Source organism: Lissotriton helveticus, assembly GCF_964261635.1.
Source record: "Lissotriton helveticus chromosome 1_1 unlocalized genomic scaffold, aLisHel1.1 SUPER_1_unloc_18, whole genome shotgun sequence".
NCBI classification, from domain to species: domain Eukaryota; kingdom Metazoa; phylum Chordata; class Amphibia; order Caudata; family Salamandridae; genus Lissotriton; species Lissotriton helveticus.
This window is the reverse complement of record NW_027611657.1, coordinates 3,511,011-3,583,099: the sequence shown is the minus strand read 5'-3', so window position 1 is coordinate 3,583,099 and position 72,089 is coordinate 3,511,011.

Sequence of the window (72,089 nt, the reverse complement as noted above, 5' to 3'; positions counted from 1 at the left end):
CAGCCCTCGTGCCAGGGCGGCCTGGATCAAAGGAAGGGGGTGTATCCACCCACTTCCTGGGTCCCACCCATAGGAGGGGACCTAGCAGGTAATCACGCCCACCAGATTCGAATAAGAGTGGGAGCAGTGCCAATGCACATCAGATTTCCTGGAAGAAACATTTGAAACGATATTCTGGACCCTTCGCCCTCCATTTCAACGTGGAAGCCCGAAGAATCTCCCTTGTGGTCAAGGAGTGACCACCCTGCAGCAGCAGGCACCATCCAGCCCTCGACGTCTACTTAGTTGCAGTTCCTGCCGGAACTCGAGCAACTGAGATCAACGAGATCAAGCCTGCCCAGCTTCAAACAGCCCGATCCACAGTCCCTGCAAAGCTGAGACCCGTGGAAGCGACCGGAAGCGTGGGGCACGCCATCTTGAAGTGACCACGAGACGCTGACCGTGCAGCCCACGAGTGACCCTCGAAGCTGTGCACCGGGGTTTGAGAAGCCCCCACCCTGAGCTACTCCTGAGCCGAAGTTCAGCCCTCCACACTCGACGAGTGCTGCGTGGGGCCCTTTGGCACGATTTGGCTCAACGCGTTGGCCCGGTCACTTGCCAGCTGGCTTGTGGTCCCTGTGCCGACGAACTACCTAAGAAGACTCGTGAATCTGGTTGCTCCAGATCCACACCAGCTCCCCTGAAAAGGAGCCCCGACTCTGACCTTCCTGGTCCGAGGGAGAAGCAATCTTCCGATCCTGCGTGGATTGCTCTTACCAAGGCTTGTTTGCTCCAAACTTGAAGCCGACTGCACCGACGGTGAGAGCCTGCGTGGGACAGATGGTGACCTGCTCCTGGACGGCGCAGATGCCCCGGAGCCCACGTGACAGCGGAGAGAAGCTCCTCGACGACCACCTGATTGCGCCCGACATTGCCTGGTTCCGTCCTGGTTCCACCCTGGTCACTGCTGAGTGACCCAGACTCTGTCCCCTCTGCTTTCAGGTACTCTACAACTTGAGTCCACCCTTGGACTCCACCGGACACTTCGTCTTCACCCTGCCTGCAGCCCTTTCAGCTTCAAGCACCAAGAGCCTGCGTGTCAAAACCCGACGCCACTTCGACCCTGTGCACCCACTTCCTGTGGGTGAGGTAACTTTGCTCCGCCGGTGTTCCCACACTGGTGCACACCTCTAGGGTCTGTGTGTTAAGTTTTGTTCCTCTAGGTTCAGCGGAAGTGTCCTTAAACTTTAACTCTTTGACTTTTACGCACCATTGGTTAACATTGGTGCATGCGTGCGCTTTCCGCACATCTCCCGAATCCCGAGGGCCATTCCCGACTTCAGCATTGCTTGTCCTGACTGCTCCCAGCGATTCCCTAGGCCCTAGGCCTAACCACTGTTTGAGTGGCCTCTCTTATACCACTTGTTTAGTATATGGTTTGAGTGGCCACCCGCCCTCATCCATAATTGTGCAACTTGTATGTTTAAACAGTGCTTTTTGATTTAACGCTTGTGCCCCTTTATTCATAAAGAATACTGGGGATTGTTTTTAGTAATAAACACATATATTTTTATAATATATACTTGTGTGGTGTCCTTTCATTTGATATTACAGGATTGTATGTGGTAAAACAGCTCGCTTAACACGACCTCTTAAGTTAAGCCTTTAGGCTGCTTAGTCCATGCTACCCCTAGGATAGCTTGTCTAATAAGGTTGACTTACAACCAGACACCATAAGGGATTGTTTGGTCAGGTAGTAGGTGGTTCCAGAATTGGAAACATCCCCTACCAGGCCAACTTCTCACATTGGTGAGCAGCGGTGCGGATTTGAGCTTGCTGTTGTTTTATCATTGCAATCTTTATATCAAATTGAAAGATCACATCAAGTACCTCTAGGTACATATAAAATCAAAAGCTTAGCATATTAAGGTCTACTGAACTTAGTAGTTGTAGGTTGAAGGGAGTAGCACACCCCTGACTACAACTCACTAGCAAGGTCCAGTAGGAAAACACTTAGTGTAGGTAAGTGCACCACTTACACCTCACTAGTAACCATGTCTGACACAGGAAAAGCCTCAGGGTCTACTCCTGTGACAGTTGACCTTACCCAGGCAACTTTTGGATATGACAAATTAACCCGCAGAGACTTGATTGCCTTGTGCAAAGCAAGAGGGTTAAAAAGGGGCAGAAGCCCCACCTGCCTAATCCTGGTAGAAATCCTAGAACAGGATGACTTAGAGAAGGCTAAAGCAGCTTCCCTAGACACAGGAAATGGAGGGAACCCCCCTGTAGTTGATCCCCCTGAAGAGGAGGATGATGATGACTTGGATGAGGACTCAGATGTTGAGGACTTAGAAGTACAGGATCAGGGTAGCCAGGTTCCAGTTGGTAGGCTTAGCCAGGCCAACTTGGACCTACTGGGGAATGGAGAGGGCCAGCACCTCCCCAGAACCCAACATGTTATTCTCCCAGGCAACAGAAGAGTGAGATCTCCCTCAGGGGACTCTCATGTTTCTAGTGCCTCCAGAGAATCACAGAGAGGCATGAGTGCTTCTCAAAAGCTAGAGCATAGGGCCAGAATGAGGGCTGTCAAACTCCAGATAGAGAGGGAGGAGGTAGCTTTGGCTCAAGCTAGACTTGCCTTGGCAAGAGAGCAGAAATTAAGTGGCTTAGATGTCACTGGTGGCAGCAATTTTCCAAGAGAAAAAGACAGGGCCTATGATAATAGAAACCTGACCAAAATTGTGCCCCCCTTTAAAGAAGGGGATGACATCCACAAATGGATGACTGCTCTTGAGAGAGCCTGCATGGTACAGCAGGTTCCTGAGAATCAGTGGGCTGCAATTTTGTGGTACTCCTTTTCTGAGAAAGGGAGGGACAGGCTCCTCACAGTTAGACCTGAGGATGCCAAAAACTACTCTGTTTTGAAGAGTGCTCTCATTGAAGGGTATGGCCTAACCACTGAGCAATACAGGTTGTTGTTCAGAGACACCCAGAAAGCACAGACTCAAGACTGGACTGATTTTGTGGAGTGTGCCACTAAGGCTTTGGAGGGTTGGTTGCAGGGAAGTAAAGTTTCAGACTATACAGGATTGTACAATCTTATGATGAGAGAACAGATCCTTAATAACTGTACAAACCAGCTGTTGCATCAATACCTTATTGACTCTGATCTGACCTCTCCCCAAGAATTGGGAAAGAAGGCAGACAAATGGGTCAGAACAAGGATTAAGCAGAAACCCCAGAACCAAGGTGGTGACCAGAAGAAAACAGACCAGAAGGGTGGTAATCAGAATCAGAAAGATAAAGAAAAAGACCAGAAGTCTTCAGGCCCCCAAACTAATAGTAAGGAGGGTGGTTCCCAAAATGGTAACAAGAAGAAGAAGAACAAAGGTCCAAAGACACCTTGGTGTAATACCTGCAAATCAGTTTCACACTGGGGCAGTGAGTGCACCAAGGCAAATCCAGTTCCCACCACTACAGCTCCTAAAGCAACTGCAACCCCAAGTACAGTAAGCAGTGGTGGAACACAGTCCAAGGGTGTAGCTGGGTTGACCCTGGGTATTGAAGTAGGATCTGGCCTAGTCAGAGTCCCTACACAGGCAGTTCTCCTGTATGATGTGGACATTGAGTTGCCCACTGCAGTAAGCCCCACTAACCTGGGCAAATACAGGCAGACTCCCTTAATTAATGAGAAACTGGCTCAAGCATACAGGGACACATGTGCCAGTGTCACCATGGTGACACCTGACTTTGTGGACCCTGGACAGATTGTACTAGGAGAGAGCTACCTAGTAACCAACACCAGCAACTCCACTACCTCCCATAGTGTGGCAGTTGTGAACTTCTCCTGGGGAGGGGTTGATGGCCTAAAGAAAGTTGTGGTGAGTGCAGACCTACCAGTAGACTGTCTGTTAGGCAATGACCTTGAAAGCTCAGCATGGTCAGAAGTGGAGTACAGGACTCATGCAGAAATGCTAGGGATTTCAGAGCATGTCCTTGCCATGACAAGGGCTCAGGCTAAGAAGTGCCTTCCTGAACCAGTGGTGGATCTTGAGACAATAGACCAGCCACAACCCAAGAGAAGGAGCAAGAGAGGAAAGGCCCAGCCTTCCACCTTGCCCCAGGTTGAGGATCAAGTTTCAGAGGAAACTGATTCTGCAGTCCAAGAGGAGACTGTCTCAGAGGAACTTGAACCTGACCAGGTTGAGTTTCTGGGGACAGGGGGACCCTCAAGGGCAGACCTGAGGCAGGCTCAATTAGATTGCCCTTCCCTTGAACCCCTCAGACAGCAGGCTGCTGCTGAGGCTGCTGGGGATGCTAAAGGTACCCATACTGTGTATTGGGATGAGGGACTCCTTTACTCAGAGGCTAGAGACCCCAAGCCTGGCATGACCAGGAGGTTGGTCATACCTCTGCAGTTTAGGGGATTCCTCCTTACCTTGGCCCATGATATTCCCCTTGCAGGACACTTAGGCCAGAACAAGACGTGGGACAGGCTTGTTCCACACTTTCACTGGCCTCACATGTCAGAGGATGTCAAGGAGTTTTGTCGCTCCTGTGTCACTTGCCAAGCCAGTGGTAAGTCAGGTGGCACAACAAAGGCCCCCCTTATACCACTACCTGTGGTGGGGGTCCCCTTTGAGAGAGTTGGAATTGATATTGTGGGTCCAATGGACCCCCAAACAGCATCTGGGAACAGATTCATACTGGTGGTAGTGGATCATGCCACCAGGTATCCAGAGGCTATTCCCCTAAGGACCACCACAGCACCTGTGGTGGCAAAAGCCCTCATTGCAGTTTTCTCAAGAGTGGGCTTTCCTAAGGAGGTACTATCAGATAGAGGGACACATTTTATGTCCAGCTATCTAAAAGCAATGTGGAAGGAATGTGGAGTAAACTATAAGTTTACCACCCCATATCATCCACAATGCAATGGGCTTGTGGAGAGATTTAACAAGACCCTTAAAGGCATGATAAAAGGATTACCAGAGAAGCTCAGGCGGAAATGGGACATTCTTTTACCCTGCCTGCTCTTTGCTTACAGAGAGGTCCCACAGAAGGGGGTTGGCTACAGCCCTTTTGAACTTTTGTTTGGCCACCCTGTGAGAGGTCCATTGTGTTTGGTGAAAGAAGGATGGGAGTTACCTCTCAAAAAGCCCAAACTAGACATAGTGGACTATGTACTTGGTCTCCGCTCCAGGATGGCTGAGTACATGGAAAGAGCATCCAAAAACCTGGAGGCCAGCCAAGAATTACAGAAAGCTTGGCATGACCAAAAGGCTGTACTGGTAGAGTTCCAACCAGGACAGAAGGTATGGGTACTGGAGCCAGTGGCTCCAGCAGCACTCCAGGACAAATGGAGTGGACCCTATCCTATTATTGAGAAGAAGGGGGAAGTCACCTACTTGGTAGACTTTGGAACACCCAGGAGCCCTCACAGGGTAATCCATGTGAATCGCTTGAAAGCATTTGTGGACAGGGAGGACATGAGCTTGTTCATGGCCACAGATGGGGAACAGGAGGAAGAGAGTGACCCTCTCCCAGACCTGCTTTCTCAGAACCCTGATGATGGTTCAGTTGATGGAGTAGCCTTGGCAGGCAGCCTCACTGACCAACAACAGAGGGACTGCAGACAAGTCTTGCAGGCTCACAGGCAAATGTTTTCACTCACACCCAGCCAAACTGACTGGTGTACCCATGTTGTGGACACTGGTGACAGTCTGCCTGTCAAGAATAAGATCTACAGGCAACCTGATCATGTCAGGGATTGCATCAAGGCTGAGGTGCAAAAGATGTTGGAGCTTGGAGTGATTGAGCCATCAGAGAGCCCATGGGCCAGCCCAGTAGTCCTGGTGCCAAAACCTCATACCCAAGATGGTAAGAGAGAAATGAGGTTTTGCGTGGATTACAGGGGTCTCAATGCTGTCACTAGGACAGATGCTCACCCCATTCCAAGAGCAGATGAGCTCATTGACAGATTGGCTTCTGCCAAGTTTCTGAGCACATTTGATCTGACAGCTGGCTACTGGCAAATCAGACTAGCTGAGGAGTCAAAAGCCAAAACAGCATTCTCTACCCCTAGTGGACATTATCAGTTTGTGGTAATGCCCTTTGGTTTGAAGAATGCACCTGCCACTTTCCAAAGGTTGGTGAACCAAGTCCTTACTGGGTTGGATGACTTTTGTGCAGCTTATCTAGATGATATTGCTGTCTTTAGTTCCACCTGGGAGGATCACCTGATCCACCTGAAGAAAGTTTTGGAGGCCCTGCAAAAGGCAGGCCTAACTATCAAGGCCACAAAGTGCCAGATAGGGCAGAGTAAGGTTGTATACCTGGGCCACCTAGTAGGTGGAGGCCAGGTTCAGCCACTGGAAAGCAAAATCCAGGCCATACAGGACTGGGCTCCTCCAGTTACCCAGACACAAGTCAGAGCCTTCTTGGGCCTGACTGGGTATTACAGAAAGTTTGTGAAAAACTATGGGTCTATAGTGACACCATTAAATGACTTGACATCCAAGAAGATGCCAAAAAAGGTTCAGTGGACAGTTAGCTGTCAGAAGGCATTTGAAGACCTGAAGAAGGCCATGTGCTCTGCACCTATCCTAAAGAGTCCTGACTACTCCAAACAGTTCATTGTTCAGACAGATGCTTCTGAGTTGGGGGTGGGAGCTGTGCTCTCACAACTTAATCAAGATGGTCAAGACCAGCCAATTGCTTTCATTAGCAGGAGGCTAACCCCAAGAGAAAAACGTTGGTCAGCCATTGAGAGGGAGGCCTTTGCTGTGGTTTGGGCATTAAAGAAGTTGAGGTCCTACTTGTTTGGAACTCACTTCCTGGTGCAAACAGACCATAAGCCCCTCTTGTGGCTTAATCAGATGAAGGGTGAAAATCCCAAACTGCTCAGGTGGTCCATTTCCCTACAGGGGATGGACTTTACAGTGGAGCACCGCCCAGGGACTGACCATGGTAATGCAGATGGTCTCTCCAGGTACTTCCACTTAGAACATGAAGACTTATCTGGTCAAGGTTAGTTTAATGTCCCTGCGTTTGGGGGGGGGTTGTGTAGGAGAGTAGGGTCTGCTATCCTATGGTCACCCCAAATTTTTGCTTTTTGCTTCACTGGTTTTCGACTACTGAGGCTGTGGGCCTGCTGATCAGACCCCCAGCCTGCTGTTCTCTCACTAAATTAATGACACATGTGCTATAGGCACATACCAATTGGAAATGGACTCCTTGTCAGCCCCTGTAGAATGCACTATAGGTGCACAGGGCACAGGAGCCACTAAGGCCTACCAGGGGCTGCAGCATATCTTTTGCCACCCCTGGCTGGTTCTTAAATTGACACAACTGGCTGATCACTCAGCTGGGGTAAGGTGGTGTACACACCCCTTGCTTAGATATAGTATACCTATGTCTAAACCTATATCTGGACACATGTAAACCTGTGAGCCACCCCTATAGTCAGGCCTCACCAATCCTGGAGGCTGGGTGCATGGTTTTATGTGAGATGGCGCTCTAGCATGAGCTGAGCCTGTCTGCAGCCGTCGGGAACAAATCCCTAAGCTGTTTCAGGATAATGCCATACCATATACTATTAAGTGCCTTATAATCCTCGCGGTTATTTAGCAACTTTGGTTTGGCTTTATCAAAACATGTCGTGTAAGGTGTCATACGCTTTGGAATACCATCCCCTCGCCAGTTCTGGCGACGGGGATGGCATTCCACCCCTCTAGAGGGGTAAGACATGTTACTTCACTTTAATGCGGTTGATTTCTCCAAAGGCCTTAAGATCCACAAAATGGATGCCTCTGCCACAGACAAATGTCTGGACCCCTGGAGCTGACCGAAACTCAGTCAAGGGGGTCCTGGACAAAGGGTTTCCTGTCACAGGAGGGTGTCACCGCCCTCCAGACAGGAGATAGTGTATTGTAGCAGGGAGGTTTGAAAGAAACCAGACACTGCCTGGGGCGCACAAGGCTGCCCCTTGCATAATCCGGCCAAACCGGTTCTGGGGCACTCCAGCCCTCGTGCCAGGGCGGCCTAGATCAAAGGAAGGGGGTGTATCCACCCACTTCCTGGGTCCCACCCATAGGAGGGGACCTAGCAGGTAATCACGCCCACCAGATTCGAATAAGAGTGGGAGCAGTGCCAATGCACATCAGATTTCCTGGAAGAAACATTTGAAACGATATTCTGGACCCTTCGCCCTCCATTTCAACGTGGAAGCCCGAAGAATCTCCCTTGTGGTCAAGGAGTGACCACCCTGCAGCAGCAGGCACCATCCAGCCCTCGACGTCTACTTAGTTGCAGTTCCCGCCGGAACTCGAGCGACTGAGATCGACGAGATCAAGCCTGCCCAGCTTCTAACAGCCCGATCCACAGTCCCTGCAAAGCTGAGACCCGTGGAGGCGACCGGAAGCGTGGGGCACGCCATCTTGAAGTGACCACGAGACGCTGACCGTGCAGCCCACGAGTGACCCTCGAAGCTGTGCACCGGGGTTTGAGAAGCCCCCACCCTGAGCTACTCCTGAGCCGAAGTTCAGCCCTCCACACTCGACGAGTGCTGCGTGGGGCCCTTTGGCACGATTTGGCTCAACGCGTTGGCCCGGTCACTTGCCAGCTGGCTTGTGGTCCCTGTGCCGACGAACTACCTAAGAAGACTCGTGAATCTGGTTGCTCCAGATCCACACCAGCTCCCCTGAAAAGGAGCCCCGACTCTGACCTTCCTGGTCCGAGGGAGAAGCAATCTTCCGATCCTGCGTGGATTGCTCTTACCAAGGCTTGTTTGCTCCAAACTTGAAGCCGACTGCACCGACGGTGAGAGCCTGCGTGGGACAGATGGTGACCTGCTCCTGGACGGCGCAGATGCCCCGGAGCCCACGTGACAGCGGAGAGAAGCTCCTCGACGACCACCTGATTGCGCCCGACATTGCCTGGTTCCGTCCTGGTTCCACCCTGGTCACTGCTGAGTGACCCAGACTCTGTCCCCTCTGCTTTCAGGTACTCTACAACTTGAGTCCACCCTTGGACTCCACCGGACACTTCGTCTTCACCCTGCCTGCAGCCCTTTCAGCTTCAAGCACCAAGAGCCTGCGTGTCAAAACCCGACGCCACTTCGACCCTGTGCACCCACTTCCTGTGGGTGAGGTAACTTTGCTCCGCCGGTGTTCCCACACTGGTGCACACCTCTAGGGTCTGTGTGTTAAGTTTTGTTCCTCTAGGTTCAGCGGAAGTGTCCTTAAACTTTAACTCTTTGACTTTTACGCACCATTGGTTAACATTGGTGCATGCGTGCGCTTTCCGCACATCTCCCGAATCCCGAGGGCCATTCCCGACTTCAGCATTGCTTGTCCTGACTGCTCCCAGCGATTCCCTAGGCCCTAGGCCTAACCACTGTTCGAGTGGCCTCTCTTATACCACTTGTTTAGTATATGGTTTGAGTGGCCACCCGCCCTCATCCATAATTGTGCAACTTGTATGTTTAAACAGTGCTTTTTGATTTAACGCTTGTGCCCCTTTATTCATAAAGAATACTGGGGATTGTTTTTAGTAATAAACACATATATTTTTATAATATATACTTGTGTGGTGTCCTTTCATTTGATATTACAGGATTGTATGTGGTAAAACAGCTCGCTTAACACGACCTCTTAAGTTAAGCCTTTAGGCTGCTTAGTCCATGCTACCCCTAGGATAGCTTGTCTAATAAGGTTGACTTACAACCAGACACCATAAGGGATTGTTTGGTCAGGTAGTAGGTGGTTCCAGAATTGGAAACATCCCCTACCAGGCCAACTTCTCACATACTCCTTTTCAGAGAAAGGGAGAGATAAGCTCCTCACTGTCAGACATGAGGATGCAAACAATTACAAAGTCCTGAAGAGTGTCCTAATAGATGGGTTTGGCTTAACCACTGAACAGTACAGGTTGAAGTTCAGAGACACCCAGAAGACACAGACACAGGACTGGACTGATTTTGTTGATTGTGCAACTAAGGCTCTGGAGGGTTGGCTACATGGCAGCAAAGTACATGACTTTACAGGATTGTATAATTTGATTATGAGGGAGCAGATCCTAAGTAATTGTCAGAACCAGCTCTTACACCAGCACCTGGTGGACTCTGATCTGACCTCTCCCCAAGAATTGGGAAAGAAGGCAGACAAGTGGGTCAGAACCAGGATTAGGCCTAAGAATCAGGACAGTAACCAGAAGAAGGAGTCTACCAAGCCTCAAGATAAGGGTGGGGATAAAAATAAAGAAAAGACTTCCCCAGGGCCCCAAAACTCCAAGAATGGGGGTGGGTCCCAAGACACTTCTTCAACTGAGAAAAATCCTTATTGTTATGCCTGTAAACAGGTTGGGCATTACAAAACAGACAACTGTTGTCCCAAGAATAACAATAAAGAGAATATACCTCCAAAGCCAGCTCCAACACCTCCTGTTACTGTCAGCAGTAATCCCCCAGGAAGTGGGAGCACACCCCGGAATCTGGGTGGGTTTACTTTTGGAGCTCAGGTGGACCCTGGCCTATCCAGGTCCCCATCACCAAATGATCTTGTTTATTAGACTGGCATGGGGTTTGCCAACTTCTCTGATTGCCCAAATACCTTGAGCAAGTATAGACAAGAGCCCATCATCAATGGTTTGAAAGTTGAAGCTTTTAGAGACACAGGGGCTAGCATCACCATGGTGGCTGACTGTATAGTCCCCTCTAAGCAACTTTTACCAGGTGCCACATACCAGGTAACAAACATTGATGGCGTCAAAAACAATCATCCCATGGCAGTAGTAAGTCTCAGCTGGGGAGGTGTCATTGGCCCAAAGAGAGTGGCAGTGTCATCAAACTTGCCTGTAAACTGCCTACTTGGTAATGATTTGGAAATCTCAGCCTGGGCTGAGGTTGAACAGGAAACCCATTCTAGAATGGTAAATTCCACTGGAAAGGTTAGTGGGGCTGTAATGGCTACAGCCCCAATCCAAGATGTCCTTCCTGAAAAGGTTGGTAGGGCTGAGAAACTCTCTGCCCCATCTTTAGCAAAAGCTCTTCCTGAACAGAATAGCAAAGCTGTTATGATAACAGCAGAAACCCAAACTGAGTCTCCTCCTGAAAAGGTTGGTGGGGCTGTGATGGCCACAGCCCAAACTCAAACTGATATGTGTGTTGTGAAACCTGAAATGATGGATAACTCCACACAAACTGAGAGCATGGAGGAGGAAGAGAAATCTCCCCCTCACCAGACTTTAGGACAGGATCAGCCTCCTCAGGGAACTGATCTTACCCCTGATGAAGGAACTGCCCCAGAGGTGGTTGGGCCTAGCCTGACAGAACCTCTGATGTCAGTGGACCCTTCTCAGGTGGGACCCAGTCTGGAGCAGGTAACCTGCCCCTCTCTCCCTTGCCTTAGCCAGCCCAGGGCTGCAGAGGACAAGAAGGACAGTGAGACCCGGAGGGCCCCCTGTCACATAAAGCACCCCCATCAACAGATTAGGGGCACCAAAACTAGTAGCCCTAGTGAGGTGAAAACTTTAAAAACTCCTGAGGGAGCCCCCTTAAATACAGTTAGGGACCTCCCACAGATGGATTCTGTTGGGCACAGCCAAACCTGGGACCCAAAGGGCCCAAACCTGAACTGTCCCTCCAGCAAGCCAAACAGAGGGACCCAGCCTCCAGCTTTAGGTAGCCAGAGATTGACCCTGAGAGCACAGTGCAACTCAGTTAAAGAAAGAAAGGCACACATGGTGGAAGATAATTGGAGGAAGCTAAGCCCTAAATTAGTAGAGCCTCACTTCAGTACTCCATATCCAAACCAACCTTTAACTTTGCATAAACACACCCAAGGTAGTGATTCCCTATGGTGGAGACCATCTAATACCCCAAGGGTGAGGGACTGCTTAGTGGACCATGAGACAGGGGGTACCCATGCTAGTGCAGGTACTTCCTTATATGGCCACTCAGGCAATATAGGCTTACCTGGCCAAGGATAGCCTTATCTCCTTTCGTTTGGGGGGGGGTTGTGTAGGAAGGTGGCTACCTGACTATGGTTACCCCAGATTTTTTGCCTGTGTTTAGCTGGTTTTTTGACTTAGTTGACCTGGTTCCCTGCTAATCAGGGCCCCAGGCCATCTGCTCTCTCTGTAAAATGGATTCCATGTACCCTAGGTACATACCACAATTGGAAATGGACCCCTTGTCAGCCCCTGTATAATGCACTATAGGTGCCCAGGGCATAGGGGCCACCAAGGCCTACCGGGGGCTGCAGCATATCTTTTGCCACCCCTGGCTGGTTCTTAAATTGACACAACTGGCTGATCACTCAGCTGGGGTAAGGTGGTGCAATCACCCCTTACTTAGATATAGTATACCTATATCTAAACCTATATCTGGACACATATAAACCTGTGAGCCACTCCTATGGAAGGCCTCATCAATCCTGGAGGCAGAGTGCGTGGTTTAATGTGAGATGGAGCTCTAGCATGAGCTGAGCCTGTCTGCAGCTGTCGGGAACAACTCCCTAAGCTGTTTCAGGATAATGCCATACCATATACTCTTAAGTGCCTTATAATCCTCGCGGTTATATAGCAACTTTGGTTTGGCTTTATCAAAACATGTCGTGTAAGGTGTCATACGATTTGGAATACTATCCCCTCGCCAGTTCTGGCGACGGGGATAGCATTCCACCCCTCTAGAGGGGTAAGACATGTTACTTTACTTAAATGCAGTTAATTTCTAAAAGGGCCTTAGATCCACAAAATGGATGCCTCTGCCACAGACAAGAGTCTGACCCCCTGAAGCTGACCGAAACTCAGCCAAATGGGGCCTGGACAAAGGGTTTCCTGTCGCAGGGGGGTGTTACCACCCTCCAGACAGGAGATAGTGGATTGTAGCAGGGAGGTTTGAAAGAAACCAGACACTGCCTGGGGCGCACAAGGCTGCCCCTTGCATAATCCGGCCAAACCGGTTCTGGGGCACTCCAGCCCTCGTGCCAGGGCGGCCTGGATCAAAGGAAGGGGGTGTATCCACCCACTTCCTGGGTCCCACCCATAGGAGGGGACCTAGCAGGTAATCCAGCCCCCAAAATTAGTATAAGACTGGGAGCAGTGCCAATGCACTTCAGATTATCCTGAAGAAACATAAGAAATGAACTTCTGGACCCTTCGACATCCTACTCGACGTAGAAGCCCGAAGAATCTCCCTTGTGGTCAAGGAGTGACCACCCTGTGCAAACAGGCACCATCCAGCTATCGACGTCTACTTTGTTGCAGTTCCCGCCGGAACACGAGCGACAGAGATCGACGAGATCAAGCTTGCCTGCTTTCCAACAGCCCGATCCACAGTCCCTGCAGAGCTGAGACCCGTGGAGGCGACCGGAAGCGTGGGGCACGCCATTTTGAATTGACCATGAGACGCTGACCGTGCAGCCCACGAGTGACCCTTGAAGCTGTACACCGGGGTTTGAGAAGCCCCAACCCTGATCCACACTTGCACCGAAGTTCAGCCCTCCACACTCGACGAGTGCTGCGTGGGGCCCTTCTGCTTCTTTTGGCTCAACGCGTTGGCCCGGTCACTTGCCAGCCGGCTAGTGGCCCCTGTGCCGAGGAAAACTTGAAATCGACTTGTGAATCTGGTTGCTCCAGATCTGCACCAGCTCCCCTGAAAAGGAGCCCCCACTCTGACCCTCCTGGTTTGAGTGAGAAGCAATCTCCCGGTTCCGCGTGGATTGCTTTTGCCAAGTGTTGTTTGCTCCAATCTTGAAGCCGACAGCGCCGACGGCGAGAGCCTGCGTGGGACAGATCGTGACCTGCTCCTGGACGTCGTAGATGCCCCAGAGCCCACGTGACAGCGGAGAGAAGCACTTCGACAGCGACCTGATTGCGCCCGACATTGCCTGGTTCCGTCCTGGTTCCACCCTGGTCACTGCTGAGTGACCCAGACTCTGTCCCCTCTGCTTTCAGGTACTTTTCGACCCGAGTCCACCCTTGGACTCCACCGGACACTTCTCTTTCACCCCGCCTGCAGCCCTTTCAGCTTCAAGCACCAAGAGCCTGCGTGACGAAACCCGACTCAACTTCGACCCTGTGCACCCGCTTCCTGTGGGTGAGGTAACTTTGCTCCGCCGGCGTTCCCACACTGGTACACATCTCTAGGGTCTGTGTCTTAAGTTTTGTTCCTCTAGGTTCAGCGGAAGTGTCCTTAAACTTTAACTTTGTAACTTTTACGCACCATTGGTTAACATTGGTGCATGCGTGCGCTTTCCGCACTGCTCCCGAATCCCGTGGGCCTCTCCCGACTTCAGCACTGCTTGTCCTGACTGCTCCCAGCGATTCCCTAGGCCCTAGGCCTAACCACTGTTCGATTGGTATCTCTTATACCACTTGTTTAGTATATGGTTTGAGTGGCCACCCGCCCTCATCCATAATTGTGCAACTTTGTATGTTTTAACTGTGCTTTTGATTTAACGCTTGTGCCCCTTTATTCATAAAGAATACTGGGGATTGTTTTTAGTAATAAACACATATATTTTTATAATATATACTTGTGTGGTGTCCTTTCATTTGATATTACAGGATTGTATGTGGTAAAACAGCTCGCTTAACACGACCTCTTAAGTTAAGCCTTTAGGCTGCTTAGTCCATGCTACCCCTAGGATAGCTTGTCTAACAAGGTTGACTTACAACCTGACACCATAAGGGATTGTTTGGTCTGATAATAGGTGGTTCCAGAATTGGAAACATCACCTATCAGGCCAACTTCTCACAAAGTCACTTCAATTAAACCTGTGTAACACTCCTGAACAAACAGTCTCAAGCAACAAGTTAGCAACGCCAAATCCATCCCAACGCCGTAAATTAATACCATACAATGATTCTCAATCAATCAATAACTCCATAAATAATGACATGTCTTCCATAGCAGCACTGGAGTGGGAGGAACTAGTTGCTACTTATACCCTCAAACCATCGGAAGGGAAGCTATCCATCGACGCATCTCCATCATTAAAGAGGAGTAGTAACCCAGGGAAGCCTGCCTCCAAGTCTATATGGCTAACAATCTTGAACACCCTGCAACACTCGGCCACAGCCTTGGAATTTCAGTCTCATAAAATGGACCCGCAGCTTTCAGTTCTGCAGACAATGGCCGATTCCATCTCAGGAATCGACTGGAAAATTTCGGAACTGAACGGTCTGATAAGGAGGGGTCAAGACGCCGTTTCTGCTGCTCAACTAGCTCCATCACAATTACTACGCTGTGATCCAATCTTAGATAAACTATCATTCTTACCATCTATGTTAGGCGATTTGATATCCGACCTAAAATCGACAGTTCAACAAACAAGGATCCCGCAAACCTCAGATCTACTTCTAGAGTACATGCGACGGTATTGAAAAACGTCATACATTCAACCTCAAATTTTGACAACTTTACAATACGCCACACACATAATAATTCACATGGGTAAGATGCACATCACTAGGAACAAAGTGCTGTTTAAATTATGTCTCTATAATGTACAGACTATGAATTATAGCCAAAAGTATAAAGTGTTCTACAACACACATGAAAGTGAAAAATAAAAACTTACCTGAAGGTTACACTTGATTTGTACCTTGTCCCTATAAGCCACAACCATGAGAGTTACCACTATGAATTGTAAATGTCTTAGCTACATACTGCAATTGAAATTAAGTCAGTACATCATATGCTTCAAGAAATAGAGTGCACTACATCCTCTGTAGTATATCCTATCCATTTCAAAGGGTGACCAGATGGCCGCAAATTAAAAATTGCCTCGTATGGATTCAAATTGCTTTGTATGACTGTTTTCAGGTCCCTGTAGCCACCAGGACCCCATAATATATCTCAGATGATATAACAAGAGTGGCTAGGGCTCATTTCCAGCCTCCAGGTACATGTCTGACTCCTATTTGTGACATTTCGAGGTGTTTGGGATCAAACTCATTTTTCCCAATATAGGCCATAGAGCTCAGAGTCACATCACATTGAGCTCAGAGTCACATCAAATTTCTAGTTCTGGACATAAGGACCCCTTAGTATACCTCAGATGACATACCAGGAGTGTCTAAGACCCATTTCTGGCCTCCAGGGATGACTTTTTGAAGTTTTGGGGTTTAAGGGGGCATAGTCACTTCTTCCATTCAGGCTACGTTGCTCAAAATCGGGTACGATGTCAGGTTCTTCCCTTGGCTGGAAGCTGAAAAAAAACTTCAGATAATAGCAAAGGTAGATAGATCAAATGAAAGCATCAGATCTGAGCTTTCTAACAAGTATATTTAGGTCATGGGTACTCACAAAGTGACTGTGATATCCATTCTGAGCTATTTGGAAAATTAGCAAATCTTGTCAAAAAAACTTTTTTTGATGATTTTTGCTAATTTTCGGTATCAACCCTCATGACTGTTTTCGGGTCCCTGTAGCCACCAGGACCCCATAATATATCTCAGATGATATAACAAGAGTGGCTAGGGCTCATTTCCAGCCTCCAGGTACATGTCTGACTCCTATTTGTGACATTTCGAGGTGTTTGGGGTCAAACTCATTTTTTCCATTATAGGCCATATAGCTCAGAGTCACATCACATTGAGCTCAGAGTCACATCAAATTTCTAGTTCTGGACCTAAGGACCCCTTAGTATACCTCAGATGACATACCAGGAGTGTCTAAGACCCATTTCTGGCCTCCAGGGATGACTTTTTGAAGTTTTGGGGTTTAAGGGGGCAAAGTCACTTCTTCCATCCAGCCTAAGGTGCTCAAAATCGGGTACAATGTCAGGTTTTTCCCATGGCTGGAAGCTGAAAAAAAACTTCAGATAATAGCAAAGGTAGATAGATCAAATGAAAGCATCAGATCTGAGCTTTCTAACAAGTATATTTAGGTCCTGGGTACTCACAAAGTGACTGTGATATCCATTCTGAGCTATTTGGAAAATTAGCAAATCTTGTCAAAAAAACTTTTTTTGACGATTTTTGCTAATTTTCGGTATCAACCCTCATGACTGTTTTCAGGTCCCTGTAGCCACCAGGACCCCATAATATATCTCAGATTATATAACAAGAGTGGCTAGGGCTCATTTCCAGCCTCCAGGTACATGTCTGACTCCTATTTGTGACATTTTGAGGTGTTTGGTGTCAAATTCATTTTTTTCCATTATAGCTCCTAGATATCAGAGTCACATCAGATTTCTAGTTCTGTACCCAAGAAGACCATAGTATACCTCAGATGACATACCAAGAGTGTCTAAGACCCATTTCTGGCCTCCAGGGGTGACTTTTTGAAGTTTTTGGGTTTAAGGGGGCAAAGTGACTTTTTCCACCCAGCCCAATGTTCTCAAAATCGGGTACGATATCAGGTGTTTCCCTTGGTTGGTAGCGGAAAAAAAACTTTATATAATATCAAAGTTATATATATCACATGAAAGCATCAGAGCTGACCTTTCTAACAAGTGTATTCATATCTTGCGCACTCAAACAGTGTCTCTGATATCCATTCTGAGCTATTTGGAAAATTAGCAAATCTTGTCAAAAAAATGTATGGGACGATTTTTGCTAATTTTCAGTATCAACCCACCTGACTGTTTTTGGGTCCCTGTGGCCACCAGGACCCTATATTATATCTCAGGTGATATAGCAAGAGTGTCTAGGGCTCATTTCCAGCCTCCAGGTACATGTCTGAGTCCTATTTCAGACATTTTGAGGTGTTTGGTGTCAAATTCATTTTTTCCATTATAGGCCCTAGATATCAGAGTCACATCACATTTCTAGTTCTGGACCCAAGAACACCATAGTATACCTCAGATGACATACCAAGAGTGTCTAAGACCCATTTCTGGCCTCCAGGGGTGACTTTTTGAAGTTTTTGGGTTTAAGGGGGCAAAGTCACTTTTTCCACCCGAGGTCGTGGAACTCGGAGCTGGGTAAAAGTTTAGCTTGAGTGCCCTCCCCATGGAGGTCAAAAATGTTATTGCATCAAAATCATTTAAAAACTATATAGGTGTAATTGTAGTGCCCTGAATGCTATATGGCTGCCTTTGCACCGTTCTAGGTATTTACAAAATGAATTTCTAACACTTTTGAAGTCTCCATGAAGTGAAAAATGACTAAGTCCAAAAACTTCACTGGTGCATCAAAGTGGTCAAAAAAGGTCAACATTGGGTTAAAATTAACAAAACATAGTGCTGCAGTGGTCCAATAGCAGGCTAAAGACATAATGAATGACACAGAATGAACAGTTTTACTAAACACTTTGAAAATTCGATTTTCAATTTCAGGGGGACAAGGTCATGGAACTCCGAGCTGGGTAAAAGTTCAGCTTAAGGGCCCTCCCCATGGAGGTCAAAAATGTTATTACATCAAAATCTTTTAAAAACTATATAGGTGTAATTGCAGTGTCCTGAATGCTATGTAACTGCATTTGCACTGTTCTGTGTGCCTCCAAAATGAATTTCTAACACTTTTGAAGTCCCCATGAAGTGAAAAATGACGAAGTACAAAGACATCATTGGTGCATGAAAGTGTTTAAAAACGGTCACCAATGCATAAAAATGAAAAAAACAAAGTGCTACACTGGCCCAATAGCAAGCTAAACACACAATGAATGACCCAGAATGAATATATTTACAAATTACTTGGAAAATGCTATTTTAAATTTCAGGGGGACGAGGTCACAGAAGTCATGGAACTCCGAGCGGGGTAAAAGTTCAAACTTTCCACCCCTCATGGAGGTCAAAATTTTTAATTCATCAAAATCATTTAAAAACTATATAGGTGTGATTGGAGTGTCCTGATTGCTATATAGGTGCATTTGCACTGTCCTGTATGCCTCCAAAGTGACTTTCTAACACTTTTGAAATCTCCATGAAGCAAAAAGTGACTAAGTCCAAAGACCATTTGGAGCATCAAAGTGTTCAAAAACTGTCAAAAATGCATAAAAACGAAAAAAACCAAGTGCTACAGTGGCTCAATAGCATGCTAAACACACAATGAATGACACAGAATGAATAGTTGTACACATTACTTTGAAAATGCAATTTTAAATTTCAGGGGGACAAGGTCACGAAAGTCATGGAACTCCGAGCGGGGTAAAAGTTCAACCTTTTCCCCCTTATGGAGGTCAACATTTTAATACATCAAAATCATTTAAAAACTATATAGGTGTGATGGCAGTGTCTTGGATACATCCCACATGAATTTTAAACACATTAGGAGCATCTCTGATCAAAATAACCATAAAAATCCCAAAGCTGCATCAGTGCTTCAAAGGGCTCCAAAACGGTCAAAAATGGACGAAAATGAAAAATATTCTCCATATCTGAGTTTTTATAACATTCCTTAGATAATGTATATCTTGAATTAGTTTTAAATCCTTTTATTAAAAAGTTTCTTTTCTATGCTGCACTGGTGCAACGCCTCAAGTCTGAGAAGCTGCACCAGTGCAGCCGAAGCAGCACTGGTGCAGCCGAAGCAGCACTGGTGCAACAAGAGTCAAGCTGGTAGCCTGAACTTTGACCAATCCGAGAAAAAAAAGGTGTTTTTTTCCCTGGGCCCCTCCCCCAAACGAAAACACATTGACCTGAAGCCTAAGTATATTCTGAGTCATAAAAAGTTTATTAGATGAAAAAATATTGTACGGGCACTTTTTTGCACAAAAAGTCACTTTTTGGCACTTTTTTGAGAGAAATAAAATAGTTCGCAGATTTTTTTTAAATCGACCGAATTAAAAAAAAATGCTCTTGTTGGATGGCTTTGGACATAAGGCCGCATAAACAAAAGGAATTTTTCAAATATCTGTTTTTCTCACTTTTTTATTGCTGTTTGAAATTTCTGACTTGACTTTTTGCATCATTGGTGATGCATGTGTTTAACATTGAGCTTGGGAAAATTGAAAAAAAATAGACTTTGGGGATTGTTTACTAGGGCAAGTGATACATCAAATTAAGACTCATATTAAACTGAACCTCAAGCTGAAAAAAAAAACAAAATAGCATTTACGATCACTTTTTTATAAGCGACTTTAACAATTGTTTTTTTAGCTATATTAAAAAACAAGGTAACGCCGTAAATTTTAGAAAAGAGATTTTTTCAAAGTAAAACATAGGTGTGACCTGCCTTCACATTAGGCTTCATAAACAAAAGAAAAAACATCTCTATGTGTTATATTCACTTTTTAATAACACATTTTCGTTTTAGGCACAAGCAAAAAGCAGCATTGGTGATGCATGTGTTTTTCAATGGGGTTTTTTAAAGTCTACCAAAATACGGTTTACCAATACATTTTCATTATTTTCTCTTTGGTATCTCATTATGCACATGTTAATAAACAGGTTCATGCATTATTAGCTAAATAGCATAAAAACACACTGAATTATTAACAATAATCTTTGAGATTTGGGTGACCAGATGGCCGGAAATCGAAAATCGCCTCGTATGGATTCAACTTCCATTTCGTGCACTTTCTATGTGGGCCACATGCATAAGAATTGGTACAATAATGCATACGAATCTTAGCTAGAGTCTGCAATTGAAATTAAGTCTTTAACTTATATGCTTCAAGAATTATAGGGCACATTCTGCTATGTATAATATCCTATCCATTTCAATGGGACGACCAGATGGCCGCAAATTGAAAATCGCGTCGTATGGATTCATATTGCGTTGTATGTACCTTACGTGTAAGCCACATGCATTTAAAATGACACAATGTAGTAGGGTATGCTATAGAATGTGTTGCAGTTGGAAATCAAGCTCTATCTAGTATGGATCATGACTGATGACACAATATACGTGACTCATTTTGCAAAAAATGGAGGCAAATTTTATAAAACATGCGTTTAATCACTGAATGATTCTCACCACTTCTAAGCATGGCACAGGCATGACAATGACCACAGGGCAGGCAGTGGCATGATGGTAACTGTATGCTGCACTCAGAATTATGGATCCAGATTGTATGGTTTTAGAATTATGGGCCACAACGTAAGGCATATTTTTTCACACATGTGACGTTATTGAAAAACATCATACATTCAACTTCACATTTTGTAGCCAAAAGCATAAAGTGTTCTTCAACACACATGAAAGTGAAAAATAAAAACTTTTCCTGAAGATTACACTTGATTTGTACCTTGTCCCTATAAGCCACAAATATGAGAGTTACCACTATAAAGTGTAGATGTCTTAGCTACATACTGTGATTGAAATTAGGTCGGTACCTCATATGGTTCAAGATTTATAGTGCACCACATACTATGTAATATATCCTATCCATTTCAATGGGTGACCAGATGGCCGCAAATTAAAAATCGCCTCGTATGGATTCAAATTGCTTTGTATGCACCTTGTGTGTGAGCCACATGCATATAAAATGGCACACTGTAGTAGGCTATGTTATAGAATGTGTTGCAGTTGGAAATCAAGCTCTATCTAATATGGATCTTGACTGATGACAATAACATACGTGACACATTTTGCAAAAGCTGAAGGAATTTTTTTAAAAATATGTGTTTAATCGCTGAAAGATTCACACCACTTTGAAGCTTTCCACATGCATGAAAATGAACACAGGACAGTGGCATCATGTTAGCTTAATGCTGCACTTCCAATTATGGATCCAGATTGTATGGTTTTAGAAGTATGGGACAAAATGTAAGGCATACTTTTTCATACATGCGACGGTATTGAAAAACGTCATACATTCAACCTCAAATTTTGACAACTTTACAATACGCCACACACATAATAATTCACATGGGTAAGATGCACATCACTAGGAACAAAGTGCTGTTTAAATTATGTCTCTATAATGTACAGACTATGAATTATAGCCAAAAGTATAAAGTGTTCTACAACACACATGAAAGTGAAAAATAAAAACTTACCTGAAGGTTACACTTGATTTGTACCTTGTCCCTATAAGCCACAACCATGAGAGTTACCACTATGAATTGTAAATGTCTTAGCTACATACTGCAATTGAAATTAAGTCAGTACATCATATGCTTCAAGAAATAGAGTGCACTACATCCTCTGTAGTATATCCTATCCATTTCAAAGGGTGACCAGATGGCCGCAAATTAAAAATTGCCTCGTATGGATTCAAATTGCTTTGTATGACTGTTTTCAGGTCCCTGTAGCCACCAGGACCCCATAATATATCTCAGATGATATAACAAGAGTGGCTAGGGCTCATTTCCAGCCTCCAGGTACATGTCTGACTCTTATTTGTGACATTTCGAGGTGTTTGGGATCAAACTCATTTTTCCCAATATAGGCCATAGAGCTCAGAGTCACATCACATTGAGCTCAGAGTCACATCAAATTTCTAGTTCTGGACCTAAGGACCCCTTAGTATACCTCAGATGACATACCAGGAGTGTCTAAGACCCATTTCTGGCCTCCAGGGATGACTTTTTGAAGTTTTGGGGTTTAAGGGGGCATAGTCACTTCTTCCATCCAGGCTACGTTGCTCAAAATCGGGTACGATGTCAGGTTCTTCCCTTGGCTGGAAGCTGAAAAAAAAACTTCAGATAATAGCAAAGGTAGATAGATCAAATGAAAGCATCAGATCTGAGCTTTCTAACCAGTATATTTAGGTCATGGGTACTCACAAAGTGACTGTGATATCCATTCTGAGCTATTTGGAAAATTAGCAAATGTTGTCAAAAAAACTTTTTTTGACGATTTTTGCAAATTTTCGGTATCAACCCTCATGACTGTTTTCGGGTCCCTGTAGCCACCAGGACCCCATAATATATCTCAGATGATATAACAAGAGTGGCTATGGCTCATTTCCAGCCTCCAGGTACATGTCTGACTCCTATTTGTGACATTTCGAGGTGTTTGGGGTCAAACTCATTTTTTCCATTATAGGCCATATAGCTCAGAGCCACATCACATTGAGCTCAGAGTCACATCAAATTTCTAGTTCTGGACCTAAGGACCCCTTAGTATACCTCGGATGACATACCAGGAGTGTCTAAGACCCATTTCTGGCCTCCAGGGATGACTTTTTGAAGTTTTGGGGTTTAAGGGGGCAAAGTCACTTCTTCCATCCAGCCTAAGGTGCTCAAAATCGGGTACAATGTCAGGTTTTTCCCATGGCTGGAAGCTGAAAATAAAACTTCAGATAATAGCAAAGGTAGATAGATCAAATGAAAGCATCAGATCTGAGCTTTCTAACAAGTATATTTAGGTCCTGGGTACTCACAAAGTGACTGTGATATCCATTCTGAGCTATTTGGAAAATTAGCAAATCTTGTCAAAAAAACTTTTTTTGACGATTTTTGCTAATTTTCGGTATCAACCCTCATGACTGTTTTCGGGTCCCTGTAGCCACCAGGACCCCATAATATATCTCAGATGATATAACAAGAGTGGCTAGGGCTCATTTCCACCCTCCAGGTACATGTCTGACTCCTATTTGTGACATTTCGAGGTGTTTGGGGTCAAACTCATTTTTTCCATTATAGGCCATATAGCTCAGAGTCACATCACATTGAGCTCAGAGTCACATCAAATTTCTAGTTCTGGACCTAAGAACCCCTTAGTATACCTCAGATGACATACCAGGAGTGTCTAAGACCCATTTCTGGCCTCCAGGGATGACTTTTTGAAGTTTTGGGGTTTAAGGGGGCAAAGTCACTTCTTCCATCCAGCCTAAGGTGCTCAAAATCGGGTACAATGTCAGGTTTTTCCCATGGCTGGAAGCTGAAAAAAAAACTTCAGATAATAGCAAAGGTAGATAGATCAAATGAAAGCATCAGATCTGAGCTTTCTAACAAGTATATTTAGGTCCTGGGTACTCACAAAGTGACTGTGATATCCATTCTGAGCTATTTGGAAAATTAGCAAATCTTGTCAAAAAAACTTTTTTTGACGATTTTTGCTAATTTTCGATATCAACCCTCATGACTGTTTTCAGGTCCCTGTAGCCACCAGGACCCCATAATATATCTCAGATTATATAACAAGAGTGGCTAGGGCTCATTTCCAGCCTCCAGGTACATGTCTGACTCCTATTTGTGACATTTTGAGGTGTTTGGTGTCAAATTCATTTTTTTCCATTATAGCTCCTAGATATCAGAGTCACATCAGATTTCTAGTTCTGGACCCAAGAAGACCATAGTATACCTCAGATGACATACCAAGAGTGTCTAAGACCCATTTCTGGCCTCCAGGGGTGACTTTTTGAAGTTTTTGGGTTTAAGGGGGCAAAGTGACTTTTTCCACCCAGCCCAATGTTCTCAAAATCGGGTACGATATCAGGTGTTTCCCTTGGTTGGTAGCGGAAAAAAAACTTTATATAATATCAAAGTTATATATATCACATGAAAGCATCAGAGCTGACCTTTCTAACAAGTGTATTCATATCTTGCGCACTCAAACAGTGTCTCTGATATCCATTCTGAGCTATTTGGAAAATAAGCAAATCTTGTAAAAAATAATTTTTGGGACGATTTTTGCTAATTTTCAGTATCAACCCACCTGACTGTTTTTGGGTCCCTGTGGCCACCAGGACCCTATATTATATCTCAGGTGATATAGCAAGAGTGTCTAGGGCTCATTTCCAGCCTCCAGGTACATGTCTGAGTCCTATTTCAGACATTTTGAGGTGTTTGCTGTCAAATTCATTTTTTCCATTATAGGCCCTAGATATAAGAGTCACATCACATTTCTAGTTCTGGACCCAAGAACACCATAGTATACCTCAGATGACATACCAAGAGTGTCTAAGACCCATTTCTGGCCTCCAGGGGTGACTTTTTGAAGTTTTTGGGTTTAAGGGGGCAAAGTCACTTTTTCCACCCGAGGTCGTGGAACTCGGAGCTGGGTAAAAGTTTAGCTTGAGTGCCCTCCCCATGGAGGTCAAAAATGTTATTGCATCAAAATCATTTAAAAACTATATAGGTGTAATTGTAGTGCCCTGAATGCTATATGGCTGCATTTGCACCGTTCTAGGTATTTACAAAATGAATTTCTAACACTTTTGAAGTCTCCATGAAGTGAAAAATGTCCAAAAACTTCACTGGTGCATCAAAGTGGTCAAAAAAGGTCAACATTGGGTTAAAATTAACAAAACATAGTGCTGCAGTGGTCCAATAGCAGGCTAAAGACATAATGAATGACACAGAATGAACAGTTTTACTAAACACTTTGAAAATTCGATTTTCAATTTCAGGGGGACAAGGTCATGGAACTCCGAGCTGGGTAAAAGTTCAGCTTAAGGGCCCTCCCCATGGAGGTCAAAAATGTTATTACATCAAAATCTTTTAAAAACTATATAGGTGTAATTGCAGTGTCCTGAATGCTATGTAACTGCATTTGCACTGTTCTGTGTGCCTCCAAAATGAATTTCTAACACTTTTGAAGTCCCCATGAAGTGAAAAATGACGAAGTACAAAGACATCATTGGTGCATGAAAGTGTTTAAAAACGGTCACAAATGCATAAAAATGAAAAAAACAAAGTGCTACACTGGCCCAATAGCAAGCTAAACACACAATGAATGACCCAGAATGAATATATTTACAAATTACTTGGAAAATGCTATTTTAAATTTCAGGGGGACGAGGTCACAGAAGTCATGGAACTCCGAGCGGGGTAAAAGTTCAAACTTTCCACCCCTCATGGAGGTCAAAATTTTTAATTCATCAAAATCATTTAGAAACTATATAGGTGTGATTGGAGTGTCCTGATTGCTATATAGGTGCATTTGCACTGTCCTGTGTGCCTCCAAAGTGACTTTCTAACACTTTTGAAATCTCCATGAAGCAAAAAGTGACTAAGTCCAAAGACCATTTGGAGCATCAAAGTGTTCAAGAACGGTCAAAAATGCATAAAAACGAGAAAAAAAACAAGTGCTACAGTGGCCCAATAGCATGCTAAACACACAATGAATGACACAGAATGAATAGTTGTACACATTACTTTGAAAATGCAATTTTAAATTTCAGGGGGACAAGGTCACGAAAGTCATGGAACTCCGAGCGGGGTAAAAGTTCAACCTTTCCCCCCTTATGGAGGTCAACATTTTAATACATCAAAATCATTTAAAAACTATATAGGTGTGATGGCAGTGTCTTGGATACATCCCACATGAATTTTAAACACATTAGGAGCATCTCTGATCAAAATAACCATAAAAATCCCAAAGCTGCATCAGTGCTTCAAAGTGCTCCAAAACGGTCAAAAATGGACGAAAATGAAAAATATTCTCCATATCTGAGTTTTTATAACATTCCTTAGATAATGTATATCTTGAATTAGTTTTAAATCCTTTTATTAAAAAGTTTCTTTTCTATGCTGCACTGGTGCAACGCCTCAAGTCTGAGAAGCTGCACCAGTGCAGCCGAAGCAGCACTGGTGCAGCCGAAGCAGCACTGGTGCAACAAGAGTCAAGCTGGTAGCCTGACCTTTGACCAATCCGAGAAAAAAAAAGGTTTTTTTTTCCCTGGGCCCCTCCCCCAAACGAAAACACATTGACCTGAAGCCTAAGTATATTCTGAGTCATAAAAAGTTTATTAGATGAAAAAATATTGTACGGGCACTTTTTTGCACAAAAAGTCACTTTTTGGCACTTTTTTGAGACAAATAAAATAGTTCGCAGATTTTTTTTAAATCGACCGAATTAAAAAAAAATGCTCTTGTTGGATGGCTTTGGACATAAGGCCGCATAAACAAAAGGAATTTTTCAAATATCTGTTTTTCTCACTTTTTTATTGCTGTTTGAAATTTCTGACTTGACTTTTTGCATCATTGGTGATGCATGTGTTTAACATTGAGCTTGGGAAAATTGAAAAAAAATAGACTTTGGGGATTGTTTACTAGGGCAAGTGATACATCAAATTAAGACTCATATTAAACTGAACCTCAAGCTGAAAAAAAAAAAAATAGCATTTACGATCACTTTTTTATAAGCGACTTTAACCACTTGGCTGCTAAGGGGTGTGCATGTAGGTCCATTGACTTTCCATTGAAATCAATGGGCCCTACATGACGAGTTACCCTTGTCATTAGCACTGAAGGGGTTAACAATTGTTTTTTTAGCTATATTAAAAAACAAGGTAACGCCGTAAATTTTAGAAAAGAGATTTTTTCAAAGTAAAACATAGGTGTGACCTGCCTTCACATTAGGCTTCATAAACAAAAGAAAAAACATCTCTATGTGTTATATTCACTTTTTAATAACACATTTTCGTTTTAGGCACAAGCAAAAAGCAGCATTGGTGATGCATGTGTTTTTCAATGGGGTTTTTTAAAGTCTACCAAAATACGGTTTACCAATACATTTTCATTATTTTCTCTTTGGTATCTCATTATGCACATGTTAATAAACAGGTTCATGCATTATTAGCTAAATAGCATAAAAACACACTGAATTATTAACAATAATCTTTGAGATTTGGGTGACCAGATGGCCGGAAGTCGAAACTCGCCTCGTATGGATTCAACTTCCATTTCGTGCACTTTCTATGTGGGCCACATGCATAAGAATTGGTACAATAATGCATACAAATCTTAGCTAGAATCTGCAATTGAAATTAAGTCTTTAACTTATATGCTTCAAGAATTATAGGGCACATTCTGCTATGTATAATATCCTATCCATTTCAATGGGACGACCAGATGGCCGCAAATTGAAAATCGCGTCGTATGAATTCATATTGCGTTGTATGTACCTTACGTGTAAGCCACATGCATTTAAAATGACACAATGTAGTAGGGTATGCTATAAGAGTCAAGCTGGTAGCCTGACCTTTGACCAATCCGAGAAAAAAAAGGTCTTTTTTTCCCTGGGCCCCTCCCCCAAACGAAAACACATTGACCTGAAGCCTAAGTGTATTCTGAGTCATAAAAAGTTTATTAGATGAAAAAATATTGTACGGGCACTTTTTTGCACAAAAAGTCACTTTTTGGCACTTTTTTGAGAGAAATAAAATAGTTCGCAGATTTTTTTTAAATCGACCGAATAAAAAAAAAAATGCTCTTGTTGGATGGCTTTGGACATAAGGCCGCATAAACAAAAGGAATTTTTCAAATATCTGTTTTTCTCACTTTTTTATTGCTGTTTGAAATTTCTGACTTGACTTTTTGCATCATTGGTGATGCATGTGTTTAACATTGAGCTTGGGAAAATTGAAAAAAAATAGACTTTGGGGATTGTTTACTAGGGCAAGTGATACATCAAATTAAGACTCATATTAAACTGAACCTCAAGCTGAAAAAAAAAACAAAATAGCATTTACGATCACTTTTTTATAAGCGACTTTAACAATTGTTTTTTTAGCTATATTAAAAAACAAGGTAATGCCGTAAATTTTAGAAAAGAGATTTTTTTTAAAGTAAAACATAGGTGTGACCTGCCTTCACATTAGGCTTCATAAACAAAAGAAAAAACATCTCTATGTGTTATATTCACTTTTTAATAACACATTTTCGTTTTAGGCACAAGCAAAAAGCAGCATTGGTGATGCATGTGTTTTTCAATGGGGTTTTTTAAAGTCTACCAAAATACGGTTTACCAATACATTTTCATTATTTTCTCTTTGGTATCTCATTATGCACATGTTAATAAACAGGTTCATGCATTATTAGCTAAATAGCATAAAAACACACTGAATTATTAACAATAATCTTTGAGATTTGGGTGACCAGATGGCCGGAAATCGAAAATCGCCTCGTATGGATTCAACTTCCATTTCGTGCACTTTCTATGTGGGCCACATGCATAAGAATTGGTACAATAATGCATACGAATCTTAGCTAGAATCTGCAATTGGAATTAAGTCTTTAACTTATATGCTTCAAGAATTATAGGGCACAATCTGCTATGTATAATATCATATCCATTTCAATGGGACGACCAGATGGCCACAAATTGAAAATCGCGTCGTATGGATTCATATTGCGTTGTATGTACCTTACGTGTAAGCCACATGCATTTAAAGTGACACAATGTAGTAGGGTATGCTATAAGAGTCAAGCTGGTAGCCTGACCTTTGACCAATCCGAGAAAAAAAAAGGTGTTTTTTTCCCTGGGCCCCTCCCCCAAACGAAAACACATTGACCTGAAGCCTAAGTGTATTCTGAGTCATAAAAAGTTTATTAGATGAAAAAATATTGTACGGGCACTTTTTTGCACAAAAAGTCACTTTTTGGCACTTTTTTGAGAGAAATAAAATAGTTCGCAGATTTTTTTTAAATCGACCGAATTAAAAAAAAAATGCTCTTGTTGGATGGCTTTGGACATAAGGCCGCATAAACAAAAGGAATTTTTCAAATATCTGTTTTTCTCACTTTTTTATTGCTGTTTGAAAAATCTGACTTGACTTTTTGCATCATTGGTGATGCATGTGTTTAACATTGAGCTTGGGAAAATTGAAACAAAATAGACTTTGGGGATTGTTTACTAGGGCAAGTGATACATCAAATTAAGACTCATATTAAACTGAACCTCAAGCTGAAAAAAAAAACAAAATAGCATTTATGATCACTTTTTTATAAGCGACTTTAACAATTGTTTTTTTAGCTATATTAAAAAACAAGGTAACGCCGTAAATTTTAGAAAAGAGATTTTTTCAAAGTAAAACATAGGTGTGACCTGCCTTCACATTAGGCTTCATAAACAAAAGAAAAAACATCTCTATGTGTTATATTCACTTTTTAATAACACATTTTCGTTTTAGGCACAAGCAAAAAGCAGCATTGGTGATGCATGTGTTTTTCAATGGGGTTTTTTAAAGTCTACCAAAATACGGTTTACCAATACATTTTCATTATTTTCTCTTTGGTATCTCATTATGCACATGTTAATAAACAGGTTCATGCATTATTAGCTAAATAGCATAAAAACACACTGAATTATTAACAATAATCTTTGAGATTTGGGTGACCAGATGGCCGGAAATCGAAAATCGCCTCGTATGGATTCAACTTCCATTTCGTGCACTTTCTATGTGGGCCACATGCATAAGAATTGGTACAATAATGCATACGAATCTTAGCTAGAATCTGCAATTGAAATTAAGTCTTTAACTTATATGCTTCAAGAATTATAGGGCACATTCTGCTATGTATAATATCCTATCCATTTCAATGGGACGACCAGATGGCCGCAAATTGAAAATCGCGTCGTATGGATTCATATTGCGTTGTATGTACCTTACGTGTAAGCCACATGCATTTAAAATGACACAATGTAGTAGGGTATGCTATAAGAGTCAAGCTGGTAGCCTGACCTTTGACCAATCCGAGAAAAAAAAAGGTGTTTTTTTCCCTGGGCCCCTCCCCCAAACGAAAACACATTGACCTGAAGCCTAAGTGTATTCTGAGTCATAAAAAGTTTATTAGATGAAAAAATATTGTACGGGCACTTTTTTGCACAAAAAGTCACTTTTTGGCACTTTTTTGAGAGAAATAAAATAGTTCGCAGATTTTTTTTAAATCGACTGAATTAAAAAAAAAATGCTCTTGTTGGATGGCTTTGGACATAAGGCCGCATAAACAAAAGGAATTTTTCAAATATCTGTTTTTCTCACTTTTTTATTGCTGTTTGAAATTTCTGACTTGACTTTTTGCATCATTGGTGATGCATGTGTTTAACATTGAGCTTGGGAAAATTGAAAAAAAAATAGACTTTGGGGATTGTTTACTAGGGCAAGTGATACATCAAATTAAGACTCATATTAAACTGAAAAAAAAAAAAATAGCATTTACGATCACTTTTTTATAAGCGACTTTAACAATTGTTTTTTTAGCTATATTAAAAAACAAGGTAACGCCGTAAATTTTAGAAAAGAGATTTTTTCAAAGTAAAACATAGGTGTGACCTGCCTTCACATTAGGCTTCATAAACAAAAGAAAAAACATCTCTATGTGTTATATTCACTTTTTAATAACACATTTTCGTTTTAGGCACAAGCAAAAAGCAGCATTGGTGATGCATGTGTTTTTCAATGGGGTTTTTTAAAGTCTACCAAAATACGGTTTACCAATACATTTTCATTATTTTCTCTTTGGTATCTCATTATGCACATGTTAATAAACAGGTTCATGAATTATTAGCTAAATAGCATAAAAACACACTGAATTATTAACAATAATCTTTGAGATTTGGGTGACCAGATGGCCGGAAATCGAAAATCGCCTCGTATGGATTCAACTTCCATTTCGTGCACTTTCTATGTGGGCCACATGCATAAGAATTGGTACAATAATGCATACGAATCTTAGCTAGAATCTGCAATTGAAATTAAGTCTTTAACTTATATGCTTCAAGAATTATAGGGCACATTCTGCTATGTATAATATCCTATCCATTTCAATGGGACGACCAGATGGCCGCAAATTGAAAATCATGTCGTATGGATTCATATTGCGTTGTATGTACCTTACGTGTAAGCCACATGCATTTAAAATGACACAATGTAGTAGGGTATGCTATAGAATGTGTTGCAGTTGGAAATCAAGCTCTATCTAGTATGGATCATGACTGATGACACAATATACGTGACTCATTTTGCAAAAAATGGAGGCAAATTTTATAAAACATGCGTTTAATCACTGAATGATTCTCACCACTTCTAAGCATGGCACAGGCATGACAATGACCACAGGGCAGTGTCATGATGGTAACTGTATGCTGCACTCAGAATTATGGATCCAGATTGTATGGTTTTAGAATTATGGGCCACAACGTAAGGCATATTTTTTCACACATGTGACGTTATTGAAAAACATCATACATTCAACTTCACATTTTGTAGCCAAAAGCATAAAGTGTTCTTCAACACACATGAAAGTGAAAAATAAAAACTTTTCCTGAAGATTACACTTGATTTGTATCTTGTCCCTATAAGCCACAAATATGAGAGTTACCACTATAAAGTGTAGATGTCTTAGCTACATACTGTGATTGAAATTAGGTCAGTACCTCATATGGTTCAAGATTTATAGTGCACCACATACTATGTAATATATCCTATCCATTTCAATGGGTGACCAGATGGCCGCAAATTAAAAATCGCCTCGTATGGATTCAAATTGCTTTGTATGCACCTTGTGTGTGAGCCACATGCATATAAAATGGCACACTGTAGTAGGCTATGTTATAGAATGTGATGCAGTTGGAAATCAAGCTCTATCTAATATGGATCTTGACTGATGACATAACATACGTGACACATTTTGCAAAAGCTGGAGGAATTTTTTTTAAAATATGTGTTTAATCGCTGAAAGATTCACACCACTTTGAAGCTTTCCACATGCATGAAAATGAACACAGGACAGTGGCATCATGTTAGCTTAATGCTGCACTTCCAATTATGGATCCAGATTGTATGGTTTTAGAAGTATGGGACAAAATGTAAGGCATACTTTTTCGTACATGCGACGGTATTGAAAAACGTCATACATTCAACCTCAAAGTTTGACAACTTTACAATACGCCACACACATAATAATTCACATGGGTAAGATGCACATCACTAGGAACAAAGTGCTGTTTAAATTATGTCTCTATAATGTACAGACTATGAATTATAGCCAAAAGTATAAAGTGTTCTACAACACACATGAAAGTGAAAAATAAAAACTTACCTGAAGGTTACACTTGATTTGTACCTTGTCCCTATAAGCCACAACCATGAGAGTTACCACTATGAATTGTAAATGTCTTAGCTACATACTGCAATTGAAATTAAGTCAGTACATCATATGCTTCAAGAAATAGAGTGCACTACATCCTCTGTAGTATATCCTATCCATTTCAAAGGGTGACCAGATGGCCGCAAATTAAAAATTGCCTCGTATGGATTCAAATTGCTTTGTATGACTGTTTTCAGGTCCCTGTAGCCACCAGGACCCCATAATATATCTCAGATGATATAACAAGAGTGGCTAGGGCTCATTTCCAGCCTCCAGGTACATGTCTGACTCTTATTTGTGACATTTCGAGGTGGTTGGGATCAAACTCATTTTTCCCAATATAGGCCATAGAGCTCAGAGTCACATCACATTGAGCTCAGAGTCACATCAAATTTCTAGTTCTGGACCTAAGGACCCCTTAGTATACCTCAGATGACATACCAGGAGTGTCTAAGACCTATTTCTGGCCTCCAGGGATGACTTTTTGAAGTTTTGGGGTTTAAGGGGGCATAGTCACTTCTTCCATCCAGGCTACGTTGCTCAAAATCGGGTACGATGTCAGGTTCTTCCCTTGGCTGGAAGCTGAAAAAAAAACTTCAGATAATAGCAAAGGTAGATAGATCAAATGAAAGCATCAGATCTGAGCTTTCTAACAAGTATATTTAGGTCATGGGTACTCACAAAGTGACTGTGATATCCATTCTGAGCTATTTGGAAAATTAGCAAATCTTGTCAAAAAAACTTTTTTTGACGATTTTTGCTAATTTTCGGTATCAACCCTCATGACTGTTTTCGGGTCCCTGTAGCCATCAGGACCCCATAATATATCTCAGATGATATAACAAGAGTGGCTAGGGCTCATTTCCAGCCTCCAGGTACATGTCTGACTCCTATTTGTGACATTTCGAGGTGTTTGGGGTCAAACTCATTTTTTCCATTATAGGCCATATAGCTCAGAGTCACATCACATTGAGCTCAGAGTCACATCAAATTTCTAGTTCTGGACCTAAGGACCCCTTAGTATACCTCAGATGATATAACAAGAGTGGCTAGGGCTCATTTCCAGCCTCCAGGTACATGTCTGACTCCTATTTGTGACATTTCGAGGTGTTTGGGGTCAAACTCATTTTTTCCATTATAGGCCATATAGCTCAGAGTCACATCACATTGAGCTCAGAGTCACATCAAATTTCTAGTTCTGGACCTAAGGACCCCTTAGTATACCTCAGATGACATACCAGGAGTGTCTAAGACCCATTTCTGGCCTCCAGGGATGACTTTTTGAAGTTTTGGGGTTTAAGGGGGCAAAGTCACTTCTTCCATCCAGCCTAAGGTGCTCAAAATCGGGTACAATGTCAGGTTTTTCCCATGGCTGGAAGCTGAAAAAAAAACTTCAGATAATAGCAAAGGTAGATAGATCAAATGAAAGCATCAGATCTGAGCTTTCTAACAAGTATATTTAGGTCCTGGGTACTCACAAAGTGACTGTGATATCCATTCTGAGCTATTTGGAAAATTAGCAAATCTTGTCAAAAAAACTTTTTTTGACGATTTTTGCTAATTTTCGGTATCAACCCTCATGACTGTTTTCAGGTCCCTGTAGCCACCAGGACCCCATAATATATCTCAGATTATATAACAAGAGTGGCTAGGGCTCATTTCCAGCCTCCAGGTACATGTCTGACTCCTATTTGTGACATTTTGAGGTGTTTGGTGTCAAATTCATTTTTTTCCATTATAGCTCCTAGATATCAGAGTCACATCAGATTTCTAGTTCTGGACCCAAGAAGACCATAGTATACCTCAGATGACATACCAAGAGTGTCTAAGACCCATTTCTGGCCTCCAGGGGTGACTTTTTGAAGTTTTTGGGTTTAAGGGGGCAAAGTGACTTTTTCCACCCAGCCCAATGTTCTCAAAATCGGGTACGATATCAGGTGTTTCCCTTGGTTGGTAGCGGAAAAAAAACTTTATATAATATCAAAGTTATATATATCACATGAAAGCATCAGAGCTGACCTTTCTAACACGTGTATTCATATCTTGCGCACTCAAACAGTGTCTCTGATATCCATTCTGAGCTATTTGGAAAATTAGCAAATCTTGTAAAAAAAAAATTTGGGACGATTTTTGCTAATTTTCAGTATCAACCCACCTGACTGTTTTTGGGTCCCTGTGGCCACCAGGACCCTATATTATATCTCAGGTGATATAGCAAGAGTGTCTAGGGCTCATTTCCAGCCTCCAGGTACATGTCTGAGTCCTATTTCAGACATTTTGAGGTGTTTGGTGTCAAATTCATTTTTTCCATTATAGGCCCTAGATATCAGAGTCACATCACATTTCTAGTTCTGGACCCAAGAACACCATAGTATACCTCAGATGACATACCAAGAGTGTCTAAGACCCATTTCTGGCCTCCAGGGGTGACTTTTTGAAGTTTTTGGGTTTAAGGGGGCAAAGTCACTTTTTCCACACGAGGTCGTGGAACTCGGAGCTGGGTAAAAGTTTAGCTTGAGTGCCCTCCCCATGGAGGTCAAAAATGTTATTGCATCAAAATCATTTAAAAACTATATAGGTGTAATTGTAGTGCCCTGAATGCTATATGGCTGCATTTGCACCGTTCTAGGTATTTACAAAATGAATTTCTAACACTTTTGAAGTCTCCATGAAGTGAAAAATGACTAAGTCCAAAAACTTCACTGGTGCATCAAAGTGGTCAAAAAAGGTCAACATTGGGTTAAAATTAACAAAACATAGTGCTGCAGTGGTCCAATAGCAGGCTAAAGACATAATGAATGACACAGAATGAACAGTTTTACTAAACACTTTGAAAATTCGATTTTCAATTTCAGGGGGACAAGGTCATGGAACTCCGAGCTGGGTAAAAGTTCAGCTTAAGGGCCCTCCCCATGGAGGTCAAAAATGTTATTACATCAAAATCTTTTAAAAACTATATAGGTGTAATTGCAGTGTCCTGAATGCTATGTAACTGCATTTGCACTGTTTTGTGTGCCTCCAAAATGAATTTCTAACACTTTTGAAGTCCCCATGAAGTGAAAAATGACGAAGTACAAAGACATCATTGGTGCATGAAAGTGTTTAAAAACGGTCACAAATGCATAAAAATGAAAAAAACAAAGTGCTACACTGGCCCAATAGCAAGCTAAACACACAATGAATGACCCAGAATGAATATATTTACAAATTACTTGGAAAATGCTATTTTAAATTTCAGGGGGACGAGGTCACAGAAGTCATGGAACTCCGAGCGGGGTAAAAGTTCAAACTTTCCACCCCTCATGGAGGTCAACATTTGTAATTCATCAAAATCATTTAAAAACTATATAGGTGTGATTGGAGTGTCCTGATTGCTATATAGGTGCATTTGCACTGTCCTGTGTGCCTCCAAAGTGACTTTCTAACACTTTTGAAATCTCCATGAAGCAAAAAGTGACTAAGTCCAAAGACCATTTGGAGCATCAAAGTGTTCAAAAACGGTCAAAAATGCATAAAAACGAAAAAAAAACAAGTGCTACAGTGGCCCAATAGCATGCTAAACACACAATGAATGACACAGAATGAATAGTTGTACACATTACTTTGAAAATGCAATTTTAAATTTCAGGGGGACAAGGTCACGAAAGTCATGGAACTCCGAGCGGGGTAAAAGTTCAACCTTTTCCCCCTTATGGAGGTCAAAATTTTAATACATCAAAATCATTTAAAAACTATATAGGTGTGATGGCAGTGTCTTGGATACATCCCACATGAATTTTAAACACATTAGGAGCATCTCTGATCAAAATAACCATAAAAATCCCAAAGCTGCATCAGTGCTTCAAAGTGCTCCAAAACGGTCAAAAATGGACGAAAATGAAAAATATTCTCCATATCTGAGTTTTTATAACATTCCTTAGATAATGTATATCTTGAATTAGTTTTAAATCCTTTTATTAAAAAGTTTCTTTTCTATGCTGCACTGGTGCAACGCCTCAAGTCTGAGAAGCTGCACCAGTGCAGCCGAAGCAGCACTGGTGCAGCCGAAGCAGCACTGGTGCAACAAGAGTCAAGCTGGTAGCCTGACCTTTGACCAATCCGAGAAAAAAAAGGTGTTTTTTTCCCTGGGCCCCTCCCCCAAACGAAAACACATTGACCTGAAGCCTAAGTGTATTCTGAGTCATAAAAAGTTTATTAGATGAAAAAATATTGTACGGGCACTTTTTTGCACAAAAAGTCACTTTTTGGCACTTTTTTGAGAGAAATAAAATAGTTCGCAGATTTTTTTTAAATCGACCAAATAAAAAAAAAATGCTCTTGTTGGATGGCTTTGGACATAAGGCCGCATAAACAAAAGGAATTTTTCAAATATCTGTTTTTCTCACTTTTTTATTGCTGTTTGAAATTTCTGACTTGACTTTTTGCATCATTGGTGATGCATGTGTTTAACATTGAGCTTGGGAAAATTGAAAAAAAATAGACTTTGGGGATTGTTTACTAGGGCAAGTGATACATCAAATTAAGACTCATATTAAACTGAACCTCAAGCTGAAAAAAAAACAAAATAGCATTTACGATCACTTTTTTATAAGCGACTTTAACAATTGCTTTTTTAGCTATATTAAAAAACAAGGTAACGCCGTAAATTTTAGAAAAGAAATTTTTTCAAAGTAAAACATAGGTGTGACCTGCCTTCACATTAGGCTTCATAAACAAAAGAAAAAACATCTCTATGTGTTATATTCACTTTTTAATAACACATTTTCGTTTTAGGCACAAACAAAAAGCAGCATTGGTGATGCATGTGTTTTTCAATGGGGTTTTTTAAAGTCTACCAAAATACGGTTTACCAATACATTTTCATTATTTTCTCTTTGGTATCTCATTATGCACATGTTAATAAACAGGTTCATGCATTATTAGCTAAATAGCATAAAAACACACTGAATTATTAACAATAATCTTTGAGATTTGGGTGACCAGATGGCCGGAAATCGAAAATCGCCTCGTATGGATTCAACTTCCATTTCGTGCACTTTCTATGTGGGCCACATGCATAAGAATTGGTACAATAATGCATACGAATCTTAGCTAGAATCTGCAATTGAAATTAAGTCTTTACCTTATATGCTTCAAGAATTATAGGGCACATTCTGCTATGTATAATATCCTATCCATTTCAATGGGACGACCAGATGGCCGCAAATTGAAAATCGCGTCGTATGGATTCATATTGCGTTGTATGTACCTTACGTGTAAGCCACATGCATTTAAAATGACACAATGTAGTAGGGTATGCTATAGAATGTGTTGCAGTTGGAAATCAAGCTCTATCTAGTATGGATCATGACTGATGACACAATATACGTGACTCATTTTGCAAAAAATGGAGGCAAATTTTATAAAACATGCGTTTAATCACTGAATGATTCTCACCACTTCTAAGCATGGCACAGGCATGACAATGACCACAGGGCAGTGGCATGATGGTAACTGTATGCTGCACTCAGAATTATGGATCCAGATTGTATGGTTTCAGAATTATGGGCCACAACGTAAGCCATATTTTTTCACACATGTGACGTTATTGAAAAACATCATACATTCAACTTCACATTTTGTAGCCAAAAGCATAAAGTGTTCTTCAACACACATGAAAGTGAAAAATAAAAACTTTTCCTGAAGATTACACTTGATTTGTACCTTGTCCCTATAAGCCACAAATATGAGAGTTACCACTATAAAGTGTAGATGTCTTAGCTACATACTGTGATTGAAATTAGGTCGGTACCTCATATGCTTCAAGATTTATAGTGCACCACATACTATGTAATATATCCTATCCATTTCAATGGGTGACCAGATGGCCGCAAATTAAAAATCGCCTCGTATGGATTCAAATTGCTTTGTATGCACCTTGTGTGTGAGCCACATGCATATAAAATGGCACACTGTAGTAGGCTATGGTATAGAATGTGTTGCAGTTGGAAATCAAGCTCTATCTAATATGGATCTTGACTGATGACATAACATATTTGACACATTTTGCAAAAGCTGAAGGAATTTTTTTAAAAATATGTGTTTAATCGCTGAAAGATTCACACCACTTTGAAGCTTTCCACATGCATGAAAAGGAACACAGGACAGTGGCATCATGTTAGCTTAATGCTGCACTTCCAATTATGGATCCAGATTGTATGGTTTTAGAAGTATGGGACAAAATGTAAGGCATACTTTTTCGTACATGCGACGGTATTGAAAAACGTCATACATTCAACCTCAAGTTTTGACAACTTTACAATACGCCACACACATAATAATTCACATGGGTAAGATGCACATCACTAGGAACAAAGTGCTGTTTAAATTATGTCTCTATAATGTACAGACTATGAATTATAGCCAAAAGTATAAAGTGTTCTGCAACACACATGAAAGTGAAAAATAAAAACTTACCTGAAGGTTACACTTGATTTGTACCTTGTCCCTATAAGCCACAACCATGAGAGTTACCACTATGAATTGTAAATGTCTTAGCTACATACTGCAATTGAAATTAAGTCAGTACATCATATGCTTCAAGAAATAGAGTGCACTACATCCTCTGTAGTATATCCTATCCATTTCAAAGGGTGACCAGATGGCCGCAAATTAAAAATTGCCTCGTATGGATTCAAATTGCTTTGTATGACTGTTTTCAGGTCCCTGTAGCCACCAGGACCCCATAATATATCTCAGATGATATAACAAGAGTGGCTAGGGCTCATTTCCAGCCTCCAGGTACATGTCTGACTCTTATTTGTGACATTTCGAGGTGTTTGGGATCAAACTCATTTTTCCCAATATAGGCCATAGAGCTCAGAGTCACATCACATTGAGCTCAGAGTCACATCAAATTTCTAGTTCTGGACCTAAGGACCCCTTAGTATACCTCAGATGACATACCAGGAGTGTCTAAGACCCATTTCTGGCCTCCAGGGATGACTTTTTGAAGTTTTGGGGTTTAAGGGGGCAAAGTCACTTCTTCCATCCAGCCTAAGGTGCTCAAAATCGGGTACAATGTCAGGTTTTTCCCATGGCTGGAAGCTGAAAAAAAAACTTCAGATAATAGCAAAGGTAGATAGATCAAATGAAAGCATCAGATCTGAGCTTTCTAACAAGTATATTTAGGTCCTGGGTACTCACAAAGTGACTGTGATATCCATTCTGAGCTATTTGGAAAATTAGCAAATCTTGTCAAAAAAACTTTTTTTGACGATTTTTGCTAATTTTCGGTATCAACCCTCATGACTGTTTTCGGGTCCCTGTAGCCACCAGGACCCCATAATATATCTCAGATGATATAACAAGAGTGGCTAGGGCTCATTTCCAGCCTCCAGGTACATGTCTGACTCCTATTTGTGACATTTCGAGGTGTTTGGGGTCGAACTCATTTTTTCCATTATAGGCCATATAGCTCAGAGTCACATCACATTGAGCTCAGAGTCACATCAAATTTCTAGTTCTGGACCTAAGGACCCCTTAGTATACCTCAGATGACATACCAGGAGTGTCTAAGACCCATTTCTGGCCTCCAGGGATGACTTTTTGAAGTTTTGGGGTTTAAGGGGGCAAAGTCACTTCTTCCATCCAGCCTAAGGTGCTCAAAATCGGGTACAATGTCAGGTTTTTCCCATGGCTGGAAGCTGAAAAAAAAACTTCAGATAATAGCAAAGGTAGATAGATCAAATGAAAGCATCAGATCTGAGCTTTCTAACAAGTATATTTAGGTCCTGGGTACTCACAAAGTGACTGTGATATCCATTCTGAGCTATTTGGAAAATTAGCAAATCTTGTCAAAAAAACTTTTTTTGACGATTTTTGCTAATTTTCGGTATCAACCCTCCTGACTGTTTTCAGGTCCCTGTAGCCACCAGGACCCCATAATATATCTCAGATTATATAACAAGAGTGGCTAGGGCTCATTTCCAGCCTCCAGGTACATGTCTGACTCCTATTTGTGACATTTTGAGGTGTTTGGTGTCAAATTCATTTTTTTTCCTTTATAGCTCCTAGATATCAGAGTCACATCAGATTTCTAGTTCTGGACCCAAGAAGACCATAGTATACCTCAGATGACATACCAAGAGTGTCTAAGACCCATTTCTGGCCTCCAGGGGTGACTTTTTGAAGTTTTTGGGTTTAAGTGGGCAAAGTGACTTTTTCCACCCAGCCCAATGTTCTCAAAATCGGGTACGATATCAGGTGTTTCCCTTGGTTGGTAGCGGAAAAAAAACTTTATATAATATCAAAGTTATATATATCACATGAAAGCATCAGAGCTGACTTTTCTAACAAGTGTATTCATATCTTGCGCACTCAAACAGTGTCTCTGATATCCATTCTGAGCTATTTGGAAAATTAGCAAATCTTGTAAAAAAAACAATTTTGGACGATTTTTGCTAATTTTCAGTATCAACCCACCTGACTGTTTTTGGGTCCCTGTGGCCACCAGGACCCTATATTATATCTCAGGTGATATAGCAAGAGTGTCTAGGGCTCATTTCCAGCCTCCAGGTACATGTCTGAGTCCTATTTCAGACATTTTGAGGTGTTTGGTGTCAAATTCATTTTTTCCATTATAGGCCCTAGATATCAGAGTCACATCACATTTCTAGTTCTGGACCAAAGAACACCATAGTATACCTCAGATGACATACCAAGAGTGTCTAAGACCCATTTCTGGCCTCCAGGGGTGACTTTTTGAAGTTTTTGGGTTTAAGGGGGCAAAGTCACTTTTTCCACCCGAGGTCGTGGAACTCGGAGCTGGGTAAAAGTTAAGCTTGAGTGCCCTCCCCATGGAGGTCAAAAATGTTATTGCATCAAAATCATTTAAAAACTATATAGGTGTAATTGTAGTGCCCTGAATGCTATATGGCTGCATTTGCACCGTTCTAGGTATTTACAAAATGAATTTCTAACACTTTTGAAGTCTCCATGAAGTGAAAAATGACTAAGTCCAAAAACTTCACTGGTGCATCAAAGTGGTCAAAAAAGGTCAACATTGGGTTAAAATTAACAAAACATAGTGCTGCAGTGGTCCAATAGCAGGCTAAAGACATAATGAATGACACAGAATGAACAGTTTTACTAAACACTTTGAAAATTCGATTTTCAATTTCAGGGGGACAAGGTCATGGAACTCCGAGCTGGGTAAAAGTTCAGCTTAAGGGCCCTCCCCATGAAGGTCAAAAATGTTATTACATCAAAATCTTTTAAAAACTATATAGGTGTAATTGCAGTGTCCTGAATGCTATGTAACTGCATTTGCACTGTTCTGTGTGCCTCCAAAATGAATTTCTAACACTTTTGAAGTCCCCATGAAGTGAAAAATGACGAAGTACAAAGACATCATTGGTGCATGAAAGTGTTTAAAAACGGTCACAAATGCATAAAAATGAAAAAAACAAAGTGCTACACTGGCCCAATAGCAAGCTAAACACACAATGAATGACCCAGAATGAATATATTTACAAATTACTTGGAAAATGCTATTTTAAATTTCAGGGGGACGAGGTCACAGAAGTCATGGAACTCCGAGCGGGGTAAAAGTTCAAACTTTCCACCCCTCATGGAGGTCAACATTTTTAATTCATCAAAATCATTTAAAAACTATATAGGTGTGATTGGAGTGTCCTGATTGCTATATAGGTGCATTTGCACTGTCCTGTGTGCCTCCAAAGTGACTTTCTAACACTTTTGAAATCTCCATGAAGCAAAAAGTGACTAAGTCCAAAGGCCATTTGGAGCATCAAAGTGTTCAAAAACGGTCAAAAATGCATAAAAACGAAAAAAAACAAGTGCTACAGTGGCCCAATAGCATGCTAAACACACAATGAATGACACAGAATGAATAGTTGTACACATTACTTTGAAAATGCAATTTTAAATTTCAGGGGGACAAGGTCACGAAAGTCATGGAACTCCGAGTGGGGTAAAAGTTCAACCTTTCCCCCCTTATGGAGGTCAAAATTTTAATACATCAAAATCATTTAAAAACTATATAGGTGTGATGGCAGTGTCTTGGATACATCCCACATGAATTTTAAACACATTAGGAGCATCTCTGATCAAAATAACCATAAAAATCCCAAAGCTGCATCAGTGCTTCAAAGTGCTCCAAAACGGTCAAAAATGGACGAAAATGAAAAATATTCTCCATATCTGAGTTTTTATAACATTCCTTAGATAATGTATATCTTGAATTAGTTTTAAATCCTTTTATTAAAAAGTTTCTTTTCTATGCTGCACTGGTGCAACGCCTCAAGTCTGAGAAGCTGCACCAGTGCAGCCGAAGCAGCACTGGTGCAGCCGAAGCAGCACTGGTGCAACAAGAGTCAAGCTGGTAGCCTGACCTTTGACCAATCCGAGAAAAAAAAACGTGTTTTTTTCCCTGGGCCCCTCCCCCAAACGAAAACACATTGACCTGAAGCCTAAGTGTATTCTGAGTCATAAAAAGTTTATTAGATGAAAAAATATTGTACGGGCACTTTTTTGCACAAAAAGTCACTTTTTGGCACTTTTTTGAGAGAAATAAAATAGTTCGCAGATTTTTTTTAAATCGACCGAATTAAAAAAAAATGCTCTTGTTGGATGGCTTTGGACATAAGGCCGCATAAACAAAAGGAATTTTTCAAATATCTGTTTTTCTCACTTTTTTATTGCTGTTTGAAATTTCTGACTTGACTTTTTGCACATTGGTGATGCATGTGTTTAACATTGAGCTTGGGAAAATTGAAAAAAAAATAGACTTTGGGGATTGTTTACTAGGGCAAGTGATACATCAAATTAAGACTCATATTAAACTGAACCTCAAGCTGAAAAAAAAAACAAAATAGCATTTACGATCACTTTTTTATAAGCGACTTTAACAATTGTTTTTTTAGCTATATTAAAAAACAAGGTAACGCCGTAAATTTTAGAAAAGAGATTTTTTCAAAGTAAAACATAGGTGTGACCTGCCTTCACATTAGGCTTCATAAACAAAAGAAAAAACATCTCTATGTGTTATATTCACTTTTTAATAACACATTTTCGTTTTAGGCACAAGCAAAAAGCAGCATTGGTGATGCATGTGTTTTTCAATGGGGTTTTTTAAAGTCTACCAAAATACGGTTTACCAATACATTTTCATTATTTTCTCTTTGGTATCTCATTATGCACATGTTAATAAACAGGTTCATGCACTATTAGCTAAATAGCATAAAAACACACTGAATTATTAACAATAATCTTTGAGATTTGGGTGACCAGATGGCCGGAAATCAAAACTCGCCTCGTATGGATTCAACTTCCATTTCGTGCACTTTCTATGTGGGCCACATGCATAAGAATTGGTACAATAATGCATACAAATCTTAGCTAGAATCTGCAATTGAAATTAAGTCTTTAACTTATATGCTTCAAGAATTATAGGGCACATTCTGCTATGTATAATATCCTATCCATTTCAATGGGACGACCAGATGGCCGCAAATTGAAAATCGCGTCGTATGAATTCATATTGCGTTGTATGTACCTTACGTGTAAGCCACATGCATTTAAAATGACACAATGTAGTAGGGTATGCTATAGAATGTGTTGCAGTTGGAAATCAAGCTCTATGTAGTATGGATCATGACTGATGACACAATATACGTGACTCATTTTGCAAAAAATGGAGGCAAATTTTATAAAACATGCGTTTAATCACTGAATGATTCTCACCACTTCTAAGCATGGCACAGGCATGACAATGACCACAGGGCAGTGTCATGATGGTAACTGTATGCTGCACTCAGAATTATGGATCCAGATTGTATGGTTTTAGAATTATGGGCCACAACGTAAGGCATATTTTTTCACACATGTGACGTTATTGAAAAACATCATACATTCAACTTCACATTTTGTAGCCAAAAGCATAAAGTGTTCTTCAACACACATGAAAGTGAAAAATAAAAACTTTTCCTGAAGATTACACTTGATTTGTACCTTGTCCCTATAAGCCACAAATATGAGAGTTACCACTATAAAGTGTAGATGTCTTAGCTACATACTGTGATTGAAATTAGGTCGGTACCTCATATGGTTCAAGATTTATAGTGCACCACATACTATGTAATATATCCTATCCATTTCAATGGGTGACCAGATGGCCGCAAATTAAAAATCGCCTCGTATGGATTCAAATTGCTTTGTATGCACCTTGTGTGTGAGCCACATGCATATAAAATGGCACACTGTAGTAGGCTATGTTATAGAATGTGTTGCAGTTGGAAATCAAGCTCTATCTAATATAGATCTTGACTGATGACATAACATACGTGACACATTTTGCAAAAGCTGAAGGAATTTTTTTTAAAATATGTGTTTAATCGCTGAAAGATTCACACCACTTTGAAGCTTTCCACATGCATGAAAATGAACACAGGACAGTGGCATCATGTTAGCTTAATGCTGCACTTCCAATTATGGATCCAGATTGTATGGTTTTAGAAGTATGGGACAAAATGTAAGGCATACTTTTTCGTACATGCGACGGTATTGAAAAACGTCATACATTCAACCTCAAATTTTGACAACTTTACAATACGCCACACACATAATAATTCACATGGGTAAGATGCACATCACTAGGAACAAAGTGCTGTTTAAATTATGTCTCTATAATGTACAGACTATGAATTATAGCCAAAAGTATAAAGTGTTCTACAACACACATGAAAGTGAAAAATAAAAACTTACCTGAAGGTTACACTTGATTTGTACCTTGTCCCTATAAGCCACAACCATGAGAGTTACCACTATGAATTGTAAATGTCTTAGCTACATACTGCAATTGAAATTAAGTCAGTACATCATATGCTTCAAGAAATAGAGTGCACTACATCCTCTGTAGTATATCATATCCATTTCAAAGGGTGACCAGATGGCCGCAAATTAAAAATTGCCTCGTATGGATTCAAATTGCTTTGTATGACTGTTTTCAGGTCCCTGTAGCCACCAGGACCCCATAATATATCTCAGATGATATAACAAGAGTGGCTAGGGCTCATTTCCAGCCTCCAGGTACATGGCTGACTCTTATTTGTGACATTTCGAGGTGTTTGGGATCAAACTCATTTTTCCCAATATAGGCCATAGAGCTCAGAGTCACATCACATTGAGCTCAGAGTCACATCAAATTTCTAGTTCTGGACCTAAGGACCCCTTAGTATACCTCAGATGACATACCAGGAGTGTCTAAGACCCATTTCTGGCCTCCAGGGATGACTTTTTGAAGTTTTGGGGTTTAAGGGGGCATAGTCACTTCTTCCATCCAGGCTACGTTGCTCAAAACCGGGTACGATGTCAGGTTCTTCCCTTGGCTGGAAGCTGAAAAAAAAACTTCAGATAATAGCAAAGGTAGATAGATCAAATGAAAGCATCAGATCTGAGCTTTCTAACCAGTATATTTAGGTCATGGGTACTCACAAAGTGACTGTGATATCCATTCTGAGCTATTTGGAAAATTAGCAAATCTTGTCAAAAAAACTTTTTTTGACGATTTTTGCTAATTTTCGGTATCAACCCTCATGACTGTTTTCGGGTCCCTGTAGCCACCAGGACCCCATAATATATCTCAGATGATATAACAAGAGTGGCTAGGGCTCATTTCCAGCCTCCAGGTACATGTCTGACTCCTATTTGTGACATTTCGAGGTGTTTGGGGTCAAACTCATTTTTTCCATTATAGGCCATATAGCTCAGAGTCACATCACATTGAGCTCAGAGTCACATCAAATTTCTAGTTCTGGACCTAAGGACCCCTTAGTATACCTCAGATGACATACCAGGAGTGTCTAAGACCCATTTCTGGCCTCCAGGGATGACTTTTTGAAGTTTTGGGGTTTAAGGGGGCAAAGTCACTTCTTCCATCCAGCCTAAGGTGCTCAAAATCGGGTTGTCAGGTTTTTCCCATGGCTGGAAGCTGAAAAAAAACCTTCAGATAATAGCAAAGGTAGATAGATCAAATGAAAGCATCAGATCTGAGCTTTCTAACAAGTATATTTAGGTCCTGGGTACTCACAAAGTGACTGTGATATCCATTCTGAGCTATTTGGAAAATTAGCAAATCTTGTCAAAAAAACTTTTTTTGACGATTTTTGCTAATTTTCGGTATCAACCCTCATGACTGTTTTCGGGTCCCTGTAGCCACCAGGACCCCATAATATATCTCAGATGATATAACAAGAGTGGCTAGGGCTCATTTCCAGCCTCCAGGTACATGTCTGACTCCTATTTGTGACATTTTGAGGTGTTTGGTGTCAAATTCATTTTTTTCCATTATAGCTCCTAGATATCAGAGTCACATCAGATTTCTAGTTCTGGACCCAAGAAGACCATAGTATACCTCAGATGACATACCAAGAGTGTCTAAGACCCATTTCTGGCCTCCAGGGGTGACTTTTTGAAGTTTTTGGGTTTAAGGGGCAAAGTGACTTTTTCCACCCAGCCCAATGTTCTCAAAATCGGGTACGATATCAGGTGTTTCCCTTGGTTGGTAGCGGAAAAAAAACTTTATATAATATCAAAGTTATATATATCACATGAAAGCATCAGAGCTGACCTTTCTAACAAGTGTATTCATATCTTGCGCACTCAAACAGTGTCTCTGATATCCATTCTGAGCTATTTGGAAAATTAGCAAATCTTGTAAAAAAAAATTTTGGGACGATTTTTGCTAATTTTCAGTATCAACCCACCTGACTGTTTTTGGGTCCCTGTGGCCACCAGGACCCTATATTATATCTCAGGTGATATAGCAAGAGTGTCTAGGGCTCATTTCCAGCCTCCAGGTACATGTCTGAGTCCTATTTCAGACATTTTGAGGTGTTTGGTGTCAAATTCATTTTTTCCATTATAGGCCCTAGATATCAGAGTCACATCACATTTCTAGTTCTGGACCCAAGAACACCATAGTATACCTCAGATGACATACCAAGAGTGTCTAAGACCCATTTCTGGCCTCCAGGGGTGACTTTTTGAAGTTTTTGGGTTTAAGGGGGCAAAGTCACTTTTTCCAACCGGGGTCGTGGAACTCGGAGCTGGGTAAAAGTTTAGCTTGAGTGCCCTCCCCATGGAGGTCAAAAATGTTATTGCATCAAAATCATTTAAAAACTATATAGGTGTAATTGTAGTGCCCTGAATGCTATATGGCTGCATTTGCACCGTTCTAGGTATTTACAAAATGAATTTCTAACACTTTTGAAGTCTCCATGAAGTGAAAAATGACTAAGTCCAAAAACTTCACTGGTGCATCAAAGTGGTCAAAAAAGGTCAACATTGGGTTAAAATTAACAAAACATAGTGCTGCAGTGGTCCAATAGCAGGCTAAAGACATAATGAATGACACAGAATGAACAGTTTTACTAAACACTTTGAAAATTCGATTTTCAATTTCAGGGGGACAAGGTCATGGAACTCCGAGCTGGGTAAAAGTTCAGCTTAAGGGCCCTCCCCATGGAGGTCAAAAATGTTATTACATCAAAATCTTTTAAAAACTATATAGGTGTAATTGCAGTGTCCTGAATGCTATGTAACTGCATTTGCACTGTTCTGTGTGCCTCCAAAATGAATTTCTAACACTTTTGAAGTCCCCATGAAGTGAAAAATGACGAAGTACAAAGACATCATTGGTGCATGAAAGTGTTTAAAAACGGTCACAAATGCATAAAAATGAAAAAAACAAAGTGCTACACTGGCCCAATAGCAAGCTAAACACACAATGAATGACCCAGAATGAATATATTTACAAATTACTTGGAAAATGCTATTTTAAATTTCAGGGGGACGAGGTCACAGAAGTCATGGAACTCCGAGCGGGGTAAAAGTTCAAACTTTCCACCCCTCATGGAGGTCAAAATTTTTAATTCATCAAAATCATTTAAAAACTATATAGGTGTGATTGGAGTGTCCTGATTGCTATATAGGTGCATTTGCACTGTCCTGTGTGCCTCCAAAGTGACTTTCTAACACTTTTGAAATCTCCATGAAGCAAAAAGTGACTAAGTCCAAAGACCATTTGGAGCATCAAAGTGTTCAAAAACGGTCAAAAATGCATAAAAACGAAAAAAAAAACAAGTGCTACAGTGGCCCAATAGCATGCTAAACACACAATGAATGACACAGAATGAATAGTTGTACACATTACTTTGAAAATGCAATTTTAAATTTCAGGGGGACAAGGTCACGAAAGTCATGGAACTCCGAGCGGGGTAAAAGTTCAACCTTTCCCCCCTTATGGAGGTCAAAATTTTAATACATCAAAATCATTTAAAAACTATATAGGTGTGATGGCAGTGTCTTGGATACATCCCACATGAATTTTCAATACATTAGGAGCATCTCTGATCAAAATAACCATAAAAATCCCAAAGCTGCATCAGTGCTTCAAAGTGCTCCAAAACGGTCAAAAATGGACGAAAATGAAAAATATTCTCCATATCTGAGTTTTTATAACATTCCTTAGATAATGTATATCTTGAATTAGTTTTAAATCCTTTTATTAAAAAGTTTCTTTTCTATGCTGCACTGGTGCAACGCCTCAAGTCTGAGAAGCTGCACCAGTGCAGCCGAAGCAGCACTGGTGCAGCCGAAGCAGCACTGGTGCAACAAGAGTCAAGCTGGTAGCCTGACCTTTGACCAATCCGAGAAAAAAAAAGGTGTTTTTTTTCCCTGGGCCCCTCCCCCAAACGAAAACACATTGACCTGAAGCCTAAGTGTATTCTGAGTCATAAAAAGTTTATTAGATGAAAAAATATTGTACAGGCACTTTTTTGCACAAAAAGTCACTTTTTGGCACTTTTTTGAGAGAAATAAAATAGTTCGCAGATTTTTTTTAAATCGACCGAATTAAAAAAAAATGCTCTTGTTGGATGGCTTTGGACATAAGGCCGCATAAACAAAAGGAATTTTTCAAATATCTGTTTTTCTCACTTTTTTATTGCTGTTTGAAATTTCTGACTTGACTTTTTGCATCATTGGTGATGCATGTGTTTAACATTGAGCTTGGGAAAATTGAAAAAAAATAGACTTTGGGGATTGTTTACTAGGGCAAGTGATACATCAAATTAAGACTCATATTAAACTGAACCTCAAGCTGAAAAAAAAAACAAAATAGCATTTACGATCACTTTTTTATAAGCGACTTTAACAATTGTTTTTTTAGCTATATTAAAAAACAAGGTAACGCCGTAAATTTTAGAAAAGAGATTTTTTCAAAGTAAAACATAGGTGTGACCTGCCTTCACATTAGGCTTCATAAACAAAAGAAAAAACATCTCTATGTGTTATATTCACTTTTTAATAACACATTTTCGTTTTAGGCTGCTGCACTGGTGCAACGCCTCAAGTCTGAGAAGCTGCACCAGTGCAGCCGAAGCAGCACTGGTGCAGCCGAAGCAGCACTGGTGCAACAAGAGTCAAGCTGGTAGCCTGACCTTTGACCAATCCGAGAAAAAAAAGGTGTTTTTTTCCCTGGGCCCCTCCCCCAAACGAAAACACATTGACCTGAAGCCTAAGTGTATTCTGAGTCATAAAAAGTTTATTAGATGAAAAAATATTGTACGGGCACTTTTTTGCACAAAAAGTCACTTTTTGGCACTTTTTTGAGAGAAATAAAATAGTTCGCAGATTTTTTTTAAATCGACCGAATTAAAAAAAAATGCTCTTGTTGGATGGCTTTGGACATAAGGCCGCATAAACAAAAGGAATTTTTCAAATATCTGTTTTTCTCACTTTTTTATTGCTGTTTGAAATTTCTGACTTGACTTTTTGCATCATTGGTGATGCATGTGTTTAACATTGAGCTTGGGAAAATTGAAAAAAAATAGACTTTGGGGATTGTTTACTAGGGCAAGTGATACATCAAATTAAGACTCATATTAAACTGAACCTCAAGCTAAAAAAAAAACAAAATAGCATTTACGATCACTTTTTTATAAGCGACTTTAACAATTGCTTTTTTAGCTATATTAAAAAACAAGGTAACGCCGTAAATTTTAGAAAAGAGATTTTTTCAAAGTAAAACATAGGTGTGACCTGCCTTCACATTAGACTTCATAAACAAAAGAAAAAACATCTCTATGTGTTATATTCACTTTTTAATAACACATTTTCGTTTTAGGCACAAGCAAAAAGCAGCATTGGTGATGCATGTGTTTTTCAATGGGGTTTTTTAAAGTCTACCAAAATACGGTTTACCAATACATTTTCATTATTTTCTCTTTGGTATCTCATTATGCACATGTTAATAAACAGGTTCATGCATTATTAGCTAAATAGCATAAAAACACACTGAATTATTAACAATAATCTTTGAGATTTGGGTGACCAGATGGCCGGAAATCGAAAATCGCCTCGTATGGATTCAACTTCCATTTCGTGCACTTTCTATGTGGGCCACATGCACAAGAATTGGTACAATAATGCATACGAATCTTAGCTAGAATCTGCAATTGAAATTAAGTCTTTAACTTATATGCTTCAAGAATTATAGGGCACATTCTGCTATGTATAATATCCTATCCATTTCAATGGGACGACCAGATGGCCGCAAATTGAAAATCGCGTCGTATGGATTCATATTGCGTTGTATGTACCTTACGTGTAAGCCACATGCATTTAAAATGACACAATGTAGTAGGGTATGCTATAGAATGTGTTGCAGTTGGAAATCAAGCTCTATCTAGTATGGATCATGACTGATGACACAATATACGTGACTCATTTTGCAAAAAATGGAGGCAAATTTTATAAAACATGCGTTTAATCACTGAATGATTCTCACCACTTCTAAGCATGGCACAGGCATGACAATGACCACAGGGCAGTGGCATGATGGTAACTGTATGCTGCACTCAGAATTATGGATCCAGATTGTATGGTTTTAGAATTATGGGCCACAACGTAAGGCATATTTTTTCACACATGTGACGTTATTGAAAAACATCATACATTCAACTTCACATTTTGTAGCCAAAAGCATAAAGTGTTCTTCAACACACATGAAAGTGAAAAATAAAAACTTTTCCTGAAGATTACACTTGATTTGTACCTTGTCCCTATAAGCCACAAATATGAGAGTTACCACTATAAAGTGTAGATGTCTTAGCTACATACTGTGATTGAAATTAGGTCGGTACCTCATATGGTTCAAGATTTATAGTGCACCACATACTATGTAATATATCCTATCCATTTCAATGGGTGACCAGATGGCAGCAAATTAAAAATCGCCTCGTATGGATTCAAATTGCTTTGTATGCACCTTGTGTGTGAGCCACATGCATATAAAATGGCACACTGTAGTAGGCTATGTTATAGAATGTGTTGCAGTTGGAAATCAAGCTCTATCTAATATGGATCTTGACTGATGACATAACATACGTGACACATTTTGCAAAAGCTGAAGGAATTTTTTTAAAAATATGTGTTTAATCGCTGAAAGATTCACACCACTTTGAAGCTTTCCACATGCATGAAAATGAACACAGGACAGTGGCATCATGTTAGCTTAATGCTGCACTTCCAATTATGGATCCAGATTGTATGGTTTTAGAAGTATGGGACAAAATGTAAGGCATACTTTTTCGTACATGCGACGGTATTGAAAAACGTCATACATTCAACCTCACATTTTGACAACTTTACAATACGCCACACACATAATAATTCACATGGGTAAGATGCACATCACTAGGAACAAAGTGCTGTTTAAATTATGTCTCTATAATGTACAGACTATGAATTATAGACAAAAGTATAAAGTGTTCTACAACACACATGAAAGTGAAAAATAAAAACTTACCTGAAGGTTACACTTGATTTGTACCTTGTCCCTATAAGCCACAACCATGAGAGTTACCACTATGAATTGTAAATGTCTTAGCTACATACTGCAATTGAAATTAAGTCAGTACATCATATGCTTCAAGAAATAGAGTGCACTACATCCTCTGTAGTATATCCTATCCATTTCAAAGGGTGACCAGATGGCCGCAAATTAAAAATTGCCTCGTATGGATTCAAATTGCTTTGTATGACTGTTTTCAGGTCCCTGTAGCCACCAGGACCCCATAATATATCTCAGATGATATAACAAGAGTGGCTAGGGCTCATTTCCAGCCTCCAGGTACATGTCTGACTCCTATTTGTGACATTTCGAGGTGTTTGGGGTCAAACTCATTTTTTCCATTATAGGCCATATAGCTCAGAGTCACATCACATTGAGCTCAGAGTCACATCAAATTTCTAGTTCTGGACCTAAGGACCCCTTAGTATACCTCAGATGACATACCAGGAGTGTCTAAGACCCATTTCTGGCCTCCAGGGATGACTTTTTGAGGTTTTGGGGTTTAAGGGGGCAAAGTCACTTCTTCCATCCAGCCTAAGGTGCTCAAAATCGTGTACAATGTTAGGTTTTTCCCATGGCTGGAAGCTGAAAAAAAACTTCAGATAATAGCAAAGGTAGATAGATCAAATGAAAGCATCAGATCTGAGCTTTCTAACAAGTATATTTAGGTCCTGGGTACTCACAAAGTGACTGTGATATCCATTCTGAGCTATTTGGAAAATTAGCAAATCTTGTCAAAAAAACTTTTTTTGACGATTTTTGCTAATTTTTGGTATCAACCCTCATGACTGTTTTCGGGTCCCTGTAGCCACCAGGACCCCATAATATATCTCAGATGATATAATTAGAGTGGCTAGGGCTCATTTCCAGCCTCCAGGTACATGTCTGACTCCTATTTGTGACATTTCGAGGTGTTTGGGGTCAAACTCATTTTTTCCATTATAGGCCATATAGCTCAGAGTCACATCACATTGAGCTCAGAGTCACATCAAATTTCTAGTTCTGGACCTAAGGACCCCTTAGTATACCTCAGATGACATACCAGGAGTGTCTAAGACCCATTTCTGGCCTCCAGGGATGACTTTTTGAAGTTTTGGGGTTTAAGGGGGCAAAGTCACTTCTTCCATCCAGCCTAAGGTGCTCAAAATCGGGTACAATGTCAGGTTTTTCCCATGGCTGGAAGCTGAAAAAAAACCTTCAGATAATAGCAAAGGTAGATAGATCAAATGAAAGCATCAGATCTGAGCTTTCTAACAAGTATATTTAGGTCCTGGGTACTCACAAAGTGACTGTGATATCCATTCTGAGCTATTTGGAAAATTAGCAAATCTTGTCAAAAAAACTTTTTTTGACGATTTTTGCTAATTTTCGGTATCAACCCTCATGACTGTTTTCAGGTCCCTGTAGCCACCAGGACCCCATAATATATCTCAGATTATATAACAAGAGTGGCTAGGGCTCATTTCCAGCCTCCAGGTACATGTCTGACTCCTATTTGTGACATTTTGAGGTGTTTGGTGTCAAATTCATTTTTTTCCATTATAGCTCCTAGATATCAGAGTCACATCAGATTTCTAGTTCTGGACCCAAGAAGACCATAGTATACCTCAGATGACATACCAAGAGTGTCTAAGACCCATTTCTGGCCTCCAGGGGTGACTTTTTGAAGTTTTTGGGTTTAAGGGGGCAAAGTGACTTTTTCCACCCAGCCCAATGTTCTCAAAATCGGGTACGATATCAGGTGTTTCCCTTGGTTGGTAGCGGAAAAAAAACTTTATATAATATCAAAGTTATATATATCACATGAAAGCATCAGAGCTGACCTTTCTAACAAGTGTATTCATATCTTGCGCACTCAAACAGTGTCTCTGATATCCATTCTGAGCTATTTGGAAAATTAGCAAATCTTGTAAAAAAAAATTTTGGGATGATTTTTGCTAATTTTCAGTATCAACCCACCTGACTGTTTTGGGTCCCTGTGGCCACAAGGACCCTATATTATATCTCAGGTGATATAGCAAGAGTGTCTAGGGCTCATTTCCAGCCTCCAGGTACATGTCTGAGTCCTATTTCAGACATTTTGAGGTGTTTGGTGTCAAATTCATTTTTTCCATTATAGGCCCTAGATATCAGAGTCACATCACATTTCTAGTTCTGGACCCAAGAACACCATAGTATACCTCAGATGACATACCAAGAGTGTCTAAGACCCATTTCTGGCCTCCAGGGGTGACTTTTTGAAGTTTTTGGGTTTAAGGGGGCAAAGTCACTTTTTCCAACCGAGGTCGTGGAACTCGGAGCTGGGTAAAAGTTTAGCTTGAGTGCCCTCCCCATGGAGGTCAAAAATGTTATTGCATCAAAATCATTTAAAAACTATATAGGTGTAATTGTAGTGCCCTGAATGCTATATGGCTGCATTTGCACCGTTCTAGGTATTTACAAAATGAATTTCTAACACTTTTGAAGTCTCCATGAAGTGAAAAATGACTAAGTCCAAAAACTTCACTGGTGCATCAAAGTGGTCAAAAAAGGTCAACATTGGGTTAAAATTAACAAAACATAGTGCTGCAGTGGTCCAATAGCAGGCTAAAGACATAATGAATGACACAGAATGAACAGTTTTACTAAACACTTTGAAAATTCGATTTTCAATTTCAGGGGGACAAGGTCATGGAACTCCGAGCTGGGTAAAAGTTCAGCTTAAGGGCCCTCCCCATGGAGGTCAAAAATGTTATTACATCAAAATCTTTTAAAAACTATATAGGTGTAATTGCAGTGTCCTGAATGCTATGTAACTGCATTTGCACTGTTCTGTGTGCCTCCAAAATGAATTTCTAACACTTTTGAAGTCCCCATGAAGTGAAAAATGACGAAGTACAAAGACATCATTGGTGCATGAAAGTGTTTAAAAACGGTCACAAATGCATAAAAATGAAAAAAAAAAAGTGCTACACTGGCCCAATAGCAAGCTAAACACACAATGAATGACCCAGAATGAATATATTTACAAATTACTTGGAAAATGCTATTTTAAATTTCAGGGGGACGAGGTCACAGAAGTCATGGAACTCCGAGCGGGGTAAAAGTTCAAACTTTCCACCCCTCATGGAGGTCAAAATTTTTAATTAATCAAAATCATTTAAAAACTATATAGGTGTGATTGGAGTGTCCTGATTGCTATATAGGTGCATTTGCACTGTCCTGTGTGCCTCCAAAGTGACTTTCTAACACTTTTGAAATCTCCATGAAGCAAAAAGTGACTAAGTCCAAAGACCATTTGGAGCATCAAAGTGTTCAAAAACGGTCAAAAATGCATAAAAACGAAAAAAAAACAAGTGCTACAGTGCCCCAATAGCATGCTAAACACACAATGAATGACACAGAATGAATAGTTGTACACATTACTTTGAAAATGCATTTTTAAATTTCAGGGGGACAAGGTCACGAAAGTCATGGAACTCCGAGCGGGGTAAAAGTTCAACCTTTCCCCGCTTATGGAGGTCAAAATTTTAATACATCAAAATCATTTAAAAACTATATAGGTGTGATGACAGTGTCTTGGATACATCCCACATGAATTTTAAACACATTAGGAGCATCTCTGATCAAAATAACCATAAAAATCCCAAAGCTGCATCAGTGCTTCAAAGTGCTCCAAAACGGTCAAAAATGGACGAAAATGAAAAATATTCTCCATATCTGAGTTTTTATAACATTCCTTAGATAATGTATATCTTGAATTAGTTTTAAATCCTTTTATTAAAAAGTTTCTTTTCTATGCTGCACTGGTGCAACGCCTCAAGTCTGAGAAGCTGCACCAGTGCAGCCGAAGCAGCACTGGTGCAGCCGAAGCAGCACTGGTGCAACAAGAGTCAAGCTGGTAGCCTGACCTTTGACCAATCCGAGAAAAAAAAGGTGTTTTTTTCCCTGGGCCCCTCCCCCAAACGAAAACACATTGACCTGAAGCCTAAGTGTATTCTGAGTCATAAAAAGTTTATTATATGAAAAAATATTGTACGGGCACTTTTTTGCACAAAAAGTCACTTTTTGGCACTTTTTTGAGAGAAATAAAATAGTTCGCTGATTTTTTTTAAATCGACCGAATAAAAAAAAAATGCTCTTGTTGGATGGCTTTGGACATAAGGCCGCATAAACAAAAGGAATTTTTCAAATATCTGTTTTTCTCACTTTTTTATTGCTGTTTGAAATTTCTGACTTGACTTTTTGCATCATTGGTGATGCATGTGTTTAACATTGAGCTTGGGAAAATTGAAAAAAAATAGACTTTGGGGATTGTTTACTAGGGCAAGTGATACATCAAATTAAGACTCATATTAAACTGAACCTCAAGCTGAAAAAAAAAACAAAATAGCATTTACGATCACTTTTTTATAAGCGACTTTAACAATTGTTTTTTTAGCTATATTAAAAAACAAGGTAACGCCGTAAATTTTAGAAAAGAGATTTTTTCAAAGTAAAACATAGGTGTGACCTGCCTTCACATTAGGCTTCATAAACAAAAGAAAAAACATCTCTATGTGTTATATTCACTTTTTAATAACACATTTTCGTTTTAGGCACAAGCAAAAAGCAGCATTGGTGATGCATGTGTTTTTCAATGGGGTTTTTTAAAGTCTACCAAAATACGGTTTACCAATACATTTTCATTATTTTCTCTTTGGTATCTCATTATGCACATGTTAATAAACAGGTTCATGCATTATTAGCTAAATAGCATAAAAACACACTGAATTATTAACAATAATCTTTGAGATTTGGGTGACCAGATGGCCGGAAATCGAAAATCGCCTCGTATGGATTCAACTTCCATTTCGAGCACTTTCTATGTGGGCCACATGCATAAGAATTGGTACAATAATGCATACGAATCTTAGCTAGAATCTGCAATTGAAATTAAGTCTTTAACTTATATGCTTCAAGAATTATAGGGCACATTCTGCTATGTATAATATCCTATCCATTTCAATGGGACGACCAGATGGCCGCAAATTGAAAATCGCGTCGTATGGATTCATATTGCGTTGTATGTACCTTACGTGTAAGCCACATGCATTTAAAATGACACAATGTAGTAGGGTATGCTATAGAATGTGTTGCAGTTGGAAATCAAGCTCTATCTAGTATGGATCATGACTGATGACACAATATACGTGACTCATTTTGCAAAAAATGGAGGCAAATTTTATAAAACATGCGTTTAATCACTGAATGATTCTCACCACTTCTAAGCATGGCACAGGCATGACAATGACCACAGGGCAGTGGCATGATGGTAACTGTATGCTGCACTCAGAATTATGGATCCAGATTGTAAGGTTTTAGAATTATGGGCCACAACGTAAGGCATATTTTTTCACACATGTGACGTTATTGAAAAACATCATACATTCAACTTCACATTTTGTAGCCAAAAGCATAAAGTGTTCTTCAACACACATGAAAGTGAAAAATAAAAACTTTTCCTGAAGATTACACTTGATTTGTACCTTGTCCCTATAAGCCACAAATATGAGAGTTACCACTATAAAGTGTAGATGTCTTAGCTACATACTGTGATTGAAATTAGGTCGGTACCTCATATGGTTCAAGATTTATAGTGCACCACATACTATGTAATATATCATATCCATTTCAATGGGTGACCAGATGGCCGCAAATTAAAAATCGCCTCGTATGGATTCAAATTGCTTTGTATGCACCTTGTGTGTGAGCCACATGCATATAAAATGGCACACTGTAGTAGGCTATGTTATAGAATGTGTTGCAGTTGGAAATCAAGCTCTATCTAATATGGATCTTGACTGATGACATAACATACGTGACACATTTTGCAAAAGCTGAAGGAATTTTTTTAAAAATATGTGTTTAATCGCTGAAAGATTCACACCACTTTGAAGCTTTCCACATGCATGAAAATGAACACAGGACAGTGGCATCATGTTAGCTTAATGCTGCACTTCCAATTATGGATCCAGATTGTATGGTTTTAGAAGTATGGGACAAAATGTAAGGCATACTTTTTCATACATGCGACGGTATTGAAAAACGTCATACATTCAACCTCAAATGTTGACAACTTTACAATACGCCACACACATAATAATTCACATGGGTAAGATGCACATCACTAGGAACAAAGTGCTGTTTAAATTATGTCTCTATAATGTACAGACTATGAATTATAGCCAAAAGTATAAAGTGTTCTACAACACACATGAAAGTGAAAAATAAAAACTTACCTGAAGGTTACACTTGATTTGTACCTTGTCCCTATAAGCCACAACCATGAGAGTTACCACTATGAATTGTAAATGTCTTAGCTACATACTGCAATTGAAATTAAGTCAGTACATCATATGCTTCAAGAAATAGAGTGCACTACATCCTCTGTAGTATATCCTATCCATTTCAAAGGGTGACCAGATGGCCGCAAATTAAAAATTGCCTCGTATGGATTCAAATTGCTTTGTATGACTGTTTTCAGGTCCCTGTAGCCACCAGGACCCCATAATATATCTCAGATGATATAACAAGAGTGGCTAGGGCTCATTTCCAGCCTCCAGGTACATGTCTGACTCTTATTTGTGACATTTCGAGGTGTTTGGGATCAAACTCATTTTTCCCAATATAGGCCATAGAGCTCAGAGTCACATCACATTGAGCTCAGAGTCACATCAAATTTCTAGTTCTGGACCTAAGGACCCCTTAGTATACCTCAGATGACATACCAGGAGTGTCTAAGACCCATTTCTGGCCTCCAGGGATGACTTTTTGAAGTTTTGGGGTTTAAGGGGGCATAGTCACTTCTTCCATCCAGGCTACGTTGCTCAAAATCGGGTACGATGTCAGGTTCTTCCCTTGGCTGGAAGCTGAAAAAAAAACTTCAGATAATAGCAAAGGTAGATAGATCAAATGAAAGCATCAGATCTGAGCTTTCTAACCAGTATATTTAGGTCATGGGTACTCACAAAGTGACTGTGATATCCATTCTGAGCTATTTGGAAAATTAGCAAATCTTGTCAAAAAAACTTTTTTTGACGATTTTTGCTAATTTTCGGTATCAACCCTCATGACTGTTTTCGGGTCCCTGTAGCCACCAGGACCCCATAATATATCTCAGATGATATAACAAGAGTGGCTAGGGCTCATTTCCAGCCTCCAGGTACATGTCTGACTCCTATTTGTGACATTTCGAGGTGTTTGGGGTCAAACTCATTTTTTCCATTATAGGCCATATAGCTCAGAGTCACATCACACTGAGCTCAGAGTCACATCAAATTTCTAGTTCTGGACCTAAGGACCCCTTAGTATACCTCAGATGACATACCAGGAGTGTCTAAGACCCATTTCTGGCCTCCAGGGATGACTTTTTGAAGTTTTGGGGTTTAAGGGGGCAAAGTCACTTCTTCCATCCAGCCTAAGGTGCTCAAAATCGGGTACAATGTCAGGTTTTTCCCATGGCTGGAAGCTGAAAAAAAAACTTCAGATAATAGCAAAGGTAGATAGATCAAATGAAAGCATCAGATCTGAGCTTTCTAACAAGTATATTTAGGTCCTGGGTACTCACAAAGTGATTGTGATATCCATTCTGAGCTATTTGGAAAATTAGCAAATCTTGTCAAAAAAACTTTTTTTGACGATTTTTGCTAATTTTCGGTATCAACCCTCATGACTGTTTTCGGGTCCCTGTAGCCACCAGGACCCCATAATATATCTCAGATGATATAACAAGAGTGGCTAGGGCCAGCCTCCAGGTACATGTCTGACTCCTATTTGTGACATTTCGAGGTGTTTGGGGTCAAACTCATTTTTTCCATTATAGGCCATATAGCTCAGAGTCACATCACATTGAGCTCAGAGTCACATCAAATTTCTAGTTCTGGACCTAAGGACCCCTTAGTATACCTCAGATGACATACCAGGAGTGTCTAAGACCCATTTCTGGCCTCCAGGGATGACTTTTTGAAGTTTTGGGGCTTAAGGGGGCAAAGTCACTTCTTCCATCCAGCCTAAGGTGCTCAAAATCGGGTACAATGTCAGGTTTTTCCCATGGCTGGAAGCTGAAAAAAAAACTTCAGATAATAGCAAAGGTAGATAGATCAAATGAAAGCATCAGATCTGAGCTTTCTAACAAGTATATTTAGGTCCTGGGTACTCACAAAGTGACTGTGATATCCATTCTGAGCTATTTGGAAAATTAGCAAATCTTGTCAAAAAAACTTTTTTTGACGATTTTTGCTAATTTTCGGTATCAACCCTCATGACTGTTTTCAGGTCCCTGTAGCCACCAGGACCCCATAATATATCTCAGATTATATAACAAGAGTGGCTAGGGCTCATTTCCAGCCTCCAGGTACATGTCTGACTCCTATTTGTGACATTTTGAGGTGTTTGGTGTCAAATTCATTTTTTTCCATTATAGCTCCTAGATATCAGAGTCACATCAGATTTCTAGTTCTGGACCCAAGAAGACCATAGTATACCTCAGATGACATACCAAGAGTGTCTAAGACCCATTTCTGGCCTCCAGGGGTGACTTTTTGAAGTTTTTGGGTTTAAGGGGGCAAAGTAACTTTTTCCACCCAGCCCAATGTTCTCAAAATCGGGTACGATATCAGGTGTTTCCCTTGGTTGGTAGCGGAAAAAAAACTTTATATAATATCAAAGTTATATATATCACATGAAAGCATCAGAGCTGACCTTTCTAACAAGTGTATTCATATCTTGCGCACTCAAAAAGTGTCTCTGATATCCATTCTGAGCTATTTGGAAAATTAGCAAATCTTGTAAAAAAAAATTTTGGGACGATTTTTGCTAATTTTCAGTATCAACCCACCTGACTGTTTTTGGGTCCCTGTGGCCACCAGGACCCTATATTATATCTCAGGTGATATAGCAAGAGTGTCTAGGGCTCATTTCCAGCCTCCAGGTACATGTCTGAGTCCTATTTCAGACATTTTGAGGTGTTTGGTGTCAAATTCATTTTTTCCATTATAGGCCCTAGATATCAGAGTCACATCACATTTCTAGTTCTGGACCCAAGAACACCATAGTATACCTCAGATGACATACCAAGAGTGTCTAAGACCCATTTCTGGCCTCCAGGGGTGACTTTTTGAAGTTTTTGGGTTTAAGGGGGCAAAGTCACTTTTTCCACCCGAGGTCGTGGAACTCGGAGCTGGGTAAAAGTTTAGCTTGAGTGCCCTCCCCATGGAGGTCAAAAATGTTATTGCATCAAAATCATTTAAAAACTATATAGGTGTAATTGTAGTGCCCTGAATGCTATATGGCTGCATTTGCACAGTTCTAGGTATTTACAAAATGAATTTCTAACACTTTTGAAGTCTCCATGAAGTGAAAAATGACTAAGTCCAAAAACTTCACTGGTGCATCAAAGTGGTCAAAAAAGGTCAACATTGGGTTAAAATTAACAAAACATAGTGCTGCAGTGGTCCAATAGCAGGCTAAAGACATAATGAATGACACAGAATGAACAGTTTTACTAAACACTTTGAAAATTCGATTTTCAATTTCAGGGGGACAAGGTCATGGAACTCCGAGCTGGGTAAAAGTTCAGCTTAAGGGCCTTCCACATGGAGGTCAAAAATGTTATTACATCAAAATCTTTTAAAAACTATATAGGTGTAATTGCAGTGTCCTGAATGCTATGTAACTGCATTTGCACTGTTCTGTGTGCCTCCAAAATGAATTTCTAACACTTTTGAAGTCCCCATGAAGTGAAAAATGACGAAGTACAAAGACATCATTGGTGCATGAAAGTGTTTAAAAACGGTCACAAATGCATAAAAATGAAAAAAAACAAAGTGCTACACTGGCCCAATAGCAAGCTAAACACACAATGAATGACCCAGAATGAATATATTTACAAATTACTTGGAAAATGCTATTTTAAATTTCAGGGGGACGAGGTCACAGAAGTCATGGAACTCCGAGCGGGGTAAAAGTTCAAACTTTCCACCCCTCATGGAGGTCAAAATTTTTAATTCATCAAAATCATTTAAAAACTATATAGGTGTGATTGGAGTGTCCTGATTGCTATATAGGTGCATTTGCACTGTCCTGTGTGCCTCCAAAGTGACTTTTTAACACTTTTGAAATCTCCATGAAGCAAAAAGTGACTAAGTCCAAAGACCATTTGGAGCATCAAAGTGTTCAAAAACGGTCAAAAATGCATAAAAACGAAAAAAAAACAAGTGCTACAGTGGCCCAATAGCATGCTAAACACACAATGAATGACACAGAATGAATAGTTGTACACATTACTTTGAAAATGCAATTTTAAATTTCAGGGGGACAAGGTCACGAAAGTCATGGAACTCCGAGCGGGGTAAAAGTTCAACCTTTCCCCCTTATGGAGGTCAAAATTTTAATACATCAAAATCATTTAAAAACTATATAGGTGTGATGGCAGTTTCTTGGATACATCCCACATGAATTTTAAACACATTAGGAGCATCTCTGATCAAAATAACCATACAAATCCCAAAGCTGCATCAGTGCTTCAAAGTGCTCCAAAACGGTCAAAAATGGACGAAAATGAAAAATATTCTCCATATCTGAGTTTTTATAACATTCCTTAGATAATGTATATCTTGAATTAGTTTTAAATCCTTTTATTAAAAAGTTTATTTTCTATGCTGCACTGGTGCAACGCCTCAAGTCTGAGAAGCTGCACCAGTGCAGCCGAAGCAGCACTGGTGCAGCCGAAGCAGCACTGGTGCAACAAGAGTCAAGCTGGTAGCCTGACCTTTGACCAATCCGAGAAAAAAAAGGTGTTTTTTTCCCTGGGCCCCTCCCCCAAACGAAAACACATTGACCTGAAGCCTAAGTGTATTCTGAGTCATAAAAAGTTTATTAGATGAAAAAATATTGTACGGGCACTTTTTTGCACAAAAAGTCACTTTTTGGCACTTTTTTGAGAGAAATAAAATAGTTCGCAGATTTTTTTTAAATCGACCGAATTAAAAAAAAATGCTCTTGTTGGATGGCTTTGGACATAAGGCCGCATAAACAAAAGGAATTTTTCAAATATCTGTTTTTTTCACTTTTTTATTGCTGTTTGAAATTTCTGACTTGACTTTTTGCATCATTGGTGATGCATGTGTTTAACATTGAGCTTGGGAAAATTGAAAAAAAATAGACTTTGGGGATTGTTTACTAGGGCAAGTGATACATGGCCCTCGGGATTCGGGAGATGTGCAGAAAGCGCACGCACGCACCAATGTTAACCAATGGTGAATAAAAGTCATAAAGTTAAAGTTTAAGGACACTTCCGCTGGACCTAGAGGAACAAAACTTAACACACAGACCCTAGAGATGTGCACCAGTGTGGGAACACCGGCGGAGCAAAGTTACCTCACCCACAGGAAGTGGGTGCACAGGGTCGAAGTGGCGTCGGGTTTTGACACGCAGGCTCTTGGTGCTTGAAGCTGAAAGGGCTGCAGGCGGGTTGAAGATGAAGTGTCCGGTGGAGTCCAAGGGTGGACTCAAGTCGAAGGGTACCTGAAAGCAGAGGGGACAGAGTCTGGGTCACTCAGCAGTGACCAGGGTGGAACCAGGATGGAACCAGGCAATGTCGGGCGCAATCAGGTGGTCATCGAGGAGCTTCTCTCCGCTGTCACGTGGGCTCTGGGGCATCTGCGACATCCAGGAGCAGGTCACGATCTGTCCCACGCAGGCTCTCACCGTCGGTGCAGTCGGCTTCAAGTTTGGAGCAAACAATACTTGGCAAGAGCAATCCACGCGGGATCGGAAGATTGCTTCTCACTCGGACCAGGAAGGTCAGAGTCTGGGCTCCTTTTCAGGGGAGCTGGTGTGGATCTAGAGCAACCAGATTCACGAGTCTTCTTTGTAGTTTCGTCGGCACAGGGACCACTAGCCAGCGGGCAAGTGACCGGGCCAACGCGTTGAGCCAAATGGAGCAGAAGGGCCCCACGCAGCACTCGTCGAGTGTGGAGGGCTGAACTTCGGCTCAGGAGTAGCTCAGAGTGGGGGCTTCTCAAACCCCGGTGCACAGCTTCGAGGGTCACTCGTGGGCTGCACGGTCAGCGTCTCGTGGTCAATTCAAGATGGCATGCCCCACGCTTCCGGTCGCCTCCACGGGTCTCAGCTCTGCAGGGACTGTGGATCGGGCTGTTGGAAGGCAGGCAAGCTTGATCTCGTCGATCTCAGTCGCTCGAGTTCCGGCGGGAACTGCAACTAAGTAGACGTCGAGGGCTGGAGGGTGCCTGCTGCTGCAGGGTGGTCACTCCTTGACCACAAGGGAGATTCTTCGGGCTTCCACGTTGAGATGGAGGTCCAAGGGTCCAGAGTTTCATTTCTAATGTTTCTTCCAGGAAATCTGATGTGCATTGGCACTGCTCCCACTCTTATTCGAATCTGGGGGGCGTGATTACCTGCTAGGTCCCCCCCCCCTGGGTGGGACCCAGGAAGGGGGTGGATACACCCCTTTCCTTTGATCCAGGCCGCCCTGGCACGAGGGCTGGAGTGCCCCAGAACCGGTTTGGCCGGATTATGCAAGGGGCAGCCTTGTGCGCCCCAGGCAGTGTCTGGTTTCTTTCCGACCTCCCTGCTACAATCCACTATCTCCTGTCTGGAGGGTGGTGACACCCTCCTGTGACAGGAAACCCTTTGTCCAGGACCCCTTTGGCTGAGTTTCGGTCAGCTGCAGGGGTCCAGACATTTGTCTGTGGCAGAGGCATCCATTTTGTGGATCTAAGGTCTTTGGAGAATTTAACCGCATTACAGTAAAGGAACATGTCTTACCCCTCTAGAGGGGTGGAATGCTATCCCCGTCGCCAGAACTGGCGAGGGGATAGTATTCCAAATCGTATGACACCTTACACGACATGTTTTGATAAAGCCAAACCAAAGTTGCTATTTAACCGCGAGGATTATAAGGCACTTAAGAGTATATGGTATGGCATTATCCTGAAACAGCTGAGGGAGTTGTTCCCGACAGCTGCAGACAGGCTCAGCTCATGCTAGAGCTCCATCTCACATAAAACCACGCACCCTGCCTCCAGGATTGATGAGGCCTTCCATAGGAGTGGCTCACAGGTTTACATGTGTCCAGATATAGGTTTAGATATAGGTATTGTAGGAAGGTGGCTACCTGACTATGGTTACCCCAGATTTTTTGCCTGTGTTTAGCTGGTTTTTTGACTTAGTTGACCTGGTTCCCTGCTAATCAGGGCCCCAGGCCATCTGCTCTCTCTGTAAAATGGATTCCATGTACCCTAGGTACATACCACAATTGGAAATGGACTCCTTGTCAGCCCCTGTATAATGCACTATAGGTGCCCAGGGCATAGGAGCCACCAAGGCCTACCAGGGGCTGCAGCATATCTTTTGCCACCCCTGGCTGGTTCTTAAATTGACACAACTGGCTGATCACTCAGCTGGGGTAAGGCGGTGTAAGCACCCCTTGCTTAGATATAGTATACCTATATCTAAACCTATATCTGGACACATATTAACCTGTGAGCCACTCCTATGGAAGGCCTCATCAATCCTGGAGGCAGAGTGCGTGGTTTAATGTGAGATGGAGCTCTAGCATGAGCTGAGCCTGTCTGCAGCTGTCGGGAACAACTCCCTAAGCTGTTTCAGGATAAGGCCATACCATATACTCTTAAGTGCCTTATAATCCTCGCGGTTATATAGCAACTTTGGTTTGGCTTTATCAAAACATGTCGTGTAAGGTGTCATACGATTTGGAATACTATCCCCTCGCCAGTTCTGGTGACGGGGATAGCATTCCACCCCTCTAGAGGGGTAAGACATGTTACTTTGCTTAAATGCGGTTAATTTCAAAAAGGACCTTAGATCCACAAAATGGATGCCTCTGCCACAGACAAATGTCTGGACCCCTGCAGTTGACCGAAACTCAGCAGATGGGGCCTGGACAAAGGGTTTCCTGTCACAGGAGGGTGTCACCGCCCTCCAGACAGGAGATAGTGTATTGTAGCAGGGAGGTTTGAAAGAAACCAGACAGTGCCTGGGGAGCACAAGGCTTCCCCTTGCATAATCCGGTCAAACCGGTTCTGGGGCAGCCCAGCCCCAGCTCCAGGGAGACCTGGACAAAGGAAAGGGGGTGTAACCACCCCCCTTCCTGGTCCCACCCATAGGGAGGGACCTAGCAGGAGATCCACCCCTCAGATTGGAATAAGAGTGGGAGCAGTGCCCTAGCACAGCAGATCATCCTGAAATCACCTTTAAACTAAGAAGACGACTGGACTTCGACATTCTGATGATAGAAGACTGAAGAGAATCTCCCTTGTGGCCTAGGAGGGGCCACCCTGTGAACACAGGCACCACCCAGCACCTCGACATCTGATTTGCCGCCGCCTCCCGCCGGAGCCCGAGTGCAGAGCCTGACAAGACCCAGCTTCCCAGACTTCTCCCAGCCCGATCCACAGTCCCTGCAAAGAAGGGACCCGTGGAGGCACCGAGAGACGTGGGAGCGGACATCTTGAAAGACCCCCGAGACGCTGACTGCGCAGCACCCGAGGCACCCTCGACTCTGTGCTTTGGGGTTTTAGAAGCCGCACAATCGAGCAACATTTGCACCAAAGATCAGCCCTCCAGCATCTCCACGATCTGCGTGGGGCCCTTTTGCTTTGTGCCACTCGACTCGCCATCCCGGCCGCTTGTCACGTGGTCAGCGGCCATCTTGGCGACGAAACCTACGATTTACACTGTGGGTCTGGTTGCTCCAGACCTGCCCTCGCTCCTGTAGAAAGGAGTACCCGCTCTGACCTTGCTGGTCCGAGTAATAAGCCTTTTTCACTTTCCCCGTGGCTTACATTAGCCAAGGCTTGTTTGCTTCAATCGAGTTGCCGACACCGCCATCAGCTAGAACCTTCGAGGGACAGTTTGTGATCGACTCCTGGACGTCCTTGACCTCTTCGTGTCCACGTGGCTGCAGAGAGAAGCAACACCTCATCACCTGTTTGCACCCGACTTTGCCTGATTCCAATCTGGTTCCACGGTGGTCACTGGCCAGTGACTTTGAACACTGTCCCCTCTGCTTTCAGGTCTTCACCACTTCAGATCCACCCTTGGATCCACCGGACACTTCTCCTTCACATCGCCTGCAGCGTCTTCAGCTTCAAGCGCCAAGAACCTGCGTGTCAAAACCCGACGCCACTTTGACCCTGTGCACCCACTTCCTGGGGGTGAGGTAACTTTGCTCCGCCGGTGTTCCCACACTGGTGCACACCTCTAGGGTCTGTGTGTTAAGTTTTGTTCCTCTAGGTTCAGCGGAAGTGTCCTTAAACTTTAACTCTATGACTTTTACGCACCATTGGTTAACATTGGTGCATGCGTGCGCTTTCCGCACATCTCCCGAATCCCGAGGGCCATTCCCGACTTCAGCATTGCTTGTCCTGACTGCTCCCAGCGATTCCCTAGGCCCTAGGCCTAACCACTGTTCGAATGGCCTCTCTTATACCACTTGTTTAGTATATGGTTTGAGTGGCCACCCGCCCTCATCCATAATTGTGCAACTTGTATGTTTAAACAGTGCTTTTGATTTAACGCTTGTGCCCCTTTATTCATAAAGAATACTGGGGATTGTTTTTAGTAATAAACACATATATTTTTATAATATATACTTGTGTGGTGTCCTTTCATTTGGTATTACAGGATTGTATGTGGTAAAACAGCTCGCTTAACACGACCTCTTAAGTTAAGCCTTTAGGCTGCTTAGTCCATGCTACCCCTAGGATAGCTTGTCTAATAAGGTTGACTTACAACCAGACACCATAAGGGATTGTTTGGTCAGGTAGTAGGTGGTTCCAGAATTGGAAACATCCCCTACCAGGCCAACTTCTCACATTGGTGAGCAGCGGTGCGGATTTGAGCTTGCTGTTGTTTTACCATTGCAATCTTTATATCAAATTGAAAGATCACATCAAGTACCTCTAGGTACATATAAAATCAAAAGCTTAGCATATTAAGTTCTACTGAACTTAGTAGTTGTAGGTTGAAGGGATTAGCACACCCTGACTACAACTCACTAGCAAGGTACAGTAGGAAAACACTTAGTGTAGGTAAGTGCACCACTTACACCTCACTAGTAACCATGTCCGACACAGGAAAAGCCTCAGGGTCTACTCCTGTGACAGTTGACCCTACCCAGGCAACTTTTGGATATGACAAACTAACCCGCAGAGACTTGATTGCCTTGTGCAAAGCAAGAGGGTTAAAAAGGGGCAGAAGCCCCACCTGCCTAATCCTGGTAGAAATCCTAGAACAGGATGACTTAGAGAAGGCAAAAGCAGCTTCCCTAGACACAGGAAATGGAGGGAACCCCCCTGAAACTGATCCCCCTCCGGAGGAGGAGGATGATGATGACTTAGATGAGGACTCAGATGTTGAGGACTTAGAAGTTCAGGATCAGGGTAGCCAGGTTCCAGTTGCCAGGCTTAGCCAGGCCAACTTGGACCTACTGGGGAATGGAGAGGGCCAGCACCTCCCCAGAACCCAACATGTTATTCTCCCAGGCAACAGAAGAGTGAGATCTCCCTCAGGGGACTCTCATGTTTCTAGTGCCTCCAGAGAATCACAGAGAGGCATGAGTGCTTCTCAAAAGCTAGAGCATAGGGCCAGAATGAGGGCTGTCAAACTCCAGATAGAGAGGGAGGAGGTAGCCTTGGCTCAAGCTAGACTTGCCTTGGCAAGAGAGCAAAAATTGTGTGGCTTAGATGCCACTGGTGGCAGCAATATTCCTAAAGAGAAACCCAGGTCCTATGATAGTAGAAACCTGACAAAGATTGTGCCCCCCTACAAGGAAGGGGATGACATCCACAAGTGGATAACTGCTCTTGAGAGAGCCTGCATGGTACAGCAGGTTCCTGAGGAACAGTGGGCAGCAATCTTATGGTACTCCTTTTCAGAGAAAGGGAGAGATAAGCTCCTCACTGTTAGACATGAGGATGCAAACAATTACAAAGTCCTGAAGAGTGTTCTGATAGATGGGTTTGGCTTAACCACTGAACAGTACAGGTTGAAGTTCAGAGATACCCAGAAGACACAGACTCAGGACTGGACTGATTTTGTAGATTGTGCTACTAAGGCTCTGGAGGGTTGGCTACATGGCAGCAAAGTACATGACTTTACAGGATTGTATAATTTGATTATGAGGGAGCAGATCCTAAGTAATTGTCAGAACCAGCTCTTACACCAGCACCTGGTGGACTCTGATCTGACCTCTCCCCAAGAATTAGGAAAGAAGGCAGACAAATGGGTCAGAACCAGGATTAGGCCTAAGAATCAGGACAGTAACCAGAAGAAGGAGTCTACCAAGCCTCAAGATAAGGGTGGGGATAAAAATAAAGAAAAGACTTCCCCAGGGCCCCAAAACTCCAAGGATGGGGGTGGGTCCCAAGACACTTCTTCAACTGAGAAAAAGCCTTATTGTTATGCCTGTAAACAGGTGGGGCATTACAAAACAGACAACTGTTGTCCCAAGAATAACAATAAAGAAAATATACCTCCAAAGCCAGCTTCAACACCTCCTGTTACTGTCAGCAGTAATCCCCCAGGAAGTGGAAGCACACCCAGGAATCTGGGTGGGTTTACTGTTGGAGCTCAGGTGGACCCTGGCCTATCCAGGTCCCCATCACCCAATGATCTTGTTTATGAGACTGGCATGGGGTTTGCCAACTTCTCTGCTTGCCCAAATACTTTGAGCAAGTATAGACAAGAACCCACCATCAATGGTTTGAAAGTTGAAGCTTTTAGAGACACAGGGGCTAGAATCACCATGGTGGCTGATGGCATAGTCCCCTCTAAGCAACTTTTACCTGGTGCCACATACCGGGTTACAAACATTGATGGAATCCAAACAAATCATCCCATGGCAGTAGTAAGTCTCAGCTGGGGAGGTGTCATTGGCCCAAAGAGAGTGGCAGTGTCACCAAACTTGCCTGTAGACTGCCTACTTGGTAATGATTTGGAGATCTCAGCCTGGGCTGAGGTTGAACAGGAAACCCATTCTAGAATGATAAATTCCAATGGAAAGGTTAGTGGGGCTGTAATGGCTACAGCCCCAATGCAAGATGTCCTTCCTGAAAAGGTTGGTAGGGCTGAGAAACTCTCTGCCCCATCTTTAGCAAAAGCTCTTCCTGAACAGAATAGCAAAGCTGTTATGATAACAGCAGAAACCCAAACTGAGTCTCCTCCTGAAAAGGTTGGTGGGGCTGTGATGGCCACAGCCCAAACTCAAACTGATATGTGTGTTGTGAAGCCTGAAATGATGGATAACTCCACACAAACTGAGAGCATGGAGGAGGAAGAGAAATCTCCCCCTCACCAGACTTTAGGACAGGATCAGCCTCCTCAGGGAACTGATCTTACCCCCGATGAAGGAACTGCCCCAGAGGTGGTTGGGCCTAGCCTGACAGAACCTCTGATGTCAGTGGACCCTTCTCAGGTGGGACCCAGTCTGGAGCAGGTAACCTGCCCCTCTCTACCTTGCCTTAGCCAGCCCAGGGCTGCAGAGGACAAGAAGGACAGTGAGACCCAGAGGGCCCCCTGTCAAATAAAGCACCCCCATCAAAAGATTAGGTGCTCCAAAACTAGTAGCCCTAGTAAGGTGAAAACTTTAAAAACTCCTAAGGGAGCCCCCTTAAAAACAGTTAGGGACCTCCCACAGATGGATTCTGTTGGGCACAGCCAAACCTGGGACCCAAGGGGCCCAAACCTGAACTGTCCCTCCAGCAAGCCAAACAGAGGGACCCAGCCTCCAGCTTTAGGTAGCCAGAGGTTGACCCTGAGAGCACAGTGCAACTCAGTTAAAGAAAGAAAGGCACACATGGTGGAAGATAATTGGAGGAAGCTAAGCCCTAAATTAGTAGAGCCTCACTTCAATACTCCATATCCAAACCAGCCTTTAACTTTGCATAAACACACCCAAGGTAGTGATTCCCTATGGTGGAGACCCTCTAATACCCAAAGGGTGAGGGACTGCTTAGTGGACCATGAGACAGGGGGTACCCATGCTAGTGCAGGTACTTCCTTATATGGCCACTCAGGCAATATAGGCTTACCTGGCCAAGGATAGCCTTATCTCCTTTCGTTTGGGGGGGGGGTTATGTAGGAAGGTGGCTACCTGACTATGGTTACCCCAGATTTTTTGCCTGTGTTTAGCTGGTTTTTTGACTTAGTTGACCTGGTTCCCTGCTAATCAGGGCCCCAGGCCATCTGCTCTCTCTGTAAAATGGATTCCATGTACCCTAGGTACATACCACAATTGGAAATGGACTCCTTGTCAGCCCCTGTATAATGCACTATAGGTGCCCAGGGCATAGGAGCCACCAAGGCCTACCAGGGGCTGCAGCATATCTTTTGCCACCCCTGGCTGGTTCTTAAATTGACACAACTGGCTGATCACTCAGCTGGGGTAAGGTGGTGTAAGCACCCCTTGCTTAGATATAGTATACCTATATCTAAACCTATATCTGGACACATATTAACCTGTGAGCCACTCCTAT